The 72089-nt window shown below is 36.5% G+C and overlaps 2 protein-coding genes across 7 annotated transcripts; both read right to left on the bottom strand.

The window, feature by feature from the left end:
* Positions 1 to 14430: 14430 nt before the first annotated feature.
* Positions 14431 to 16075, bottom strand: LOC149542435 (uncharacterized). Of its 3 annotated transcripts, none has more exons than XM_089797372.1 (7): positions 16000 to 16075; positions 15625 to 15900; positions 15436 to 15532; positions 15186 to 15326; positions 15008 to 15071; positions 14806 to 14910; positions 14431 to 14696 (listed from the first exon to the last, which is right to left on the bottom strand). In XM_089797372.1, exons 2-7 carry the CDS (start codon positions 15720 to 15722, stop codon positions 14539 to 14541), a joined length of 663 nt encoding a protein of 220 aa, XP_089653498.1. In that variant the 5' UTR covers positions 15723 to 15900; positions 16000 to 16075; the 3' UTR covers positions 14431 to 14538. The 3 variants fall into 3 exon arrangements, with proteins under 3 accessions (XP_089653498.1, XP_089653500.1, XP_089653499.1); XM_089797374.1 differs by having other exon boundaries at positions 15231 to 15326; XM_089797373.1 differs by having other exon boundaries at positions 15625 to 15796; positions 16000 to 16071.
* Positions 16076 to 16163: 88 nt separating this feature from the next.
* On the bottom strand, positions 16164 to 66120 carry LOC149542434 (uncharacterized). Of its 4 annotated transcripts, none has more exons than XM_089797377.1 (7): positions 65709 to 66120; positions 27408 to 27519; positions 27233 to 27318; positions 17314 to 17352; positions 16976 to 17185; positions 16809 to 16872; positions 16164 to 16677 (listed from the first exon to the last, which is right to left on the bottom strand). In XM_089797377.1, the coding sequence occupies exons 4-7, from the start codon at positions 17344 to 17346 to the stop codon at positions 16541 to 16543; spliced, it is 444 nt and encodes a 147-aa protein (XP_089653503.1). In that variant the 5' UTR covers positions 17347 to 17352; positions 27233 to 27318; positions 27408 to 27519; positions 65709 to 66120; the 3' UTR covers positions 16164 to 16540. The 4 variants fall into 4 exon arrangements, with proteins under 4 accessions (XP_089653503.1, XP_089653502.1, XP_089653504.1 ...); XM_089797375.1 differs by lacking the exons at positions 27233 to 27318; positions 27408 to 27519 and adding an exon at positions 34085 to 34279 and having other exon boundaries at positions 16195 to 16300; positions 16545 to 16677; XM_089797376.1 differs by lacking the exons at positions 27233 to 27318; positions 27408 to 27519 and adding an exon at positions 34085 to 34279 and having other exon boundaries at positions 16976 to 17140.
* Between the last annotated feature and the right edge of the window lie 5969 nt (positions 66121 to 72089).

Genomic DNA, 72089 nt, shown 5'->3' with positions numbered 1-72089 from the left:
TAGAATGCTTGAAAAACACCGACAATAACTAATATGAAGAATATATAATTAGTTATATGATTGAGAAAAATCATGTACCAGTGAGTTGGTCGAAATTTTGAGCAAAAAAATTTTGACCAATGGGTTAGTCGAATTTGGTCAAAAATTGGTTCAAAAATTCGACCAATAAAGGTCAAAAAATGAACCCAAATGTACTAGTGCAAGTATGCTCGCCAAGTTGACTCTTTGAGTTCGGTCATCAAGTCACCCCACCAAAGTGCCTCATCAAGGTCAATCTTTAGGTCTTCTCATCGAGCTTGCTCACCAAGTTAGCTCGCTATGTCACGTCTCTAAGTGGCCTCGCTAAGTCGGCTCACCAACTTGCCTGACCAAGTTGCCACTTTAAGCCCACTCACCATGTTAGATTGCCAGGCCGACTCCCCAAGTCAGCTCTCCAAGCTGACAATTGAAGTACGCTCGCCAAGTTGACTCAGAGTTCGTTCATCAAGTCGCCCCACCAAAGCACCTCATCAAGGTCAGTCCTTAAATCCGCTCACCAAGTTAGCTCGTGAAGTTGCCTCACCAAGTTGGCTTGCCCACATGTCCCACCAAGTCCCCAAGTCCGCTCGCCATGTCGCGTCTCTAAGTGGCCTTGCTAAGTCGGCTCACAAACTTGCCCCACCAAGTTGCCACTTTAAGCCCACTCACCATGTTAGATCATCAGGCCGGCTCCCCTAGTCAGCTTGCCAAGCTGACAATTGAAGTACGCTCACCAAGTTGACTCTCTAAGTTCACTCACCAAGTCCGCCCCTAGGCCAACTCTCCAAGTCAGCTCACCAAGTCACCCCACTTGCCCCAACAACTCGCCACTTTAAGTCGACTCACCATGTTAGCTCGCCAGGCCGACTCCCCTAGTCAACTTGCCAAGCCGACAATTCAAGTACGCTCACCAAGTCGACTCTTTATGTTCACTCACCAAGTCCTCTTCCTAGGTCAGCTCACCAAGTCACCCCCACCCAGTCACCTCAACGAGTCGACTCTTTAAGTTAGCTCACCAAGTCGGCTCACCTAGTGGTTTTACCACCTTGCCTTGGCAAGTTGGCTCGTTATGTGTGCTTGCCAAGTTGCCCCACTGAGTTGCTTCTCTAAGCCCACTCACCATGTCAGCTCACTTGGTCGGCTCACCAAGTCGACTGTTCAAGTACGCTCGCCAAGTTGACTTTGAGTTCGCTCATCAAGTCACCCCACCAAAGTGCCTCATCAAGGTTAGACTTTGAGTCCGCTCACCAAGTCAGCTCACCAAGTCGCCTCTCCAAGTGGCCTCGCTAAGTTGGCTCGCTAACTTGCCCCACCAAGTCACCACTTTAAGCCCACTCACCATGTCAGATCACCAAGCCAGCTCCCCAAGTGAACTCGCCAAGCTGACAATTCAAGTACGCTTACCAAGTCGACTCTTTAAGTTTGCTCACCAAGTCCACCCCCTAGGTCAACTCTCCGGGTCATCTGTATCCCTGCTATAGGTGGACTTGATCTCTGGCAAGCTTATTTTGACTGTATCTTTTATTATCAACAATACCAATATTTTTAACTTGGCCTACCCCCATCCTATTAGATGCTTGATCCATGTCACTCTGCCAGTAATGAATAAGAATAGCATGTGTATTAAAGATAAATCACTTGAGCTAGAAACTGTATCCATCTTTATGAATCTAAAATATGACATGGCAAAAGGTGGAATAGTTCTGATGGAGAAATATTATGAATGAGCCAACTTCAACATCAAATGCCTAAATAACAATCAAAGTATACCTCAAATTCATAATATTTGCAACAATATAGAGACCTTCCTCTTTGTTCACTATCTACATTAGCCATTTGATTAGATGTATTTTGAGAATTAATGGAATGGTTCCGAGACAGCAATGACCAAGAACCAACAAACAAAAATCTAGCTAGGAAACAAATGACTGATAAAAATAATTTTGAAACTTGAAATAAAAAACAATCATTTTATCTTTGCCCCTAGATAAAGAAATAACTCTAATAGTAACAAAGATCAACATGCACTTTAGCTTAGAAAATTAAAATCCATAGAACTCCTCATCCAACAAACACCCAAACTGAAGTTCTAATATTATGTTCTACATTACGCTCTCCAAGAACATCAGAGCTAGATCAATTTTGCTCAGCAGTATGATTGTCAATCCCACGTGATGGACTCAACTGTCTAAGATGAGTCTCTTGCTTCTCAGCTAATGATGACTGTCTAAATGCACCCTAAGAAACATCCAACTCAAGATGCTCTACATAATTAATGCTTCCATAGGCTCTACAAACACTTAAGAGTTAGAAAATTTTCATTCAGCATCATTGTCATTCCTACATGATGAACTCAACGATACAAAATAAGTCTCTTGAACTTCAGTTAATGACATCACCTAAAGTAAACCCAAATGTAATCTCACCCTATTTGCATTACTTCTAAAGCAATATAGACAAATAATTGCTCCATACATATTTATAAGTTTACATTAAAAAATTCACTATGCAAAAATAATTGTAGAGTTGCATCAAAAGATAACCCAAAAAATGGGTCCCCAAAATAGAAAAAACATTTCATTTGTCATCCTCATTTGGTTCTGGTTTTGTTAAATAAGTTTAGAAAGGTTTATGTCAATTTTTCACACAATTTCCTGCACAGTCTAAAAATTAAGGTTTGTTGGGCTTGTGTGGGTATGTTATCTAATATGTATCCATATCGTATCCATACGGATAGGATACGTGTGTCCAAGGAGGGGCAGATGTCTATCTAGCTACTGTATGTTTAGGAGAGAAAAGAATGTGTACTTTGTAACTACAGCCACCCCCAATTTGGCAGAAGAAATAGAAGCAATGGAAATGAATCTTTTAGGCTGCAGAGCTAAACAACCAAAGAATAGCACCCAACAAACCTTGTTGCCAAGCTTGAAACACTATTAGAGGAAAAGCACTCAAGCATATGGTCCCAACAAAACATTTGTACCTATCTGTTGTATCCAACTTTCCTGAGGTGCCTTCAGGAACATGTGTAGATTGTGTAGAAGGGTGTCATATTTGGCATCAAAAAGTGTATTTTGCATTTTATTATTTCACACCATGAGTTTGATTTGTGCAATAAATGTGACCATTCACAGGTGACTAGTGGTAGACAATGCATGCTCCCATCCTCTTCTCTCCTTCCTCTTCAGGTAACAGTTGTAACTGCATGCTCCCATCCTCTTCTCTCCTTCCTCTTCAGGTAACAGTTGTAACTGCAAAAATGATTGTGGTAGTTGAGTTGTCATGCAAATGGGTGAATGGATCATATATAAGGTTTAGTTTAGGATTTTATAAGGGGAAGAAGCTTGCGGGAAAACCAAAGTATCCAACTTCCCTGGGGTGCCCTTGGGACCACTTGTAGATTTTGTATAAAATCATCATATTTCGCATCAAGGAAGGTGTATTTTGAATTTCAAGATTTAAAGCCATGAGTTTCATTTGTGTGAGTAAAGTGAATACTCTAGGGTGACGTGTCATAAACTATACAAGTCTCCTTCCTCTTCTCCATACTCTCCAAGTTGAAAGTTGTAAATGCAAAAAGGATTGCTTTAGTTGTGAGTGGCATTGCAAATATGTGTAGGTTATATTTAAGGCGTGTTTAGCATTTCATAAGTATCATAGAACAATATGTGGGCCCCCACTCCTTATTTTTCTTTCAATTTCTTTTAGTAAGTGTTTGTGATTTCATGTACTGGAACTGCAATTCCTTCTTGTTAAATCAATTAAAGTCATGTGCAATGTTCCTTTCCCGATTGGAGGTTGAGGCATTGTGTAAAAGAAGCTCTTTTGCTGGGCTCTTAAGTTTGTCAATGTTAGGTTTCAAAATTGCACACTCCATTTAAATGTGGCAGAAGACATTTTCGCTAATCTTGGAGTCAGTCAAGATCCTTTAACTGCTCTCTACAGCCACCTTTCAAATTAATGGGATAGACCAAAACAGCATCTGTGGTATAAGCCTCCTCAAACTCTTCATTAAGTATATTGTCCTAACGAATAGTGAAGGTTGGTGATTGTGTTTGTATTTGTGTTTCTTTTTTTCCAATGTTGGAGGATGTATTGTGGTCCAATCAGAGCCTTGTAGGCACATATGAAAAGGGATCAAATTTATTTAACATATTTGTTAATCCTATTTGTTCAAGTATTGGCTCGCAATGTTTGAGTCTTTGTAGGTCTGTCCAGTGAGCTGGCTGACAGGTGTCTCATTCACTCATTTCAAAAAGAATTTTACCAAATTCATCTCAGAACTAAAACAATGGATTCCAAATGAAAATCATAAATATAAAATGTAACTTACGAAGTTGTATTAACAAGATGCATCACGGGCTGCATGAGTTGACACTGACAAGAGGAGCCGCATGAGTTGATGTTCTTTTTCATGTCACAGGAGACCCTGTAGTAATGGAGTCGTGTTTCCCTAGCACATGATCTTATTCATCATTTAATGCAAGACCCTGACCAAGAAGCTCCTCGTCCCTACATTAAATTTGAAATAAAGGTGAACCAGCTAGATAATGGGCTAATAAAACATGCTTTATTGCTAGTGAGAAGCATTAAAAACTAGTTCACTTTGCATTTGTAACCTTGGGCAGGGTCTTAGCAACATGCTCGCTTTGAACCTTTGATCTAAAGGAGAAGTACACAAGCTCACAACCCTCAAGAAGGCTTTCTTATATAAGAAGTTTATGAGTAGACACAAATCCTCACTAATAATGCTGCTGCGATTTTCTTATTTAAATTGAAACAAAGTTGTATTATCTCGGGCAGAGGAGACTACTGTTGTTTGTGGTTAAGGATCCTTTAGGTCAGTAGAATCACATGCAAACTGGATGGACATGTTTTGAATGGATGTATTGTTGGAAAATTCATCATTGATGTCAAACATACAGACTACTGCAAGTCGTCATTTATGTCGAGAAGAAATTCATAATCTGAATCAGCATTGATGTCAAAGGGGTGGTAAAGGTCAGATTACTAAGAAGACAAATTAATGAAAAGATTAAATGTGAAAAAGAAGAGGATAGATAACTAATAATACAGATAAGAAACTGAGAAAGAGTTCATGTGGCTGCCCTGTAAAACTTTAGATGTTGCTCAAGTAGTGAATGATCTTACCCGATATAAGAAAACAACATCAGAGATCAAGGGCAAGATGATATAAAAGATAGACACAGAGATCGTGATCAGTCTTGCAAGTTAAGAAATAAGATGAAGAATAATGCATGACCTATCTCTAGCAAAGATGCAGACAAGAGTTTACAAGGAATGGACTTTTGCAAGAAAGACAAAATGGAAGGTCAGTAAGACAAAGTCGGAGAACAAAAACTAGAGAAACAGGGAACACATCATTAAAAAAATAGACATAGAGGTCATGATCTATCTCGGAGGTCAACGGATAAATTGAATAGCAATGCTTCACCTGTGTAGCAAAGGCAAAGGCATGGATGAGCCAAATTTGAATATTTGTGTCTGACTTTGAGATTGCACACGTAGTTACTGTTTGCTACCTGAGAAATGCCTAAAAGCTCTTGCCAGCTACAGTACTGACCTTGCATTGGAAGTATTAAATAATTATACATATAAAAGAGTTGCTCAAAAAACATATACAATAGCACAATCAGCAGAGATGATCTTTGAAGTTTAAAGTATGAGATGCATTATGCAAATTTATGTTGATCATGGACTTAAATTACTAGATCTGTTGCATGGAAACCCAAGTTGTGCTTTACCAGTATACATCAGAAATTAATAGTACACATAAAAACAAATTGAAAATGAAGGATTTAACAAAAGCAAATAAGACAAAAATACAAAAGACAAAGTCATTATCTTATCTACAAACAAGAACAGAAAGGGCATTGAATGTTTTCTGAAAAGGATTTTGTCTTATATAAGACTAATCGTGGTATAGAGCAGATCGTTGGTAAAAGAAAAACCAATGAATGACTAAAATCTTCTGTTGAATGAAGCGGTTTAAGGGAAGACAACAATTAGTTAAGATAAATGTTAATTTGTGTTATTCAAAACAAACAGCAAATATACCAAAGGATCCATGTTTTGAAATACAGCAGAAAGTAAAAGCAATAATTATAAAAGAAAACACATTGCTTATGTGTGTATCCTTTTTGAGCACAGAAATTAATAAAAACAAAGGAAAGATACTTAATATCATTGATTTAAGTTAAAAAATGTTTGTTTAAGAATGGCCAAAAGGGCACAATAAAGGAGTGTCTCTTAATAAGACAAGATTTATAAGAGAGACCATTCAGTGCAATAAATAAAAAAGTGTGTGAGGTGTGAAAGCAAAAAGAAATACATCACGTTGATGGAGTGCAAGGTAGGGTGTACCAACCTTGGAGGTGACCTAGCCCCCAGAAAATAACCACATAGCGGAACATAATCAATAACACAAAGATTCAGATCCAAAACAACACATATTCTCATAATAGAATCATAAAATTTATATCCAACATGTTGGGTTGTAAGGCCTTCCAGGTTATGGCCACTACAAAGAAGAATACAACTCAAATCTCATATGTGAGCTTCCACCTCCTAGCTATCATCCCTGAAGATGCTCCTAGCTACTCCATGCTTACCATTGATGACTCTAGACATCTCAAGACTCTACACTTATACCTAGCAAACCACAAGTCCGCCTGGCAGATTACATTAAATAAACACTTTATCACCGACAATCCAGATCCAAGATCGCATAACTCCCATGGATCAAAGATTGCAAAAACAATCTCCAACATCTGTCCAAGAAATAAAGAAGGCATTACCAACAGCCACCAAAAGTGCTCTAACTCCAATACGATCAATCCAATCATTAAGAAAACATAGGACAAGGTCCATAGAGAGACCCTAAACACAACCCCAAGCTCGTGAACATAGGGTCCACTCAAAACCATGCTCGATGCTCTTTGCATCAGACTCAGCTCACAACCTCACAACCCTCAGGAAGGCTTTCTTAGATAAGAAGTTTCTGAGCAGACACAAATCCTCACTAATAAGGCTGCTGTGATTTTCTTATTTAAATCAAAACAAAGTTGTATTATCTTGGGTAGAGGAGACTACTATTGTTTGTGGTTAAGGATCCTTTAGGTCAGTAGAATCACATGCAAACTGGATGTGACATTGTAGTAAGAAAACTGTAATAAGAGCTAGGAGCTTGCCTAGTGATTGGGGCTTGAGACTAGACACTGCATGAAGCATTTGTAGGCATTTGAGTCTCAAGCGTCACCAGCTCAAAATCAAACTGAAAAGGAAACTTGGCAAATAAAACTAAATAAAAATAGTCTTCTTGAGTAAACATCAACATTGTATGAACAATACCATTACAATGCACTATACTTGGTACAAATATATTGTTGGCTGAGTATAAAGAACATTGGTGGTGAATTCAAGTTCAAGCTGCAAAAGCAAAAACATTTACATAAAAACTAAGCAACCCTATCTGGCAAGAAAAGATATATAGAGATTTCTGACTGAAATTACAAATTGATGCTAAAAAACTTAAACCATAAGAATTGTTTTGTAGAATAATAAAGAAGAAAGATGAAGAATCAAACACCTGAAGGATACAATGTTGATGCAGCTTCAGAAGGACCAAAGGACATGATATGCTCAGGCTGAAGGAGCTTTGAGATTCATTACTACACTTGGGAATGGGCTCATCTACAATTTTTTGAAGATTGAAGATGAGCCCATTCCCGAGTGTAGTAATGAATCTCATATAATACAATCTCATCGATGAAGCATATTAAAAGCTAATAGAGCATCTTCGCTAGTTGATCTCCCTTACGAGCCATAGGAGAATGCCGAAGATAGTAATGATGCTAATAGGCACATCATGACTATCTTCGACATTCTCCTATGGCTCTTGTGGTTCTACTCTTATAACATGAGGCTTCCTCTTCTTTTTTCAAGCATAAGGCTGATGCAGCCCTGTAATAAGAAATAAATGGGTTTAATTTGGATTATGTACAACACAAAGAAAACCAAAATGTAATAGCATTTTTTAACAGAGAAATGAACTATATAAACTTATAAAGCTCATAATAATAATAGGCCATAAACAAGAGCTAAATTCTGAGTAGACAAAGTCTGGACACATGAAGCGTACCTAATTGATCAAAATCAAATCATTGCCAATCCTTTTAACCACTCCTTAATAGCACTTTCTCTATCACCAAGTTTGCAGCAGGGCTTTTGTTTATTTTTGGATCTAACGTTAATATGGCATCTCCATCCAGAAATTTCTTTACAGCCTGAAAGATTTATACATGAAGTGATCAAAAACTCAAAATTTGTCATGAGAAATAGAGCTCCAACACTGATAGTTTATACATCTACTAAAATCATAACAACCCTGTTCAAGGAAAAGCATCCTTTAATTCAATATGGTTCACAAGAAAAGACTTATACAAGTTTATACAATTAGGATGAAAAACATTAGTAAGGGACATTGATTGCGAGCACAACAAATATATTGTTCACAAAAATGGCAGTGAAACTGACATTTGTATTTGTGCCAAGTACAATTAATTATGTTATGTATCACCACATGGGTACCATATGCAAAAGAAACATGAGATAACCAAGCTTTCTGCCAAAATTTATCTTTTTATTTCACTCCAAGACTTTTTGGGTGGAAGATTTGGTCCTTTTGAGAATCTTTCTAAAACCATGCATAAGAAAGCCACTTGTCACTTAGGAGAAGTTTTGGGAACTCTTTATTAATTATTTTCTTAAAACATCCCTCCTCGTGACAAGTGTCATAGCCTCTCTTTTTCCTCAATGCTAATGACACCCAACTTCCATTAGGCTCTGCAATTAAGCTATGCAATTTGGAAACATTAAATATAGCATTGATTTGATTAAAAATAAGAGAACAACATATATAATATTAAATCCATTTGGGACTCCTAAGGTTGAGACACTTCAATCCCAACAAACTTATCATTTCTTAAGCTTGAAATGTATTTAATTTTTAAATTAATCTTTTTGCACCATTATTTTTAAGTTTTAAACCTTTAAATTTTTTTCTTTCCTTGGTCTCAGTTATTTGTTATTTTAAAATAAATTATGGATTTTTTATTGAATGGTAACATTGCAAATCTAATTTTTTTTTGTAAATGATCAAACTGTTAGGATTACCTTCAGGCTCTCTGAACCCTCAAAAGTTAATTGTAGCATATAGCTCGCCTAATTGGGAAGATTTAGTATTACTTTTTGGTTCTCAGTCTTCCAATTTAAAAAATAATCTTTATGAAAGAATACTGCTTTGTAAATACAAAATGTTTTCTTACATTTTGTTGGGGAAACAAAAATTAAACAGGACAAGTCAGGAGCTTGTAACAGTGAAAACGAGCTTTCAGCACTTTATGATGAATGGATTTGTACATGGGTTCTTCATATCCTGACATCAAATGAAGTCAGTTGCCGAGCTTTGGGTGGAGCTTCATATTTTCTTGCTCTTTCTACTGCAGGGGGATCGAAACATGCTGAAGAATTTAGAGACAAGGTATGCTTAATAGTTCTCAGTCCAAATAATCTATCCCAACAAAGAACCTCTGCTAAGGGCAAGGTTTAAACATAAGCATTTATTATTATTATAATGATTATCTTGAGTTGCTCCAGTGTTGGTGGCATTTCTATTGAATAAAGACATATTTACATAAGATGAAATATTTGTGTTGCAGCTCATAGATGTTCGGGGAATTCACAAATTATTTGCCCTTCTCTCGCATGAAAGTGCTTCTGTACGCTTTAATGCATTGTTGGCTTTAGGAAATTTACTTTGCCATTGTCTAACTACACATTCTGAAGCATTGTGACTTGGAGCTCTAAGAAAGCTGGCATTAATCTTCAATGAAGCAGTGAGTAAATTCAATGCTATTCATTATTCATATGAAAACAATTCATTGTGTTCTACAACTTCTAAGTTTGTGAGTTATGGTCTTTCAGCAGGAAGAACCTCAGCAGAATCTGTGCATGGACACTTTTCTCTGTCTTTGTGACTCTGATTTACCTGGTAAGCATTTTCCAAAGCACCTCTTATTATCTGCTTTAATTTTTTTTACATTTATTTGGATAGGCTTTGAATTTTTTTCCACTTGCTTGGAGCAGGAATATTTCATGAATTGCGTGACAATGGATTAATTAATCAAGCATTTGACTGGGTACATTGTACAACCAGCAAGAGGATCTGCAAAAAGGCAAGCTTTGAAAATATTGAATATTGGTGCAGTTAACTAGGCCTTTCCTTTAGCTTAATAAAACAGGTGCCTTTATCTAATAACTTACTCTTTATTCTATTTAACACATTTTCAGCAAATAATTTGAGATTGATTACTGTCTTTCCTGTTTGTGATCTATTGGTGATACTTGCCAAAATGCAAGATGTTTTGCAGAACAAAACCACGCTGTTTAGAACTTGTATATTTTTCATATAGTCAGAAGTATTACTCTGATAATACAAGGTTTCTACAGTGCTAAAATGTTATATTTTCTGCAGGTTATTGAGTCTATTAATGTTTTAAACTTTTAATAGATAAAACTTCAGAATCTCGTAGTGGATTGCTTCAACTTCATCTTGTTCAGCCTCTGCTTTCTGTTATAAGAACCAATCAATGCAACAAACTCCGTCTAGTGAAGATCTTCTTATTGGTTCTCACTATTGTTTTATTTAATTTAATATTATTTTGTTTAAAAATATCAAGTTTAAAAACTCTTATTTTGCAATGAACATTCTCTCAAGTATAACTATGGATCAATTCATATTAAGAGACTTCATACTAATTTATAGCATAAAGGATAGCAAATGATTTGATGTATTAATATTCTCTAATCTGTTTTATCATGGCATTCTAATACAACTAGGATTTGAAAAGAAAAAAATGTATGCTAACATCATCATCTTCATCTCTTCATTTTCTTTCTTTGATCTCTTCTTTTAGTTTCTTCAGTATTCCATTCCATCAGTGTTGTGCCTGTATTTCCAATGAACAATTTTCAACATCATTCACTCAAAATTTCACACATGTGACTCACAATGTCAAGTTACAAAACTAAAACTGTAATCAAAATGGGAGAAGTAGAGAATGGAAATCTCTCTAAATCAAATTCAGTCAAAATTAAATTTGACAAAAGAATCCAAATAGGAAAGCTTCTCTGCAAAAAATACACAGAACTGAACCAAAAGAACTTTCATTTTAACTTCAATCAGTCTGACAGGGACTAATTTATCCTCACATTATTGAAATTTTGTCATATCAAAAGAAGTAGTATGCTGATCATTTCTTTGGTAGTACATATTTTGAGTTTTTTACAGTTGGTAGTTTACTTGAAGTTAAATTTGTTTAGACCTCTCAACAAATTTTAATGTCTTAAATTTGTCTGGACCTCTCAACAAATTTTAATGTCTAACTCCTTAGAAATCTTCTCCTACATTCTCTTCCTGTTATTCCAAAGCTATGTCAAGTGGAGTTGAAGGCAAATGACCTAGATATGCTTCAAAAGGTGACTAATTTGTTGAGAATGACCTGCTTTATAATAGAAATGTTAAATTTAGGGAAGTGACACACTCCAAGATTGAGGATGCTAATTCTTGTATCCTCTTATGAGTTCCACTGAGTTCATGTTTATCACCTGTGCATGGTCATTTATCTGTGTGTGACAGGCAACACTCTTCTTGAGCCTTGTATCCTTGTGGACCAAAATTTCCCAACAAATTTGATGTCTCTACTTCAAACAATAGACTCAGAAAGCCCAAAGTAAACCCTATGCATTAGCAAAGAACATCACTCAGCATCTTTGTTGCTTGATAATCTTTCTTGCAAGGAGATGGCATTCACATTTTGCTAAAATCTAACTACTGCCACAAACAAATGATCCTACATTGTCCTGAGATACATACCTGGGTTCTCCTTCAGCCGCTCCATCGTAGGACATCCTGGGAACAGATGTCTGGGAGAATTTGACATTAATTATAGAGGCATTTTGACTTCAAATCTCAAAATACAAGTTTGGCATAATAATTCTCCTAATCCTTATATTTTAAGATCCTATAATGTATAAAGACACACCTTATCCATATTTTCATAAATATTTCAAATCTCACTACATATTTTATTTTTCCCTATTTTTATATAGCTGTTCCTTTTGTAATGCACTAACTGTCCCTTTTACAGATTAGCAGGATTCATGATCATACAATTTACAATACAACCCTGGAACATTACCAAGTACACATTCTATAGTTATAACTCTCCTTTATCATAGAAACTAAGAAAAACCTCAAATTGGCCCAAGACAGGTTGGATTTCCAACAAATTGGCTTTCAAATGAGCATGAATTAGAAGTAACAAATTAGATCTTCTTGAGATGACAACCTTATAAGCTAAAGTTGCTCAAAATTATAGGTGGGGAGATACTTGGACCAAGTAACCATGGGTCTTACAAGGATCTAGCAGATAGGTTATATATTTGGTTAAGATACTACTAAGGTTGCTAGTGCATAACACCATTTCATGTCTCAAGTTTGTAAAATGTAGTGGGACAAAAAGTTTTAAAATATCAAGATCCTTGCATTCCCTAGATGATAGAGGTTTTATTTTGATTCCAGACAGATACGAGAAGGAATTGAGATCAAAGGAGCTACAAAAATATCTCATTCAGTCAAAGGCTTTGTCATTGGACAATAGTACAATACCATGTTGGAAGGCCCCAAAATATTGGAGAACCTGGCACTACAATTGCTTTAGGGAAAAGAAATTTGAAGAGGGAGAATTTTTACAATGCTGGAAGATAAACCACTTTAGCCTTAGTTAATGATTCTTTAAGTGGTTGTCAAAAAGTCTGATGGTTATTTATTGTTTATGCTAGGTTGATGAAGTTTATGTTTATGTCAGCCAATTGTATGTTGTCATAAGAGTTTTTCAAAAGCCAATTATACCACATTCAAAAGACAAAATAGGTAAAGTAGAATATTAGGTAGGATAGAATTGATTTATATGTCCAGGTGGACACTGGCTATGTCCTGTGACCATATTGTGCTTGGGCAACCTTTTTCCTGAGTCAATGCCCACAACTTTCTCAAATATTCTTGATGGGCCAGAGACGTGGAATTTGTCAGTCTTATAAATGAATTTGAAAAAATAGTAATTGAGTAATTCAGACATAAGAGTATATTTGGTAAAACAAAGCCTAAGAAGTAAGATGTAGAATCTTTGAGGAATAAATGGTGAGACTCGAACAGAAATTACAATATAATCCAATTATAGCTTACTCTAAGGTTTCCTGGCCTTTGCGAAACATATGTAAAGATGCCATAAGAACCATATTTCTCAAAGAGGAAAAATAGATCCAAACTTCATCTGGATCAAATGTGGTGCTAAAAGGACTAAACGATTTTTCAGCTTACCAACACCTAAATTTATCTAGGATCATATAAGGCCAACTGATATTGCAAGGAATTCAACTAATAAAATTGATGAAATGAGAACAATTATAAAGCTATGACAATTATAAAGCTGAGAAACCTAGACTTATTTGCACCAGAATTATTTCCATGAACCTAAACAAATTTGGTGCCTCTAATCTTGAAAGAGGCATTTCTTTAGGAAGAAATTTGGTCTATTGTGCAATCCCTCAAGTATGGTAAATCCCCACATATTGATGGTCTTCCTATAGAGTTTTAAAAAGCCAAACTTAACTGGATATATGCTAAACTTCTGGGTTTCTATATGGAAGCCATTCAAGTATGTTCCCTCTGTAAAGAATTCAATAGAGAAGTTATCAAATTCTTCCCCAAAGATGGAGATGAATCTTTGATCAACCATTTCTATTAGAATGATATTGTAGTATTTACCCATAATGGTCATTTAAGTCACCTAATGCATAATTCAAAATATCATCATTGACAACTATTGCTAAGGGCAAAAAAAAGGGTAAATATATAAAGGGGACAAAATGATCAAATATCAAACATTGTAGGTAGCCACACATAAATCCTATATCACATTCGCATTGTATGTTATGGGTAGCAGTAGTTGTGGATCATTTTAGACCTACGACATGCAAAGTGTCCATTTTATGTTAGTTTGAGCTTCACTTGGTTTCAAGAATACTATAATATTCTCTACTTAACAAGGCCAACCACGTGAAGGTGGAAGCTCATCTGGCCTCACCCCCCTCCCCTTAACATCAATCTAAAGTACCCATTATCATCTAATTACATACTTCATTCATTCATTTATCCATTTATGAACTATAACATTCAATCAATACAATCACATAACATTCATTAATATAATATAAAATTCATTAATACACAATACTAATCAAGACTTCATTAACACATAACAATATTCATTAACATAAAATAAAAATATGTATTAATACGCATCATTCATACATAATTACTTAAAACAAAGTTCTTTCATTATCCAACAAGGTTTATCAAAGAAGATTTTTAAAACATCATTTCTTTTTTTTGTTTTTATGAGCTCTCTTAAGAAAAGCGCTCATAGGAGCATCCATATTTGCATCATTCTCCTCCTCTTCTGGCACGTGTAATGTCAAATTACGATGGCTCCTTCTCTTTGGAGGAGCGGGAGGTTGCTGCACTAAAGGGGGCTCTGTTGCAAGAACAAGTGAATGGGATAAATTGGCATACTCTTTTTCTTTTTCTAACTGTTATAAGTCTGTAATTAAGTACGCGTACAACATAAAATGCATTTTTCTTACCTGACAATGCCACATCATGTACATTAACATTTTCATCAGCTACCACGTCAACATGTTGAACACTTGGAACATGGTCCACTCCTTCAACATGATGTTCAACATGCTCTGAAATATTCAAAAAAAGGATACACGTCAAATTCCAATTGAAGATGTTAAATTGTATTCATAATTGCATAATTAATTTTCAAAAGCAAATTAATACCTCCACCACTATAATGCACATCATGGCCTTCGTCACGAGCAGGTTCTGTGGTAGGATATGAAGGCTGCAGTAAAATGTTATGCACATTGTTATGTAGTCAATTTATGTTTAAAACTAATACCAAAAAAGAATCTTCTCAACTATTTAATTTCATTTACTTTTCATCTAACCAATTTACGTGTGAGATATCATTTGGTGCACTGGATTCTTGGGCAAGGCTTACAGATTCTTCGCATAGGTGTGCAGCCACAACTTTATAGCCTTCCTTCAAGGCAATTTTTCTATCTTCATCTGTGACCTCCACATTGAAATCTGTGCCCTGTGTTTTTTGCTTGATAATGTCAATTTTCCATGTATGGTTTCATTAAACAAAAGTGTTTGCAACATTATATTAAAAAAAAATTTTAAAAATTCATTGCTCTACTTACAAGTCGAGACTGGAGATTCATATAGCCACCAGAGCCAAGTTTGTGTTGGCCAACCTTTTCTACTCTCGCTTTTGTAGCCACAGATGTGTCCTGCAATCTATGAACAATTTCAAACATCTTAGATTATATATTTACAAATATCAATAATTAGTGCATGATTAAAATGTACTTAATACTATAATGATATACCTCTTTTTGCTCTGTGCTGCTTCATTATCTCTATCTTCACATAGCCTTTTCTCCTTTGCATCTTCTATTATTTCATTCCACTCCATCGGTGGAATCATAGGAGGACAATCATACTATGGATTATCCTTAAGAGCCCTTCTATATTGATCCCTCACAGTCTTTATATGCTTTGCTGCTCTTTTCAGAAGTAGGCCAGTGTCAAAAATGTTTTTCCCAAATTTCTCCTCAATAGAGGCAATCAGCTGATTTTTTAATTCCACAGCTTGTAAATTCCACCTTTTTAAAAATAAATAGATTTTTAGATCAATAACTTTAATATATTACAATAAATAGAAAAAAAGAAAAATTATGTAGCAATGATATGAAACTACATACCTTTTACGTATGGTGGGTTCAAATAGTCTCAATGTCATATGAAAAAGATGTTCAAAGAAAGCATTATTACCTACAAAAACATAAAAGATTTATCAGTCCAAAATGAGTAATGTAAAAGTAAACTAAATTTACACTTTAAATAATAACAATTTTAAAGCACCTGGAAGCTTTCATTCTTTTAATAAAAACATAGTCTTCTTATTCAGCAACAATGTCCCTTCATACGAACCAGTACTAATCACACGAACTGCTCCAAGAAATGGATCAACTTCAGTAGTACTGCTCTCTTTTGGTCTATCAACTGAAACATCATGACAATTAAATGACAATTTTAGTACTACTATCCGTTGGTCTACCTCCCTACCTATGTCCATGTCTCTCTATGTGTGGGTATATATATATATATGTATGTATGTATGTATGCACGGTGTGTGTATGCATGTGTTTGTGTGTATGTAGGCTTCTGTAGACATCATTTAAGCACTGATATGCTACTTCGTTATTCATCAACTTGTAAAAAGACATTAAAAAATATAGCACATTACAAAATATAGGAAAACAAGGTTTTATTAGTTCTAGTGGGCATAGATGATGATGTTTGCATGGTCTTTGTTGCCGACAATGTAGCAAACAATACTGGACCGCCAACTGAAGGAGGAGTCCGCACTTCATCATGAGCTGAAGAATAGAATATTGTTAACAAAGACATTTGCAATGGATAAAGATCACATGGGATACTAGCGAGAAACGTCCACAAAAAAAAAGGTAAGTGTTATAATGTTGATCAAAACAAACAAAGTGTTACTTACATGAAGGTTGTGCGCGACAACCCTCACCATGTTCACCATGTGATGTCGCAACTGGCACATATGTCTATACAAGAACACATAAAATTAGAGATCATGATCCATAAGATACTATAAAATATTAATATCTATTGAACTTCTATTACTGCTTTAGTCGAATTAGTGCTTACCTTCCAAGATTGGATTCTATGTTCCAATTCTATTCTCAATGCCTCTTTCTCCTCACTTCTGTCACCCTTGATGATAATGTTAAGTTCATCAGTGTATCTTTGCGTAATTTGTTGGGTGATGAATACAGGGTCAATACTAAGGGCAATGTCATGTAGATATGATGCCTGTATTTCATATTGCATTTGATCAGCGATCATTGTAGCTTTTTCCTATCATTTGTGACATCAAATATCCATATACTTTCATCAAAATAACTCCAAAGCCATAAAGAAAAGAACATAATAATATGACATTTGTTTCTATATTAACATTAAAATTTACAATAATTAATGTTTACCTCTATTGAAAGTGTCTGAGATGGTGCATCCATATCGCCCTGTGAAAAAAATTAGTAAGTCTTAGAAATCAGCAACGAAATTAAAGTAATAGACTTACTAAAAAAAATATTAATAATAAAGTATATTGTATATGTAAATCATTTGTCTTAAGTTAAAAATTTAGCGTAACTAATGTTTATATCTAAAAAAACATGACATGTTCTACTTAATGTTTATATGTGCACATATAGTTTGGAAAGAAAAGTTTGGTCATACGAGACCCCATCATAGTTGACATTGATCCTACCTGAACATTTCATTGATCATCCTAATCTTCATCCATGTCATCATCATCATCACCATCATCATACTTGTCACTTTGATCGTCGTCGTCACCACCACCATCTTCATCACCATCATCATCCTCTTGATCACTATGATCATCATGACCATCATCGCCATGATCATCACCATCTTCATCACCATGATCATCATCATCATCATCATTATCACCATTATCGTTAGCATGACCAAAATCATCACCATCTTCTTCTTCTTCATCACTGGGTAACTGTCGTTCCTGATAATCATTTACTTCCTCTTGTGCTTCTTCAATATCTTCTTCTTCGATCACATTATACTTTACCGGCCTTCCTCTTGGGTCATGTCTAACAACAAATGACCAACCTGGTTTGTGTGGAACACCAAAGTAAAACACTTGCTCGCATTGGCTTGCAAGAACATAGGGCTCATCTCCGACTGGCTCAAATGACCTTGTATTAATCATAGTAAATCCACTATCGTGTTCAATAACAGTCCTATCAGGATCATTTTGATTCAGTCGTAACTTGAACCATTTGACAACAAATAGAACTATTTTGAATGAATTAAAGTCGCACTCAAGTATATCATCTAAAATGCCATAGTATCGATTTTCAGATTGTTGAGGATGTATGTCAGCTCTAGATGAAATATTGGTGACCACGAAGACAATACTTATCTCGGAATCACACGTTTTCTTCGTTTCGTCTAACTTTTTTGTGTGGAATTTATAGCCATAGTAGTACATAACTTTGTGATGTTTGACTTACAATTATTCAAACATGTCAAGAATCTTCTCATTGATCGGTGAGTTGATATTAAACTTATGTTTCATGATTAGTAATTTTATGCATACCTTTGTATCTCTTAAGCCATATATTATATCAAGTACTGTTGGCATAACATTGGGATCTCCATTACGATGAGCTTCTTTAACCAACGATGCAACACCATCCCATGTTAATGAGCGACCATTTTCTTGAGACTATTCAATCCATACTGTCATCCAATCAAGATTGTTTGCAATATACAAGTGTAATGCATCCCACTCATGACCAACTATAAAGAAGACAATTACACCAGTTAGAAACAACTTATATATATTGATGATGGATAAGAATTGTTAAATTACAAGAAAAAGCTTATAATTATCTCTCACCCTCCTCAATCTACCTTTCCCCATCAGGTACTCCCCTTTGAATTTGTCATTACAGTTGGGATCCCAAATGCGATCTACATGGATACCTGCTGCAAACTTTGGAAGATATTCACTAATATACACCATAGTCTGGTATATCATATATCTCTCTATCATAGAACCCTCAGGACGTGCTCTTTGTCGAATCAAACCTTTCATAAATTTCAAGTGCCTCTCAACCATCCACATTGATCTAGGTTGTACAGGTCCACACAATTCAATCTCCTCAACTTGATGTATGAGGTAGTGTTCTTGAGCATTGAAAAACGTTGGAGGTAAACACTTTTGCATTTCACACATAAGTTGTGAAATTTTTCTCTTCCAATATTTTGTATCTTTTTTATCAATTTCTTTAGATGATAACCACCTAAAAGAGATTCAACATGCAAAAACACATAAAGGAGATTTCAAATAAAATTATACAATAGATTTCAAATAAAAAACTACAAATCTAAGAAAAAACACTTCTAACCTCATATATTTTCCAAGATCATATATAACTTGTTTAATACTGTTGTCAAACTGTTGTGGAAGGGATAGAGGTAGGAAGAACTACAATCATTAAAAAATGATCATTTCAATATATTATTAAATAATGCAATTGGTACTACATTCAATCTAACAAATATACTATAAATAAAAAACATGACTTACCTTGAGGAAGGTATGCGAATCATGTGTTTTCAATCCTGACCCAAAATCACCTTTTTTTGATAGAAGAGTGCTTATATTTGCAGCAAATCCTGTTGAAAATTTTGTTTTTTTTATGACTTCTTTTAATGCATCAGTTTGTTGCTCCGTTAATAACCAAGGAAGGGCACTTGTATTTATGTGGTCTCCATTACTATTTGATTCAATGAAAACTTTTAGTGCATGATTGGATTCATGAATGTCAGTACAAATTTTAGCAATTTGTTCTCTATCACGCCTTCCATCCATCATTTTCCATAGTGTCTCTGCTACATTCTTTCCAATATGTATAGCATCAAACAAATGCGTGATTGGGAGATCCTTGTAGTATGGTAACCTACTAAATTGAGTAGGATAACCTTTCATTCCTCTAAGAAGTTGGTCATTGATGCCTTGATGACCTTCACGAGCATCAATTACAGCATTAGTAAATATAAGACAATATCAAAATACAAATTGTAAACTTCGGACGACAAATTGGACATTACCTCGACGATTTAGTCGATCGTATTCCAACTTCCATAAATGAGGTGTCATTCTTTGTGGCCTTGATGATGTCTCTTCTTTCCCATTGAAAAGATGTTTTTCGGCAATTCGATACCTATGATTATTGTGGAGAAAGTGTCTAAACTCATCAAACACCTACTTTCCTAAACTTCTCAAATGAAGACATTTCATCTTCTAACCACAAACTAGACATGCAAATTTTTCCTTTGTCTGAAGACCTAAAAGATCATGTATAATTAGATCATGTACAATTATCATGCGCAACTTAAACATTCGATAGTAATGTGTAAGCACTATAACAGACCAAAAATATGTGATCTTAACAATATAACATACCGCAAAAATGAGTTAGCCCAGGGGCATCATGTATTGTCCATACAAGTATTGCATGGAATTGAAATTGTCGATGTCCTATCAGTCTAGAGATGTCATACATAGTGATGCCATTTCATAACTTCAACAACTTGTCAATTAGGGGCTCAATATACACGTTCATATCTTTAACTTGGTATTTACCTAGCAATTGAATGAAGATAAACATTACGTAATTATTATAACCATTTTCATGCACTATTTATAAATTAATTTAGATAACTATAAAATAAAAAAATACCTAGCACAATCATTGACAATATTATGTGCTCCCTCTTTATGGACATCCAAGGAGGAATGTTATTGTTAACAACAAAAATAGGCCATATTGAGTAAACATATCTCATATCTCCATATGGATTGACACCATCCGCCGCCAATGAAAGTTTCAGATTACGAGGTTCTTCTTTAAAGCGTGACTATGTTTCTTCTATCTCTTTAAATGCAGAACCATTGGCAGGCATTTGCATAATGTCATCCTGACTTCTATTGCGTGCATGGTAATCCATAAATTGTGCCAAGCTAGCGCACCTGAATAACCGTTCAAGACATGGAATAATGGGAATGTACCGAAGAACCTTGTGAGGCACTTTTTTTGTTATTTGATCTGACCGATATCTACTAACATGAAAATCAGGGCATTCTGTTGCAAATTCATGTTGTTTATGATATAGAATGTGATCATTGGGACATGCATGTATTGTCTGATACTTCATTCCAATCTGATCCATAATGTTAGATAATTCTCGGTACGAACGAGGCAAAATGTTTGATGGTGGTAACAAAAACTCACTAATCAACCTACAACAACAAATATGCATTTTTAATATAATGAATAGTAATTGTATGCTAACATTGAAGATGACAAAAATGACATACCTTAGCATACGTGACATTGCTACATTGGATATACTATTCATAACCTTTAAGTTCACCAATAACACTATAGCCGAGAGTAGAGTTGTTTGGGAGTCTTCGTATAAGGGCTCGTGTGCCTTCTCAAGTAAAGGTATACCAAGACCATCTTCATCATTATTATCAAATTCGCTAGTACCATCATTGTGAGCCTCTTCATCACCTACCCCAATACCATCTTCTTCAATCATGTCCTCTGGCACATTATCATCTTCTTCCATGGGAGTATTATCCTCAGCTTGGATATTCACATCTCCATGTTCCTCCAGTAGGAAATCCACATTCAGCAATGGACAAAAATCGTGGCCCCCTTCAACATGACCATATTACCTACAATGACTTTGGGCTGTTGTGATTAGAATTCTTTGATTCTTTAAGCCCTTACACTTTTTGCAAGGACAATAACATTTATTAGGTTTTCTTCGGAACTGAGCCCACAATGTAGCCATTGTCTCATTATTTTGTTCTGGGTTCATATTGTAAGGTGTGGTCTTTCTTCACAGGAAAATATACCTGCAAATAAATTGGACATATTGTAGTTAATATTTATATCTGCACATATGGAAATTGTTGATTAATATTTTCAAATGTAACTAAAATGATCCTATAATTTCTAGAAGGCCTAGATGTTTGCAAAATGTGGATTTATAGACAATGTATCTTATTTATTTGCAAAATGCCTCAAAGAGATGTCACAAGCTGAAAGTTACTTAGGTGCTAACAGCAGCATGCCATGACTAATCCTGATAGCAATGACTAATATGATTAATGCATCAACTAATGAAAATGACTAAAAGATTGAAACATATTAATGCAATCTTCAATCAAGAACACGTGAGCTCAAAAGATGGGTAAATCTCAAAAACTCGTGAGCCTAAGATCATTACAATTTCAGCCATGAAATAATTGCAATTGAAATTTGTTGAAAAATAGGCCTAAGTGGGTTGGCCTAAGGGTCAAAAGAAGAATTCAGATTTCACTTAATTACAAATCAATTAGCTTATGCAAGTTTGGCCTCATGGTGGTTGTACAATTTTAAAAAACTTAATCCTTAGACCATTTGGGCCTAACATCAAGGGACGTGAATTTAGGACTGCAACGTCTATAAAGGTTGGATGTTGAAATTCTTTGGAACATCAACCCTTCCAAACACTTCTTGATCCTTACAATGGATCCAACACCTTCTCTTGGTCCAATCTTGACCTTCTATGCAAGAAAATATACCCCTCATGTGGATGGAATCTCCCAACTCATAACTGTCCCATTCACCTAGTGACCCTCAAACAACACCCTGTCACATTCAAAGATCTTGGTCTCTAATCTCCTTGCATATCTCTGCACAAAATCATATCAAATAGGTGCATAATACATTAGCAACCCCTCTTCCAGGAGTTACATATACAATACAGCAGTGGCAGGGGTCAAATTCATTGAGTTTGCCTCAGACAATCAAGTTTTGTCACATGACAGTGACAGTCTCTTATTACCTATGCAAAATCCTTTACAAATGATTGTTCATAAATAAAAGCAACTTACAAAATAAGCTTCTCAATCATTTTCATATTCAAAGAAAAGCTTTGAAGTGAAATAAAGCTTGCACCAATTAAAAACAACCAAATTGCATAGTCACTGTTCTGTGACAGTTTTAACAGTGAAATACAGAGTTTTTTTATTGATTTTCCAGGGCTATCACATTGAAATCTCCTCAACACCTTTACACATTCATCTATCATGTTCATATAAGCTTCTTTTTTTCCTTTTTCAAATTGCCTAACTCCCTAAAACTGACCAAACTCCCTTTAACTGTCTTGGGATAGTTTAGAACAATTTTTAATATCTTTAATAACGGTCCTTTATGATAACCTCGAGCTTTAGGACTCAATTCTTGTGACATTTTTTAGACTAATTGATCTTTCTAATGCTTAAAAGACTCATAAACTTTCACTTAATCCCATGACTCTACCATAGTGCCATATGTGGCTTGTTTGGCAACATTTTGACATATTTTCCAATTACATTGCATTTATTTGCATTTGATATGCATTTTATGACTCTTTGACCCCATTTATCAACCTAGTACATTCTAGGACTCCCTTTGCCCATGACATTTTACTACATTACATAAATGACCCTTGTCCTTTCATCTTGATGCTAATAATGGCTTACGACTTGAACTTTAATGATTACAAACATATCAAAAAGGACCTTCACAGGGTCTTATTACATCAACTGTTCTAACATGGTCATGTTGGTTATCTTGAGACCTTAATGTCTTCTCATGCCTTCAACCTTGACCTTGATGTTCCTGCATCATTCTCCCAAGGATCAAGGAAAGTTGGATCATCACGGAATTGAGTAGCCAGACCTTCTAGGACGTTGCAATACTTCAACCTTGAAAGTGTCACCTCAATGCAATGGGTACTAAACAAACAATTTAAGTTGATGAGAAATGGTTGTTATGAATTCAAATTGTAAGCGTCACCTCAATGCATTGGGTATTAAACAAACAATTCAAGCTGATGAGTATGGGTTTTTATGAACCACAACTCATGAAATATGCATTAAGTCCATACCCATTGTTAACAGTGAGTATGGGTTGTTGTTTAAGAACATACTTGCTGTTTATAGTCAGTAAGTTTCTATATCCTCTAAGAAATTTGAAGCCATGAGCCAAAGTCACACGGTTGAAGATGATCATTGTCCCCTCAAAGCGCCACTGTTTGATAAATTGTTGCATTGAAATATGATCTAGAAAGGGCCTTTCCACATAGTATGTTGGCACTATTTGGCAATCATCGATCATGTGGTTATTGCAAAGAGGCTAAGGACCAAACATAGAATCATGGAGATAGTGCACGGATGTACAAAGAAAATGCAAGAAACATCAAAGAGATTGTTATCCGTTCAATGGCCTTAGTAAAGACAAAGCTTGGCACTTGAAATGCATAGTGCAATGGAATTAGTAAGATATGGGAAAGCATGATATGTAATGTTTTATGTCAAAAATGGCTTTGACTCTATTGGCCCAGTGCATGAGATACACCTGCAACTTCTCTACAAAATCAGCTTGCTATGAAATGTTTTAATCCAGTTGGTCAAAACATGTACAAAGAACATGAATTATTTGACTGAAGGCATTCATGACATTGGTGTCAATGGGTCTCTATGAAAGGCAAAGAAAGGATACCAATTCATTTAACAAAGTCCCAAATATCATACTTCCATCACAATTCAATTATGAAATATAACATGCAACACCATGTCTGATTAGATTGCTTCAAGGAGATATTTGATCAAGGATGAAATGAATGATTGCACCTGGTGTGCACATTACATAATAGAGATAGTGTTGTGAAATATAAAACTGAAAATAAAATATGCAAATCCACTTGGCTTAAATTGGAACTATAGGCTTACAACTCCAAAACACATCTTCAAAACACTAAATGAAGATTAGAACTATAGGCTATGGTTGGGTAACTTTTACTACAGTGCCAAGTCGCAAATAACAAAAAAATACTGTTACTTTTGGGCTTTTTGAAAAAGGGGTGGGGTATGAAAGTAAGGGTGCTTAAATTGTCTTGTAGAGCACGAATAGGCGGATTTCAGTTGTGGAGATAGCAGGACCTTTTATTAGACTGAGATACAACACCCATCCAGAAAAATGCCGCACTCTTAGAGTGGTGTAGGATATTTGTGGAGTTTTCTGCTTGTATAAGATTCCCAAGCTTCACCATTCATGGATTTTGTTATCTTTCATTGTTAAAACTCAGTTGCTTCTAAGATTTTAATGCATTCACCTTCAAGTACACAATCGAAGTTCTTCAAAGTTGTATCATAAGTTCAGTTCCTTCTGAGAGATTCCTTCTAAATTCTTATGCACGGAGATGTGTATGTGTGTAAAAAGATAAAGATATTGTTAAGAAGTGGTGGGCATTGAGAAAGACTAGATGGATAAGTAATGCCTTCATTTTCCCAATCCAAGCATTGTTACAAAAACTAATCTATATGAAAAGTGGCAAATTTGGAGAGGACCAATTTCTGAAACTTCAAGAATCGATTCAGCTCACCATAACATACCCAATATCTACCATTAGATTTTGGGTTGCCCAATTCAAGCACGCTTATTGAAAGGCATTATATTATCGACACAGGGCTCTCAAATTGCCAAGTCTGCAAAAATATTTAGGAGTCTGCAACATAAGAATTCATGCTCAAGATGTTAAATTTTGGATTACCCAATTCAAGCACGCTTATTGAAAGGTGTTACATTATTGACACAGGACTCTCAAATTGCCAAGTCTGCAAAATATTTAGGGGTCTATAATATAAGAATTCATGCTCAAGATGTTAACGTTTATACTTCACTTTGATAGCCTCTCTTCAGTTTTTATCAACATAAACTAAGGTAGCAAGAGTCTAAACCATGAACAGTCCATGACAAATAAGAGTTTTTCCAAGAGATATTGGGAAGTTTTGGATCTCTACAAGTTGTGTTTCACTGTCCCCGTCTCTTGTTGCACAAAAAAAAATCTCCAGGGCTGCATCATTGGCCTCTCATACGGCCCAAGATCAAGCCTCAAAACAACATTTTGTCTCATTGGAAATCCATGTGACAATTACAATGCAGTATATCTCAGATCATATTAAATCCTCTGGCTATCGATAGTTTGGCTTAAAACTAATCATTGCCTAAATATGAAATGTCAGGTGCTGGTAAAACTTGAGATTAATTGTTTACATTTAGCCTACAATAATTCTCATTGCAAATGTGGGTTTCATGGAGTAAAACTGATCTTCCTTACCTCCTTAACCATTTGGAAGTATTTGGAAGTAAGAGATATACTGATGAAGAGTTTGTTTTCTTTCATTGTTCTTTGATTAAGACCATTAATGTTTGGTAACTTATGCAGGAGAGAAACAGATTTAGGTCTTATATTCTCTCTAATCTCTATCTATCGGATGAGGGCAAATTCAATATGATATAGATGGAGGAAAGAAAGATAATGTTGATGAAAGATCAAGTAATACTACCCTTAAGGCGAAACGGGGAAAAACTGAAAAGAGAATCTTCCAAGGCTCCATCTACACCTACATAATATAATGGGCAGAAAGATACCATAACAACTGAGTTACATATGTACAACTTAACTACCAATCAAGGCATCTTTGATCAATGTCCTTGTTTTTGTATTCATTCTAAGTTACTCTTTGGTCCAAACTAGTTATAGTTGAGTAAATTGCTCCATTTGTAGGGTTATCAAAAAGAGTTATAAAAGTGAATTAAAGATGCATTTAGTGTCTTTGTCAGAAGGTGTTGTGATGACTACGCAATAAAGATAACAGCGGAGCCTCACAGCTGGTGAGCTGAGTTCCCATGAAGACACTAAGAACTCACACCCATGTGACTTAAATAATCAACTCCATATTCATGCATTGTGATCCTCGTGACTGACTTAACTACCATTTGCTACCCAATTTTTCTTATAAAATAAAATTAGGGGCAATAAATGTTCATCATCAGTACAACTATACATCTAAACTTTTAGGGTTGGAACAAGGGACTGAGTAGTAGAAACGTATGTGACAGGACATAAGTCAAGATTGTTACTAATACTGAGTTGGTTGCATTTTGAACTCTCACAAATTCTGAAAGGTATTCTCCCTCTTATATTGACAACAATTTGAGTTACAGACATGCGATAATATCAAGCACACACTACAAATTTTATTTATCTTTTACAAAACTGTTCTATTAACTATTACTTACGCACTGAACTGCTACTTTACAGGGTACGAAATTCTGAATCCATTCCCTATATTGATTTCCATTTCTATAAATTGACACAATCAGAACAAAAATGTCCAGCTAACAATCTATGCATTGCAATGTCATAAAATATTTTGAATCTTTGAAAAGGCCTGGGTCAACATACCTATTTTAGCAAATAACCCTTCAATGTCTTTAACAGATCTCTCCAAATCAAAGAGAGGTGTGCAGGCTTGCTCGGTCAGAGTGTTTCTGCTCACCATACAACATCCCAAATGTAAGTCTCATCTAAGAATATCCTGTAAACTACATCTACTAAATAACACTACATGCATACAAACCTGCTTTCTTATGGTTTGATATTATGTATTCTCTTTCTTTAATTGCAAATTTCGCCTATTTGTAATCTTCCTTTAAAGCTGATATTGTTTTCCTGGATTGCTCGAGAATTTTCTGTACACTTTCAGATACAATTCAAAAAGGGGATCTTCCAAAACTAAGTTACTACACAGTGACACACAATCCTCCCTTAATTTATGACCATTCAATTATTAGAAAACTCAAATAATAAATGTCTTCTAATGACATTAAAAAACACAAACTATATAAAACTGCCTTTTTAGCATTACAATAACTATCTTGAGCTCCAATAGATCATACACCTCTACCGTAGGTGGAAATTGTCATTAATTGTTGCAAATCAATTTTTATGCAAGCAAAAATGAAGATGGAACAGTCATATATCATCTAAAACATCATTTAGAATGATTTTGTACTTGCAAAGCTGAGTAAAATGCGATTTATAACAATGAGAAAGAAACAATCCTCAATGTATCTTTGTCTCCATGATAAAGTAATATTTTTGTAAGTCAGATTACCTAATCGGTGCAACTGAACAATTCATTTTGTTGGAAGCTGCCAAAGAACTTAAACAAAAAAGAGAGCATAATAGTTGAATATAACTGTCCTACAATGCTGTCATTCTGTCACTATCACTCTTATTCCAATGGTTCATGCCTCCTTCAAGAACTCTCTTAGGATAAATATGAAGATCTCAATAACCTCAAAGCCCATGAAACTCAGAAACCATCTGAACAGTTTTGATCACATTTACATTATCCATAAGCAATGGAGCACACGACTTCATAGAAACTAAACAATAAATCAATACAAGATTTGAGGATTGTACTTCTACAGTTGTTAAGAAGTAGTTTATATATGCGAAAGAGAGGGACTTCCAAAAATTGTCACTGATCACAAATCGGAAAATCAGAACAACTTTCTACACAACTACTCTCCACACATCGCTGTCGATACCAGAACACAAGATTTGAAGCAAATATTTAGTATTAAATCTTATTCATCTATTCTACAATTCTTAGTCTTTTAAGAAATAGCTCACAGTGGGCATATGTCTCCAAGAAAAGTGCAAATGAAATTTAACAAACAAGAACAGTAACTATAAAGATGATAATGAATTTCCAAAAAAATTGATTTTGAGCACACAATAATCCAAGTTTTATCAAACAGCAAGAACTCAAGACATTCATCTATGGCCAAAACATTAACAATGGAGAAGCTAGCCAAACACTTTTTGACACTTCACTGTTACAAAAAATAATTTTGTCTTTCAAGTCTTTTCCTACCAAGCAAAGGATGGGATTGCCATCTCTACTTCAAATTTTCATTATAGCTCAAGAATTAATAAAGGAGAAGTGAACCAAAAACTTTCGAGGCTTCACTGGAACAAAAATCTATTTCACTATTTCAAGACTTTTAACAAGTAAAGTATGTGCTTACTAACTTCTAGATTTGTGAAGCTTGCTAAAAAAAAGTCTATTATCATCCATTAGTATGAATTCAATATTTGAACATAAATCCAAATGGGTGAGAGAAAATCTGAGCCGCAAAAGGGACAGGGCCTTACAAAGAGAATACAGGTGTCCAGTGAACTAAACTTTAAGATATAACCAGTGATTTCAGAAATATAAATTTTCCACAGCTTTATCCTTGCACTTAAATATATGCTAACCTTGAACCTAAACATCATCTATAAAACAACTTTGTGACCTGAAAGAATTAACAGTGGCTCTGTTTTTTAAATTGCGATGAGTAGAAGAGAAAGAGAAAATGTAAAGGCATTGAATAGCTTTCGAATCCGCCTCTGCAACTTTTTGATAGGTAACAAACTTGGAATGATATCTAATGACCAGATTTAAATATGTGAATAGAGTCCTCATTCTGCTGCTAAATTGGACAATGGAGGCTCTTGCTTGAAGAGGCATAATTGGTAATATAGTTTTGGCCTGTTTTGCACTGAAATTATTCCAAAGTGGGGTATAAGGACAGCACGACCAGCCAAGGAAGTGGCCATGGAACCCTATACAATTATCTTCAGACAGGCCAAGATTGGGATAGAGCAATCTCAGCTAGCGAAAAGTACAGTGCAGTTGATGTTGCACCCACTTGCTATACCAATTCTTCCAAGTCAAAACTAATGGATAGTGAGGCAACTGCGACAAACAAAAAATTACCCCCCACAGAAAACATTAAATCTCTTGAGCCCTATGAGTGTAAAGTTCCCATTAGATTAAGCAGTCATGGCCACACGCTTTCTTTTTAGTCACCAACAACAGGATAATACTGGATGCAACTACTTTGATATTTCTAATACCATTTGGAAGATGGAATGGAATCAAATCAAATGAAACTACGCACAACAACTCAAAGATTTGCAATCACAATGTTATTTTATAGATAATAAGTTCTTTGACAAGCGGCATTTGGAAGGCTCTTTTTACTCCAATTTTGTGATGAGGTTCAAGCCCCAGCTATATAGATTTTGAACAATATACAATGTAATGTCAGGTGAACTATTCTCCCTGTTCCCTATTGCGAATGCCCAATGCCCAGTAGGCTTGTTGGCTAGGCTAGGAAAATACACAATTGTGTTTATAAATACTGAATCAACCTGTGGCCACTCGAATCATAAAGTTCCTTAAAAGCTTCAAAAGATTGTTTCCTAGGTGGAGATTAAAATATCCTTGGTCTGCTGCAACAAGTAATCCAACCATTGAATCACTTTGATGTTGAATCAAAGGCACACATTTTGTATCCTAAAAGATTTTATCGATAGATATAAGCTGCTTGAAGGGTATAAGGTGCAGGCACCAGACATAGACAGTATAAGATACTGAAAGATTTTATCGATGGGAAACATACATAGATGGTGATTTTAAAGCCCCAAAAGTGAAACAAATGCATTCCGAATAGATGATCTTGGTGGCCATAAACTACAGGGTGGTTGATTCTTACCTCCTTTCTCCTCTCATGTTGACCCTACACCAAACTCCTGCCCACTGCAGTCACCGCGTGCGCCAAAAAAAATTTAACACTGTCGTGACTTTTTTTATTATCACATCTTATGTTTTGAAGGTCGAAATTTAACCAATTTAACCATGGTCGAAATTTCAACCATATCGGTCCCAGTTTTTCAAAAAAAAATGAAAATAGGCCTTTGGTCGAAAATGGGGGCCTAATGTGCAACTTTTCCACCCCACATATTTACTTAAAGGTCTCAATTTGTTTAATCTTGATTGGCCATTGAATTGGCAAAGTTTTTTATTCAACATAACTATTTGATGAACTTTATATTAATTTGAATTTATTGTCGAGCCAGTCACTGTAACCAGTCATTTTGTGTTAACATTTACTGTTGCAGTAAGGGTTTAGGAATGATTAGAGTCATTCCATGAATATTCGAGCCTAATTCATGGAGTGACAATTGTTGACTTGTAATATATAAAGCTAACAATGCATATGCAGAACAATGCGGATCTAAGTGATCACAGTGAAGAAGAGTGAGGGAATACACTGAAATTGGGTACTCGAATACAAGAGTGGCTAATCTAGCCAAGCAAAGGAGGTCTTTCGTGTTTGGGAACATTATGTGATGTTCATTAGATGGTGAATCCATCTTCAATTTGTTGCAGGAGTGTCTAGAACCGGGAGATTGTGGAAGCCCTAGATAACAAGGGTTTTAAGGCACAAATTGGGGGTTTTGATGTTGTAGCCCCTTTGGAGTTAATTGCTTTTGCATACGGCCATTTTAAGGCATAACTAGTCACTGTCCAGAAGTTGGGTTTGATAAGAGCCTCGAGGTCACCAAGGGGTACTTCCTTTGTTAATTTGAGCAATTTTGTGCATTAAAATAGGGTACTTGTCGGGTTTAGCAATGTTTGTCCAAAGTAGTCACATAAAAGTTTTTGATATGTTATGGAACTCTATAAAGGGTGTTTGTAAATGACAATGTCTGATCAAGTGTTTTGAGAAAAGCCAAGGTTATTTTCACTCCAAGTCTGCTATAGGGCTTTTAGACAGCCTTTTAGGCCTTTTGGGTTAATTTGTGAGAATTTCTTGAACTGGGAAGTGGAAATTGAAGTCAAAGCCCTAGAATCCCTTTAGTCCAAGTAATTGGGAGTTTGTAAGATCACAATCATCAATTAGGAGTATTGTAGAAGGCTTTAGCAAGTCAAGTTCCTGAAGCATTTGAGGATTTTGGATAGGCCATGTGCCTAAACCTTTGAAACTTGTAAGCTCTTATTGGTGTTTTGAATAGCTTCCACTCTTTCACTGCATCAACAATAGAATGGAGTGATCAAACACATCAATAGGAAAATTGTTGAAATGAATAAGTGTATAATGCATATTCAAAATGTAGCATATCGTTACTGGGCAGAAGTAGTACAAACTACTATACACCTTCTCAATTGATGTCCGAGTGAGTGTTCTATACACATGACATTACCAAAATAGAGTGTGCTATATTGCCTTGACTGAAGTTAAGTGAGACTGAGACACATTGAGGAATCTCCTGACAAAAAACCTTGATCATCTTGTGTCTATGCCCCACCAAGTTTGCATGACAGGGACAATATGGGGCAGCAGGACATATTTTCAGTTACACAGTACTTTTGGGCTTTTTTTTAGGGGACAGTAGGGGGCAGTTATTAAAAAGAAAGGGATTTTTTTAAATATATAGAAATTGTTAAAGCATTCATCATAAACATTGTAGAAGCTTGATAAATTACATTGAACTTCAATTGAGATAATACAGGACTATCAACAAACAAATTAACGACACTTAAATGCTTTCATTGGCCATGCATATACATATTATACAGGAATTACAAAAAAACGCCCAACAGCTCCAAGTTTCAACAATAAACTGACTAACAAACATAGAAACTATATGGCTGCCCATAATCAGCAGAGATGCAATTGGTAGGTTTATATCAAAATCAGAGTTCAAGTTTGAGTCACTGCTAATCTTAAGCAATGGTGTTAATGTTTTTACCGTCAGAAGAAATCAAATATAATATACTGATAGCACTGTCATAGCACTGTTATGTGTATACAATACAGAGGTCTATGCACACATATATGTGTATATATTCTCAATCTACATACACACATATGTGTGCATACATCCTTGTATTTGTATATCTGCTATCGATATCTTAGAAATCATTGTGTTATACTTGCTCACTGTATCAACAGTGAATATGTTATTAATGTTATCTCAGATAATACCTGTTATCGGCATCACCAACTATATTTTTGGCATCTCAGATTTAATATGATTTGATACTGATGTCAGTACCTTGATTATACTATCGGCACCGATAGTTGTTATCGTGCCTTGATTATATTATTGGCACCGACAGTTACTATCGTGCCTTGATTATGTTATTGGCACTGCAGTAATTATCGTGCCTTGGTTATACATTTGCATTTTTCTGTATTAAACAAACATGCCTCTGAAGAGGCATGTCTCTATGTGGCCAAAGGCCACGTAGAGACATGACTCTTCGGAGTCATGTCCCTTTCTCACCCTATACAAAGGGAGTCACCGCTGTAGGGAAAACATCACATACATACATCTGAGTACCTGCAATTTGTGTCTATCAAATACATTGCTCCATATTATCATCTACATGTTAGCAATTACTGTTACATAAAACTTTGATATTACTGTTGCTGCTGAAGAAGATATACATTCAGATATCATAGAGGTTGCTACCAAAAAGAATTCAAAGATATTCTACATCATTCAAGGTACTTTCTGCATATATTTTAATTGTAATAGTTTATCTTTCAGAGATCCTTATCTTTAACAAATGGAACCCAAAGTCCCCAAGCCCCCAAAATATTTGAAAGACAGGGACAATGCTACCAAGGGAAGGGGCAGGTACCCTGAGAATAAAATATTTACCCATGGAGAAGGCCATCAAAATATCTCTTTTACAAGAATGTTGTTATGGTGATCCCCACTAGGTATTAATCTTCCTTCAAATATTTACTTTGCAAGATTTAATAATTGTGTTAATAAAATATTGATTTTTCTAACAATGTAATAGACTAAGTTTTAATAACTTAATAGGCATTATATATGTGAGTGTATGGGTATGTAAACACAATTGTGCATAGCTTACCAAACTGGGGAAAAATGTTTAAACCTGTCATATACCAAACAAACCTTGGACTGATGAGTTACAAAGACAGACAAGGGTTGCCATAATGAGACCAACCACATGAATAACACTTCCAGTTTGTTAAAATTGTGGTCTAGGTGGTGGAATGCATAGGTTCTACAAAGCATTTTAGTTTAATGGATGTGTTACATCATATTTATTGTTATCACATATGGATCTTAGAGATATTAACCTTATGATTAAACATTTGGCTTCTCGGACTTCATTTAAAGCTTTACTCAATATTTTATGATTTCAAAAATTAGGCTTCTTTCAAAAGCAAATTTAGAGCAGATAAATTTGAGAAAACCATACTAGAAGCCCAAGATAAATGTGAGACTCAACCATAACCATAAACTGCAATCAAATAAGAAGAAAGGCATACCCATGGTAACCAGACTATAGAGAAAGTTCTAGGACAAAATCGTCAGTGAAATCTAATTTGTCCAAATTTCAAAGAAGACATAGAAGTTGGAAATAGAAACCTGGATTAATTGTTGTGCCATTTCCACTTGAGTTGCAGTTCCATGTATTTCAACTGTCATTTCACCTCACACTCCTCTGGTTTCTTGTACAGTTATTATTGCTCCACTGGCTCTACAACAGTAGATGATGTTTGACCTAGCTGTTCCAATCACAGCATCTGCATAGGATAGGGGTATTTGCATTTGCTGGGTAACCTACAAAAGGAGCAAGAAAAGATTAAATGATTTTAACAAAAGTTATTCTGTATATGATAGGGATATTTGCACTTGCCATGTAAACTATACAAGAAAGAAAGAAAATTTATATGATTCTGAGCAAAATCTATATGTGGAGACCACGTGATATAAGCTTTTCAAAAGTATAGCATACAATAATACCTATGTGATAACAGGTGCTGGCTGAGGATTTGGAGCTAAATGACTGCTAAGTGTTGGATCTCTGCCATACATATTCAAGCCATGCTGTGAACGAGTATTTGCAGGTGGGAGGTCCAATGGAGGATAGTAACTATCACGTTGAGGAGCAATAGGTGCATAATGAGAGTTGTTTCCAAGACCACCACCACCACTATGTAATGTACCCTACCTCCAAAGCAATCTTTTATTGGGTATAGTCTTCTCAATCAGTAATAATTTGTATGTTATCGTCTACCGCTGCCATTGAAAGTTCTGTCGAAATCCCCACCAAAGTTTAGCCCACGAAGTGAAAATTTTATTAAACTCAAATTCTTTATCCAAAGTTCAGCCAAAATCCCACCAAAGTTCAACCCGCCAAATCATGGGTAATGAAAAATTTATTAAACTCAAACGAGCCGGCTCAACTTTCTTTATCAAATTTTTTGGTCGAAATTCTATTGGGCAAACTAATGTTGGTCGAAATTTCGACCAAAGCAAGAAAATAAAAAAAATTTGCGACCAACGCGGGAATGAAATAAAAAAAAAATGGAGGATTTATAGTTTTGGTCGAAAATTTTTGTAGAAAAACAAGTGCAAATGTATTAGTGACTTAGCTTATTTTCACCCGATTTCTTTTAAACTTGATTTTCCAGAGCCACCAATTCTATCCTTAGCCCGAACAAATTTTAAAGAGCAACACTTGGCAGGATAAAATTGTAAATTTTTTACTTAGACATTTTCTTTTGAAAATTTGGATATAATTGTGTAAATTTGGATAATTTTCAAAAATGGAAATTTTGTTAAATTTGGTCTTTTGGAAAATCTTGATTATTTTTGGTGAAAAAAATTAATTTTTGTGATGGTGAAATAAAATTGCAAAATCGATTTTTGACTCTAGAGGCAATTTTATTTTATTTTTGTCAAAAAAATTCTAAATAGCATAACAAAATCGATTTGGAGAAAAATTGCAAAAAATTGGCTTTAATAGATTAAAATTGCCTTGAAAACTTTTTGCCTTTAATGAAATTGGTAATTTAATATTGAAAAATGGCTATTGGTTAGCCAAAATCCAATTTTAATGACGTATTAATTACTAAATCCTCATTAAATGGAAATATTTAACATCTCCAAGGCACCATTTAATTTTCTTTTGCAATTTAGAACTAATTGGCAATTTTAAAAGACAATTTTCATTTTGGCAAAATTAATATTTAGCTAAGTATTTAATTGCAGGCCATAATTTTGCATTAATTATTGTTTTTCTTGCTCCCGGATTCCAAGTCAGCCAACTTGGAGGGAGTAAGAAAGTTGGGTATAAGAGGAGCCCTCTCTCCCATTTCATCCTCACTTCTCACTTCTTCTCAAGGTGTTGGCGATCTTGCAAGAGCAGATCTGCACTCTTCTTGCTTGGCAAATTTTGTGGAGGCCGAAATTTGTGGGAGCCGAATTTTGTGGAGGGTGAATTTTGTGTGAGCCGAATTTTGTGGAAGATAAAATTCTGATTTTTGCAAGAAGCTGCGATTTTTGGCCCTAGGTTGGGTAATTTTATTTGGAAGTGAATTACATGATAAATTTCTGATTTGCAAGTGGATTTGAAGTTCTTGAGGTCTAGCCCTAATTCTGAAAAGTCGTTGAACGATTATTGGTTAAGGTGAATTTTCATCATCTAGAGTTGCAAGGGGTCCTTAAGCTAACATCCTTCTTTCATTCTAGTCTAAGGATTGCTTCCCTTGGTCTTACTTGCCTTCTGGTCCACCACTCTACCATCCCGTAATAGGGCGACGAGTATGGAGGATGTTAGTGCAAGTAAGAATCCCAAGCGGACAAATACTAAGAAAGACAAAGAGGATGTGATGCCCAAAACACCCTTCTCGAAAATGAAGAGAATAACCGACACTAATATTGGTACAGTGGACATGATACAGATGCAGGAAAGACTAAAGGAAGGACAATCCCCCTTGGCAAAGAGGATATACAAAAGTGGAGTTGTACATTCGGCAACTTTTCCTCCTACATTGTCGTGTCGAGAATTGATTATGGAATGTATATCCAGATTTGATCTAAACAGTAAATCCATCATTTTTAATGAAGGGAAGAGAGTGTTGGCCAATATTGGCGGAAAAGCAATCGAAGAAGCATTTGGGCACCCTTTCCTCTCTCAATACTTTTATTGGATTTGCGAAGGAATATGAGAAAGATCACGAAAAGATACTACAAGTAGCGAGCGGCGTGGCGAAGTCAATGGAACTCAGGGAAAAGCACACACCTTGTCCTCCTATGGAAGAAGTTAATGAAAGGCTAGCTAAGTTCATTGCCTTAGCTAAGAAAATGAAAGAAAAGGGAAGAGTTATATTAGAAGATCATTTGATGTAAGCCCAAGTGGCAAATTTCTCTTTCTTCTAGAATAGGACAAGTGTCTATTTCTAATTGGCCGTCATTTTGGTGCCTTCTCATTGGTTGCCACTTTTTGCGCTTTTTTCATTGGTCCATTGATGAGGTAGCACCCCAAATTAGGGTTTTTAGGATCCAATCTGGATCGTTGATCTTGTTTTGATCTCCACTGTCTGTTGTATTTCTGGCCCCTATATAAGGCCATTTTCTCTCATTTGTAAAGTGTTAGAGAAGTTGTTGCGAAGATAATACCAAAATTACTCTCTTCTTCATTGTTGTGACGTGCATGGTGATTAAGAACATTGGGTATTATTGCATGTTTTCTACTTGCACATAGTTAGATTTCCTTTCAAGTTGTTGGAGCAAATTTCATTTCAAGTTGTTTAAGCAAGAGTAAAGTAGATGGATAGTTGTATGGTAGCTTTGGTAAATACTAGACACTAGCATCCTAGCAGCTGGTTGGGAAGCTTTGTGTGGCAAACTAGTTTATTATTCCTCCGAATCATTGCACCTGTAGAAGTGAGACCGCTGGTCAGCTCTCATTAGGTTCGATCCCTGTCCATTTGCTAGCCTTCCATTTATAGGAGTAGGAGTAGAATGGTGAGTAGCTAGGTAGTCAAAGTTTAGAGAGAGAAGTTAGAGAAGTAGGTCAAGGATAAGAACTCATCCATTCACCTTCCACCACCACCACTTTCCTATCAACATCACCATTGGTAGATACATCCTCCATTATCACCACCATCAACATTATTTGCCACCCGCTTATTTCACAAACCCATCACCATTACCATCATTCCACCAAAGCCCAAGTCATCCTTGAATGAATAGCGTAAGGCCACCTACATGATTACCAGCAAATCACATAGATAAAACTGAGCAAGTATCCACAAGAGTAAGGAACATTGGAGTTATTCTCCTATCCCATGAGCAATAACTTTTCAAGAGAGGAATTGTATGTTTGATACTCCATATCAGATATCCAATTACTAATATGTAAAGTGAGTGATACAAAACTTGCATCAACAGGTCTCTTAAATAATTAAATGATTAATTGGGATGGCAATAGCATGTGTGCGAGCCTAAGTAGGAGGCCAATTCTATATGCTTTTGAAGAGCTTGTAATGGTGTGCAACTAGTCTTGGTACAAACAGATTGAGCATTAGTAGGGTGGCTGACTTCCTTTGCAGATTATATCTAAAGGGAACTGTCAAATCCTAAGCTTCAAGTAAGGATGCTAAGACTACGAGGTCTAGCCAAAGAGGTGACAAAGAAGACAATGTAGTGATTCATGATGTGAAGAAAAACCTCTCTCACAAACACACAAATCACAAGATTGCAGACAACAATATTTTAACTCACTATTTTATTTATTCAAATACAAAAAATTCCTACAATCCTTGACCTTCAGACGACCTCATGCTCAAATCTGCTCATAGACAAATGCACTCTACTTCTGGCCTTGCACTCTCTTCTCTGTTCTTACTCTCCTACTCTGCTCAAATTATTGGCTGCAACTTATGAACTCTCAACTGGCTTTGCAAATCACTAGGAAGTATACTTTCAGTATGCAGCCACAGTTCCTTCTTTGTTCACAGCTCCTCCCCCCATTATTCATTGTGAAGGTCCCTCGTCTATTAATGCTACCACTTGACATTTCAGATTCTAAACAAACTCTCCTTCCGATTTCAGTTTTCTTTCCTTGACAGAGCTATAATCATTTGATCCCTCTTTAGATGGCCCTTCAAATTCTTAATCCAATGGTTGTGACTGAATTTTCTATATTGTTACTTTCCTTTTAATGAATAATCCAAGTAGAGAACTGAAAAGGTTTCAAAAATAGCCAAGAGTCCAATGCATTTTTTGTTTGTTTAAAATTTCTAAACCCTTGCTAATTCATAAGCTACGATCAATAATTTTTGTTATTTTCATCTTCCTTTTTCCCATATTTATAGCAGGCAGCCTTAAACTTGACAAACGTTAAAGTTTTCCATAGCATTAACGGGAAGGCTAGCTGATGCGTCTTGTTATAATATTTATTCTGCAGACTATGATTCATTGTTCTTTGCCTCCTAGTTCAAGCAGCTGCACTGTGACTTTGAATGCCACAAATCTAAGTCTAGTTCCTCTTAAATAATTTTAGAAGCATTCACCAAACCAGAGAAATATTTGATTAAAGGTAACTGAAATATGATGCTGATAAAGAGGGATTTCGCCGCATGTAAGTTGCTAAAACTTCAGATCTCATGGTCTAGAAGAGAAATAACTGCTCAAAATTCATATTACTGTCATAAATCTTTTGAAAATCTCAACAACAAACAGTAGAGGTGAGAATTGGTCAAATGCTCTCCTCTACTTGTAGTCACTTGTTTAGGAGTCATATGGGTATTGATAGATTAGAAAGGAACACCATTGAGAGAATGTACACAGCAAAATTTAAACTTAAGAAAAAAATTCAATAATCTTTTTAGGCAGTGTTGTTGCCCATACACCTGTTGCACGCTCCTACACCAATTTAGGAGGCCATGATGAAGATGGTTATAGAATCTAAACCCTAGTCAGTCTATCGGTGTAAGAATATTGTTCACATAGCACAGTCATTATCCTATGCTGCGATGTTATCACTGGCTCAGCATCTATCTCTTGCATAAATATTATAATGTTCAGCAACCGGCCCAGAATTTTGTATCAATTTGATGCAATAAATATACATAATTAAGGACTAATAGGGGTTTAATAGCTCCTAGGTGCCTTACTCGGGTTTAGTAGGCAAAAATAATACTCATTGTCTCCATCCATATCTGTGTTAGGGGTCTCAAAAAATTTCCAAATCCATATCTAATACCTTATCCATATATGCTACCATATTTGTATTTGATACCATATTTTGTCCATAATATCTCTACTTTCAAGCTATTAGTTTGTGTTTAAATGGAAAGGAACTGAAGTACTTAACAATAGAATAGTTCTCAGGACCTCAATGTGGAGAGCCTCCTTCCAATTCATCTATCTATTCGCTAGTCTTCAAGTTATTGAAAACATTGACACAACCTTGGGTGCAGACTTCAAACTCATATAACTCCCAAAGGAAGGCTTCTTTAGTGAGTTAAGGCACCATGACAACACCCACCATACAATGACCTAAAAAACCTGTCATTTTTAAGGGAAGATTGTCAGCCGACTGGATGGTCCCAGCAGTGTTTCTGTAGCCGATGGAATGATTGTCGTCGGTGTTTTATATTTTATAGCCGATGGGTAAATAGTTTGTAGCGGACATAATGATTGTGGCCGACGGACTCCTTTGGGAAGGTTCGGCGGATAGTATTTATATCCCATCTGGGATCAGTGTAAATCATCTACTATTACTGATATTATGAAGCATAATGTAATGTTTTGGCATATGCAAATAATATAATTTTGCTATTCGTTGTATGCATTGATTTCCTTACCAGTACGGTAAACATTTGGCGCCATTGCCTTATGAATCTGGAAGGTGGGAGGAATGAAGATTAATGTCAAATCAGCTTAACAAGGATCGGAATAAGGTCAAGGGAAAAGATGGAATCCGTACTGCGCAAGAGAATTTAATTCTGGCACAGCAAGCCGAACATCGACGAAGATTTCAGAAGATTGCTGACGGAAACCGGAGTGCCGAAGAATTGTTGGAGACTCGGCAGTGGGTGGAATTGGTGGAAGAAGCACGAGAGGAGTTCTTGAATTTGTGTTCGTCAACGGAAGACAATCAACTAGCACAGCTCACAGTGCTGATGGAGCACGAGCGTGGAGTGACCTCTTCGTCCGGGATAGACTTCCGCGGGAAACAACTTCAGAAGATCCTTCTTCTTCACCAAGGTTCACAGCTGTCGACACCTTCGGTGTGGGAGTGCAGACCGCCGGTGTGGGAGTTCAGACTCCCGGTGTGGGAGTGTAGACTGTCGGTGTGGGAGTGCAGACCTCCAGTGTGGGAGTAAACAGCGCCAGTGTTGCAGGACCTAGTAACACCTCTCTACCAAATTCAGTTGTGATGGCAGGACCCAAAGAAAAGCTGCCGAAGTTAGAGGGTGATGGTACAGCTGACCCCATCCGACATTGTAAGACATGTGAGACGATCTGGCGGGCAAATGGAATCAAAGATGCCAACGAATGGGTCAGGCAATTTTCGGCAACCCTACGGGGTGTGGCGATTGATTAGTCCACCGCCGGAGCGTGAGCTGCAGGTTTAGTTGGATGTCATTGATTGTGATGCAGTTGTCACTGTTTCGTCATCTTTTTTAACAGAGGTCGAGTCAGCCCAGCCAATACCGGAGGAGAACATGGAGCTCGTGCAGTCAGACCAACCGAAGGTGATGGATAGAGCTAGTGTGTTTTTGAGGCAGCAGTTCCAACTCACTCCTGCCAAGCGGGGTCCATCCATTCAGTCTCTTAGGCGTTCAGGAATATCACCAGCAGTACCAGAGCCTCAGCTTCAAGAGGAGGGAATACCACATGCCATGGTTGCGCCAACAGCAGAGGAGGCGGCACCGGATGTGGGCATGGCTCCCGCTGATGAGGAGGAGAACAGTGATGTGAAATGGTCATTGGAGGACTTCGCCAAGGAGGATTACGGGTCAGATGAGGACAGGTGTCAGGATTACCTCGGGACTATGAAGTCTGTGTTGAAGAAGGGACACGATGTGGCAATTCAGGCCCTGACTCGGCGGAGGGAATGGCATTTGATCAGAGCATATATCTGTGGGATCTATCCTTGACGATTTCAGACTTGTTTTGTAGACAGGGGTTGGCCAGCGGTGGAGACAGCTGAGATGTTGGCAGATTGGGCTACTGAGCCGGAGTTGGGACCCAATGACACCCCTATGATGAAGCTGGCACATGAGATTATGGGATTGTACAAGGATGTTTACTATGGTCGTCGGCATGCGGAGGTGGACAAGGTTGCAGCAGAGAGATCATTGGCAGCTGAGAGTGAGGCTAGACAGAAGCTAGCCGCTGACTTGGCCGACCAACAGGCAGCATGGGCCGCAAAGCGAGCGGCACTACTGGCAGATATGGCAGCAGCGGTGCAGGAGAGGGACGTGGCTAGGCAAGGTATAGAGGCAGCAGTCCAAGATAAGGATGCGGCTGAGCACGAGATGCAGTTAACTAGGAGGCAGGCTATGGATGCGACGCTTCTTCTAAAGGCGGTCGTCGAGGTTAATTCCCAGATTCAGACAGATCTCCGCATCAGGACAGAGCAAGTGTATGAGTTACGTCATCAGCAGCACTCTTCTGGGACGCCCCCTTCTCTCTAGTATTTCTTTTGTTAGTCGTCAGGAGACGACTTTTCTTATTGGGGGGGATGGTGTCAGCCGACTGGATGGTCCTGGCGGTGTTTCTATAGTCGACGGATTGACTGTTGTCGGTGTTTTGTATTTTGTAGCCGACGGGTAAATAGTTTGTAGCGGACAGAATGATTGTGGCTGACGGACTCCTTCGGGAAGGTTTGGCGGATAGTATTTATATCCCGTTTGGGATCATTGTAAATCATCTACTATTACTAATATTATGAAGCATAATGTAATGTTCTGGCATATGCGAATAATATAATTTTGCTATTCCCTGTATGCGTTGATTTCCTTACTAGTACGGTAAACATTTGGCGCCATTGCCTTGTGAATCTGGAAGGTGGGAGGAATGAAGATTAATGCCAAATCAACTTAACAAGGATCGGAATAAGGTCAAGGGAAAAGATGGAATCCATACTGCGCAAGAGAATTTAATTCTGGCACAGCAAGCTGAATGCCGATGAAGATTTCAGAAGATTGCCGACGAAAACCGGAGTGCCGAAGAATTGTTGGAGGAGACTCGGCAACGGGTGGAATTGGTGGAAGAAGCACGAGAGGAGTTCTTGAATTTGTGTTCGCCGACAGAAGACAATCAACTCGCACGGCTCGCAGTGCCGAAGGAGCACAAGCGTGGAGTGACCTCTTCGTCCGGGATAGACTTCCGCGGGAAACAACTTCAGAAGATCCTTCTTCTTCACCAAGGTTCGCAGCTGTCGACACCTTCGGTGTGGGAGTGTAGACCGCCGGTGTGGGAGTTCAGACTCCCGGTGTGGGAGTGCAAACCGTCAGTGTGAGAGTGCAGACCTCCGGTGTGGGAGTAAACAGTGCCAGTGTTGCAGGACCTAGTAACGCCTCTACCAAATTCAGTTGTGATGGCGGGACCCAAAGAAAAGCTGCCGAAGTTTGAGGGCGATGGTACAGCCGACCCCATCTGACATTATAAGACATGTGAGACGATCTGGCAAGCAAATGGAATCACAGATGCCAACGAATGGGTCAGGCAATTTTCGGCAACCCTACGGGGTGTGGCGATTGATTGGTTTTCGAATACGGATCCACAAAAGCTAAATAGTTGGGATAACATTAAAAAGGAGTTCTTGGCAGAATTTAAACTCTTGCAGGATGATAATGAAATCATAGCAGAGATTTTCAATACCAAACAAGGGAAGCACGAAACTATCCGCGTCTATGCCAAGAGATTAAAAGACTTAATAAACAAAATGGAAAGCAAGCCGACGGACGGATTGCAGAAAAGATGGTTTGTGGACAGCCTACGCTCGAAATTGTGGAGGAAAATGAAACTTGTGCCACCGTTGTCATAGGTGGACGCTTATAACAGAGCATTGGACCTCGAAAGTGAGCAGAAAACAAAGAACACTAGCTCATCTGATTCTGATAACGACGAGCTTGCCGGAGAAGATAGCAGCGACGATGAAGGCAGTAGCAAGAAGGTCCGCACTTTATAGGACATGATCCGCATGATGAAAGAGTTTTAAAACATGCAGAAGGAGCCAAAAGGCAATGAGCTGTGGTGCACGGAGTGTAAGACCGACGGTCATACTAAAGGATCGTGTCCAAAGAACCAATTTTGTGACATTTGTCAAATCATGAGCCATTCGACAAAAGAGTGCGCCTTTAACATGAAGACAAGAAGATCTCCACAGGTGCTTCTTACACAGGAGGCTTCCCCGTCGAGCAGTAGCGGAAATACGAATAGTGCAGGTACCGCATTTGGAGGGTACAAGAATAATAACAGAGGGCAAAATAACAACAATGCGAACAATAACAATAATAATGGGAGCCAAAGTCGAACCCAGTATGATGCAAACAGATGACCGATTGTTCAATGCCGAGCATGTAATTTGTGGGGACATTTTGCACGAGATTGTACAGCGGCAAACACACCAGAATTATTATGTAGATGGTGTGGACCCGACGATCACGAAGATTCCAAGTGTCCAAAGTCTGGAGTAAACTTGATCACTGTCGGCACGGATGTAGAGGAGGTTCTAGCAATTACATGGAGGCAAGTGGAGGAAAAAAGAAAATTGGGAGAAATGCAAGCGAAAATTGGAAAGGCATCGTCGGCAGGGACATCTCAGTTGAAGGACATCACAGACACCTTGGCAAAGAACTTCGCAGAACAAAACATTGTACGGTAGATCTTACAAACGGAGATACCGGTCAAGATAAGTGACCTCCTTCTCACAATGCCCTAGTTACGGATGGCCATTCTGAATCATACACCGTTTTCGAAAGCAACGGAGGACATAGGAAGGGACAGTAGGGAAGTAATGACAACAGACCCAATGCTGCTAGCACACATCCGGACGGCATCTGGCTGTCGTCGAGATGGGGATTTTGGGAAATGTTCTGACAAACACAATTGTCAATGGAGGGTCCGGTGTGAATGTGTTGTCAAAGGATACTTGGAAGAAGTTGGGAAAGTCGACGCTGTGGCCACCTACATTCCAGTTGCTCGCGACAAACCAGCACGGGATCAAACCGTTGGGAACCTTGAGGGTGCAACCGGTAACTATTGGTATGCAACCATTTTTATTGGATTTTGTGGCCATTCCATTGAAAAGAAAAGGATATGATGCTATTCTCGGACGGACTTGGTTGGTGCAAGCAAAAGTGAAACATGATTGGAAACGAAATACCCTATCAATGGAGCGCGGAGGCAAAAGATTCATAATTGACCTGCACACACAAATGGTAGATGAGGAGGCAGCATCGTCAGACTCAAAAGGTGAAGGCGACAGTGACAATGAAAGAAATGACGATGAAGGAAAGAGGAGAATGGAACCGAACGACAAAGGAGTATTGACACTAGAAGGAGGATCAAATGATGACGACCTAGAGTCGGTGAATGGACTTTACCATTGGCAGATAGAATACTACGAATTGTTTCCGAGTTGTAATATGCTAAGGGTCAACGAAGGTGAGAAAAAAGAGGAAAATGAGTGTCTGAAGGAATACAGAGCAGCGGAAGAAGGAAAGGCGATTACGCCTGAAGCTGAGGGAAGAACATACAGTCCAAACCCAGAAAAAAGAAAAATTCTCCCATCCGGTACATGGTGAACGGACCGCACAGGAAGAAAAGAATGCATTGTACTGTAAAATTACTTAAAGGGTGCCGACAGCAAGCAAATAAGCTAAATGCGCGATGACTGTAGGCACAGTGGGCGACGGAGGTAACACAGAATAGACATAAGGCGTGGCATGAAAAACTCAGTAGGTTTCAGCCGGGGCAGTTGGTACTCAAGTACGACGGTCGGGATGAAATCAAACAGGAAAGGTTTAAGGCAAGATGGGTTGAACCATATTAGACCCAAGAGGTCGGCGACAATCGAGTGATAGAATTGGAGACATTGGACGAGCAAGAGGTGCCTTCGGTAGTTAACGGATTTAAATTGCAAATATATGGTGCCAGGAAGACTCTGTCGTTATCACAGAATGGCCAGCTGACTCCCTCGTCGTTGCAGAATGGCAACGCCTGCAGGCAAAATTGAGGTACCTCTGTATTTTTCTATATTTTTATTTTTGAAAAAAAAAATAAAAAAATAAAAAATTGAAAATAAAAAAATTTAAATTTTTTTTTTAAATTTAAAAAAAAAATGAAAAAAAATTGGAAAAATGCTGGCGGACTGAGTCCCGTAGGCAACCTGTCCGGCAGCTGTCCGCAGGAGGTCTCCCCGAACTTTGCCCCGCGAGCAGCCTGTCCAACAGTTGTCTACGGGCGCATGTCCGGTAGGCAACTGTCCGCGAGAGGTCTTCTGCGGACTGTGTCCTGCAGGCTGCTTGTCCGCAGACTTCCGGCGAGCAGTTGTCCACAGGAGGTCTCCGCAGACTGTCTCGCGGGCATCCTGTCCGCGGGCGCATGTCCAACGGTCAACTCTCTGCGGGAGGTCTTCTGTGGACTGTGTCCCGCGGGCAGCCTGTCCGCGCACGTCCGGAGGGCAGTTGTCCGCGGGAGGTCTTCCGCAGACTGTGTCCTGCGGGCACATGTCCGGCGAGCAGTTGTCCACTGGTGGTCTTAAGCGGACTATGTCCGACGGGCAGCTGTCTACGGGAGGTCTTCCATGGAGTCATTCCTTCTTTCTGCGGATGAGTCCGGAGTTTTTCCCACGAAGTAGCCGGGTTCCCACAGATGTTTTTCATCTTTTCGCAGAGGGTTTTTTCTCTATTTTTCATGGATGCTTTTGACCGTCCGCGGACAGGATTGTTGTTGTACATTGGTCTTGCATTCCGTGGGAAGTCTTCCATGGGCGTGTTTGGAGAAGGCCAGGGTTCTTGCAGGCGTTATGTTCTCTTCACCCTTCCACGGGCGTCTTTCCTTCTACGGGCATTAGTTGTCCCTGCAGATCATTCTCGTCACAATCTTTCTACGGTGGTTTATTCCATGAACCTGCTTCGGAGGTGTCTTGATTTCGGCAGGGGAAGGTGGTAGGAAGCTTTTTAAAATTTAAAAAAAAAAAAAAAAAAAAACGACAGATTCAAGTTGTTCGGAATGAGTAGCAGATGATGCCAAAGGGAAGGGGAAGCATCAGTGGTTGCCAGAAAGAGTGTAGAATTGGCAGAAAATGACAGAAATGGTGTGTTCCGTGTAGTTTTGTGTGGGTTTCGGAGTGCTAATTTGGTCTTGGCGACCCGCCGGGGGCGTTGCCCCCTAGATTCCCAGTCGTTGCGGATATCAGTCGTGGGAGTCTGACCAATTGAGAAGAGTTGAAGTTTCTGCAAGCATGGACTATCTGTGTACCAGAGGCACTGGGAGTAGGTGTTGGTCGGGAGGCTGTCATGGTGGATGCGTAGAGAGCTCGGGAGGAGCTGATCATCCAATTGGAGGCAGTGCAGCAACACTTGGCTCAGGGTACCGAGGAGTTGAAAACAGAGTAAGCAGCACCAGTGGCTATCAAGGTCAGCTTCATTAAGGAGGCAGTGTTGTGTTAGCAGAGGCTACAGGCACGGGACGAAGGTGACAGTGATGTGTCAAAAGAAGATTTATCTTGTTGTAATTAGTCTGTTAATGTATTTTGTTTATTAATTTGTCTCAGATATTTTGTTAGTCGTCAGGAGACGACTTTTCTTTTTGGGGGGGATGGTGTCAGCCGACTGGATGGTCCCGGCGGTGTTTCTGTAGCTGACAGAATGATTGTCGCCGGTGTTTTGTATTTTGTAGCCGACGGGTAAATAGTTTGTAGCGGACATAATGTTTGTGGCCGACGGACTCCTTCGGGAAGGTTCGGCGGATAGTATTTATATCCCGTCTGGGATCATTGTAAAGCATCTTCTATCATGGAATCTTATCTTATCAAGCATAATGTAATGTTCTGGCATATGCAAATAATATAATTTTGCTATTCACTGTATGTGTTGATTTCCTTACCAGTACGGTAAACAAAGATGCTTCATAACTAGACCATAACTTTTTTGCTGACCACTTGAAGAGGAAATGAAAGCACTTATGAGTACCATTTTAGCCTAATTCCAACATAGCAATTCCTTGGTTATAGTTGTTTTGGAAGAGGTCTCTATGAAATTGATTGGTAATCCGATCTATGGGCCTAATTAACCCTCTCTTCCAATCAATGAAACACAAGGACTCACACCCCTCCCAAACCTCTAAGTACCCCTCCTAAAGATGTCCTCGCACTGGGTACTTGGAGTACTAGAGTAACCCCACCTCCCCATTCTGCAACCATGCTGCCACTGGGATGGGTGCTTGAATATCTGTGTGAATTTTGATTTTTGAATGTTACCATTGGATATGTACTATGTTACCATGTTGAATGTTTAATGGCTCTAGTTCAATTGCAATTTTGCTATGTTCAAGTATTTTAATTTTGAATGTATACTAAAACATCATTTCATAACTAGCATTTCAAGTTCTATATGTATAATATACAACACCCCTCCATACCCTATTGTCCCCTCGTCATTGTCCTCTAACCGTCGCAGTCCCAAAATTGAGCCCAGTTGTCCCTCCATCCTAGAAACTCGTCCTGGTGTCCCACCTTTACAATGTACCCCAATTCTAGTGTTACACTAATTCCAATGCAAGTACCCTATATTCATATAAAACTTCTCAATTTCTCACTCCAATAGTTAGCACATGTCACAAATAGACCATATCCACAAGTTTTGCAACCCTACTATATTGGTTGTTAGCTATCATGCAATTTCTTCCTTCTACCCATGTTTTGTAGGCCTAATCCATGCAATTATTGTATTAGGGATCTTTCAAAATCACCCCAACCTTTATCTTTTGTTCAAAGAACTTCAAAATCACAAAGAAGACACCTAAAAATTTCTTTAGCACCAAGTTTGATCAATTTATAATAGTGGAATGGATAGACATTCATGTCTTTATCTCAAAACCATTACAACCTATGGTTTACAGGTGGATCTTGCAAAACACAATCAAACTTCCTCATTTATTCATGAAAATTCACCAAAATAAAACCAAAACAAACTAGACTTATTTCTCTTCCTTCTCACATGAAATTTGAATCATAAATCCACTTTGCAACAAAAGGAAAGAGTAGAAAATAGCAAGGAACACAGTTTGTTTTATTAATTTCATAAAAGATTCTTCAACAATCTTTGCCTTGAAGTTATCCACACTTCGTAAACATTAACTAATTGAAAACCAACCATCCCCAATAGTAATTTAAATACATAACTATTCACATTCCAAGGTTGTCAAACAAAATGCAATGTTGCAATTGACAGTTGCAAAGCAACCTTAGCAATCTTTTGACACAACTAACAAAACTTATTAATTTGAACCTAGATGACTCCATTACATCAAAAAAAAGGTCTCAATAGACCTTATTTATAACAAAAATGTAATTTGACTTCATATGTACATCATGTTGACCATCTTGGACTAGGTGGCCTTGCACCATACACCTTGGGTGAGGAATATTTCATTCTCTTGATAAAATGAGTGCATGAACCAACACTCCATGTTGTTTGATATTATCCTCTAACATCCAAATAGAATATTCATTTGGTAAGCCATGCCATTTGACCAACTACTCATTATACACCTTGTGCCTTGTCCTTTTGATCTCCCTTGTATCCAATATGCTCTCAAGCTTCATGGGTTAGCTGGGTGGTAAGTCATTAACTCACCCTTCATCCTCAGCTCCAACTACACCTGCTTCATCACCTTTTAGAGCATCTATCCCTACACTTTGGAGTTGGAACTCTTGCACCATCATGATCTCTTGCATAGAGCGTCAACAACCATATTTTCTTAACCCTTCTTATGCTTGATGAGCCACATTATAGAATATGAGCCTTCCAGTATTGAAGAGGCTTCAAATCAGAAAGTGTGGAGGGATGCCATGATGGAGTATCAATCCATCATCAAAAATGATGTGTGGGACATTGTTTGTAGGGCTTAAAAGTTGTTTGTCGTTTCTTCTAAATGGTTGTTCAAAGTAAAATTTGCAGCTGATGCAAATATGGAAAAATATAAAGCTAGATTTGTAGCTAGAGGTTTTTCACAATAGGAACACATAGACTATGAAGAGATCTTCACACCTATAGCATGTTACACTTCTATCAAAACCATCATAGTCATTGCAGCAATTACGGGTTAAAAGCTTCATCAAATGGTGTAAAAACATCATTCTTGTGGCATCATTGAAGAGGATGTGTGCATTGAACAGCCAAAGGGCTTTGTGATTCATGTAGGAAGTCGCATGAGCACTAGCTACAAAAGGTCTTCTATGGTCTTAAGAAAGATCCTCGTACTTAGTATGAGAGAATTGATTACTATCTTTTAAGTTTGGGCTTCAAAAGAATGATGTTGATCCAGATTTATACTTCAAGGTAAAAGATGACAAAGTGTTTATCCGAGTGATTTATGTTGATGATTTGTTTCTCAAAGGTGGCAATGATATCATTGTCAAATGTAATGAGTTAGCTTCTAAATTTTAGATAAAAGATATTGGTTTATTGCATTACGTGCTTGGCTAGAGGTATGGCAAACATATTATTGATATTTTAAAGAAATTTGGTATGTTAGAGTGTAAGTCTATGGTGACTGCTATGGAAGCCAATCTGAAAAAAGTTACATGAGTATGCAACCACTTCAGATTTAGTTGATCCTACTATGTCGAGAAATTAATTGGTTCCTGAACGTGTTTGGTTAACATAAGGTCTGATATATATTATTTATACTTTGAGTCAATTCATGTGTGAACCAATACAAATCCAGCTTGTGGCAGTCAAACACATATTGAGAAATATTTGTGGTATAGTGGGATATGGTTTAAAATATTCTTCATGTGAAGAGATGAACTTGCAGGGGTTCTCTAGTTCAAATTGGGAAATGTGTGTGCCTGAAAGGAAGAACACTTCAGGATGTTGTTTTCGTCTAGGTTGAGCTATGATTTCAGTGAGTAGCAAGAAACAGTCTTGTGTTTCTCAAAGTACAGTTGAAGAAAAATGTATTGCAGCTTGTGTGGCTGCAAGAAAAGTTGTGTGGCTTCAAAAATTGCTTGCACGTTTGTTTGGGCAACCTTTGGAGCCTACAATGATTCTTTGTGATAACCAAAGCTATGTGAAGCTTTCAGTTAATCCACATAGCCAAACATGTGGAAATTAAATATCATTACTTGAGAGATATGGTTGAGGTCAAGTAGATTTCTACAAAGGAACAAATTCTAGACAATCTCACGAAGCAACTTTCGAGAGTGAAATTTAGCTACTTCAGAGATAAGCTTGGTATAGTGAAGATTGATACGCTTGTTGAGAGAGAGTCTCAACTTCAATGATTCTTTGCACATGCTTATGAGTTCTTCTCTGTGAGAGAATTTTTAGGTGCAATCCCTTGTTAATGAGTTCTTCTCAATTAGAAAAGTTCAAGGTGCAATCCCTTGTTAATGAGTTCTTCTCTGCGAGAGAAGTTTGAGGTGCAATCCCTTGTTAATGAGTTCTTCTCTGCAAGAGAAGTTCGAGGTGAAATCCCTTGTTCCACCCTCTAGGAGTAGCCATGGTGAAGTCATTTGTGACTCCATGACTTTATTTTTTTTTTTAATTTTCTGATTCATCCTCTAAGAGTAGCTATGGAAAATATTGTTATGCTCAAATAACAAATTTTTCTCTATGATGAGATTTTGTTGACATTCTTTTTTACTGTAGCAATGTATTCTTGTCATTTGCTAACAAATTGAAGATCTCTCTTTTGCTAAGAGGGAGTTTTGAAGTTTTAGTTGCAATAGAGATACTTATAGTTATGGTGATGTGCCATTCTTCATCTTCTTTTGCCTCTGTTGAGGTAGAGTTGCATTAGCACACCTTTCATCATTTTTTTTTTTCACTTGGTACTTTATTGATTCTTTTATTATAGACTATTCAATAGACTTCTCATAAACCCTTAGAAAATTAAGAATTATTTCGCTAAGATCTGAAAGTTATGCCATTTTCAATTATTTTGGGTAGAGACCCCAATTTTGCAATAACTCACTCAATTCAGCTCCAATTTCCTTATGAATTAGAGTAAATATGCTTCAATGTGGGCTTCAAAAACCCTTCACGAATTCAAAAAAGATTGCTCAAACTTGAGAGAACATCATCAAATGTCACAAACTCATCCCCCACAGTATTTTTTTTGCCAAGTTTGGAGCTCATCCTTTAGGCTTTCGACCATTTTTTACTTGATCTAGTTTCTCCATCAGCTTCGAGTTTTCATGGACTCTGATGTTGACCACCATAGATACTCCCATCTTTCATACTGCTCTTCTATTCAGATTTGGAGATCCAACACTACCACTAGATCTCGCTATTGGTATGCCCTTGCACCTCTTTGTTGGGTTCGATCAAGATTGACATTGATCATCTCCCTCCTTACCAGTTCTCACTGGATGCTCCTGCTCATCTCCTCCCCTCTCATCAGGAGTTGAATGATTGTGTCAGACAAGATATCTACAAACAGTACATTATCACTACTTGGAGTAATCCTCCTGGGGAATTACGTCCTAAGATGGCATTTTATGCAGAGCATTTTTTTGAGATTCAAGATGGTATTATTGTGTGGCCTACTTATCTCTATCGGCATTGGTGTCATTCCCTTCGATTCTCTTTAGGCTCTTTCAGAGTTGGCTCTCATCATCTTGGTATCTGGACTGATCACCATATGGACAGAGAGGATCAGGTTTACAGATTGTGTTCTTTGGGAGAGGTTGAGTCTAAGACCAATTTCCTATTTCGTTGCCCTATCTACTATGAGATCTAAGGGAGATTTTATTGTCTTTAAAGGGATTGTTTCTCTCTCTTAGTGTTGTTCAGTTATGTTGTCTTTCCTTTTGTCACCACAAAATGTAGGTAACATTATGAAACATTTTCAAATTAGTTTCACATTTCTCTAAGTTTACTTCATTATTTAATTGGTTAGTATTGATCAACCAATCGATACCAATTGATATAATGAATCTTTTTATTGAAGGCCTTCTTCAAGTCTTTTTCGTTTTACTTTCTGTTGAGCCTTTGCTTGGTCTTTGAAGCCTTCATCATTCGTTCTTTGCTTTTAAGTTTGCATTTGTTGGTTTTTAGTTATTTGGTTTTGCTCATGTCATGCTTTTCATTTTCCCCTTCAATTTGGTCTAACACAGAGATCAATCGGAGTTGTCAGTCAAAAGATATGTCCATTTTAGTACTTCAAAAGTGGACCTTTCGGGTGCAAAAGCACAAATTTAAAAATATGATGTTATATTTTCAATTTGACTTTCACTTTTTGATAAATATAACTTTTATTCACTTTCTGTTATGTTAAGTTACTTTAACTTTAAATTTTTAACTTAAAGTGACTATAGTGCACTTTATGTTATAATTTTAAGTTGAGTTATTTTTAAATTTTTCACTTAAAGTAACTATATAACTATATAGTTTTAGTTTAATTTTTGGTTTTAAAAATCAAATGTTTATTTAAATGTTACTTTAAATAATGTTTATATGTTATATTTCAAAATATGATAAATAAATATTGTTGAAGACCCATTTTCTAACATTTTTATAATTTTAAGTGAATTAAATGACTTAAAGTCTTCATAAGTGGACATTTTATGTGCAATAACATGTAAAATCCATCAACAGTGGACATTTTATATGTCACTACATATAAAGTTTACTTTAGTGAACCTTTTAGATGTTATTATATCAAAAATCCATCATAAGTGGACCTTTTTGATGCTATTACATCAAAAGTGAAGTTTTCATGCTTATACATCTAAAAGGTGAGTTGCATTTTAAAATATGCATCCTCTCTCAAAAGGTTCCTTTTTTTCTATGAGCACATTTTAAAACATGTAAAGGCACCCAAAAAGTGCAATTTTGGAGAGATGCATGTTTTAAAATGTGTAAGTGACTCCAAAAGGTCCGTTTTGATCAAAAGACATGTTTTAATATATGCATTGACCCTCCAAAAGTCCATTTTTGAAGAACACGGTCTTGCCCTCCAAAAACCCAATTTTGATCATAACTTGAGATTTTTTCAATGGATTTGGATGAGATTTTCTCCAATAGGATCGTTTTTGCTTAGCCATGGATTTTCCAACATTGAAAATGGATATATCTTGCTAAAAAACAATTTTTCAAACTCCTTCCAAGGGCACGTTTTGGAAAAATCTTCAAATAAATCCATTTTGAGTGATTTAAATCACGTTTTTGCAAGGAAAAGAGGAGTTTTGGCATCTTCAATCATTTGCAATACATCTTGGCTCACATTTTTGCACTTAGAAGCCAAAAATGAATTCATTTCATGCTTTTTATAAATCACGTTTTTGCTAAAAACACCTGAAAATTTGGGGTTTTAATCCACTTTTATGTGTTTTGAAGCCATTTTTTTGCATTTTGATCCATGTATATGCATTTGGGGAAGTTGTTTTTGCATTCCCAAGTCAAAAATGACTCAAAATATGCATTTTCTGGCTACGGTTTTGCAAAAACGGCTCAGATTTTTGCATTAAAAAGTCATGTTTTTGTTCAAAAACTCAAAAAAATGCATTTATAGCCAATACCTTTGATTAAGACGGATTGTTTTTGAATTTTAAATGCATGATATTGTCTTTGGGGACCATGTATTTCGCACTTTCATGTCAAATTCGACCCTTCGTTGCTCATTAATTTTTGTTAAATGCAAGTATAGAAAAAGTCAAGAAGTTGTTTGAAAATCTAGATTTTAGGAAGAATTGGTCTTCAAGTCTATAAAACTTTCTATTTTGGCTCTTTACCCTCCAAGTAAGTGGACATTTTTAAACTTACTCATCAATTCATACTTAACTTGCTATTTTCATTCATATTTTAGCTTGAAATTGCACATTTGTCCATATATATGCCATGAAAAGTGCATTTTGCTTTTAAAAATGATGAAAACTCTCATTTTCTCCAAACTTCAAATTCGAGTTTAAGTGTTGAAGTGCATTGCATCTTGACATGTTTGAGTCTTTTGCCAAAGGCATGTGTTTGCTTTGTGCTTGCTTGCCGGTTATCTCCACTTTGGAGAAGTTACAAGTTCTTTCCCAAGAACTTGTTTTTGCTTCACTTCATGCGAAAACATCATCACGCTTCACTTCCATTTTCCATATCACAACACATCGCATCTCATCCGACAAATGGGATTACATGTTTTTCATCTCATTCACCATCTGCACATGCATGTAATCCCATTTTTTGCTTCCATTTTCACTCATCTCACTTTCCACATCCATTCACACAACACGATTACACGAAATGTCTTACGTGTAATTACATCTCAAAGGTCCAATTTTGATTAAAAGTCACTTTTTGAAAAGTTAAAAAGATGTCATGTGCATGTTTTCCCATGTATTTTGACCTTACTTTTCCTCAAAGACATCTATAAAGTTCATTTTCCCTCAAACTTCATTCCATTTTCACCTCTCCATATGCATTCACACTACCATGAGCAAATACATATTTTTCCACTTCCCATGTCATTTCATGCTTTGCATCTCTTCCATTTGCACTTACATGTAAAAGCTCATCCACCATTTGCCTTTGCTTTCCATCTCATCCTTCATCCCTTGTTGCATGTTGCATTTACATGTAATCCACTTTGCATGCAATGACGTCTTGAAAGCCTAAATCACATTTGAAAATCAGCAATCTTCATTTACATGCATTCCCATGCATTTAAAAGCATTTCCATCCTTCCAAGCACTTTACTTCAGAAAAAAAAAGGTAAAGGTGTTGATGGAAAGTTGTTTTGAGTTTACATCTGGACACCATCAAGAAGGTTTTCAAAGTGTCAAAGACTCCAGTTTGTGCTGATATACAAAGGAGAATTCACGACAACTTGAACGAGAAAAAATTTGATCACATCAAGATTTCAAATAACAATGGACAATTCATCAAAGACAGTCAGAGGTTATCAAAAGATGCAACACCATAGTTATCAAAGTGAATGCAGCAGTACAAAGTAAATGAACTTTTGATCTTGTGATCATCCGAGATTACATCGCCAAGTACAAAGCTCTTTAGAACAATCCCTAGGACTGTTTCCTTCTTTTTCGTCTTCTTTCATGTTTGCAATTGAAGAGGATGTATTACATGAAGATGTGTAATTACATGTACTGCAAGTTACATGTGTATGTAAAAGATGTAATGCGAGTTGCATGCAACCCTATATTTTCTCTTTTAGTTAGACTAGGTCAAAGTTGGTTGAGTTGCTCCCACTTTTTCCTCTACCTTTTACTCAACTCCTGTGCCTATATAAAAGAGTGCCCCCTCATTGTAAAAATCATCTTTTGTTGTATGCAAGAAAGCTCTGCCACATTTGTGCAAGCATAACTTTGATTGTGTAGTACAAAGTTGGGAGAAAAGTGAATAAAAGAAGCAATTAGATTCGAAGCTTTGACTGGAAGCAATTGTGATAGAGCAAATTATTTGTGCCTATTTCCTTGATTCGTGTTATTATTGTGTGTTCAATAAAAAAGCATAGTGATTTTAGGAGCAATCGGAGCCGAAGCTTTGACTAGGAGCGGTTGTGGAAATATATAGCTAGAAGCTTTGTCTGTAGCTTATAATTCTTTCCTAATTCGCAAAATAGTTAAATATTCTTACTTTTAGGAGTCTTTGTGCTCTAATTGTAAAGCTTTTTATATAGAAGTATGACCGGATTTAGAGCGAAATCGATACATTTTCAGCTAGCCTTTGAGTTAGTAAAAGTTTATCAGTATTACTATTTCCAGCTCTTAATAGAAGTGTAGCTAGAGATTCACCCTGCCCATTACTTGCTCCACAAGTAAGTGGATTCTTTTTTTAAAAGTTAAGAAGAAAGGATATTGGTAACACCCATTTTATAAAATCTCTCGACTTTTTGCATGCCTTGAGTCGATCCAAGGAACAGTGAGAAGGGGGAGCCTTCCCTTTAAGGTAGGAGAGACTCTGTCTCACACACTGTGGCTGGTCATTTTATTTTGTGACTGAATTTTTACCCAAAAATGTCGGTTGCAAAATATCCACCCAACAAGTTATATTGATCAACGGTGTCTTGCACTTTTATCTTCAAGAGGCTACCCAACTTCATGAGCATACTCTTCAGTTAGCTATGTCTCAGATCCACGTCGCTGACCAGCTCATTACTGGCTTTTACTCCCTCTTGTCTCCATCACGGTGTGTTAAAAGGCCTTCCAACACTACTTCTAGATTAGTTAGGCACTATACCAATCTTTTCAGGTAGTGACATTCCTCCAGTGGATCTCAGCGAAGATCAAAGACTTTGAATCGTCCACAGTTATATCATTTTGTCTCTGATTACTTTGTACCAAAGAAGGACTCATAGTTTTTACCTTGTGTTTCTTGGTCTTCTATCTTGTTTTGTTTCTTTCTAACACCATTTTGGTGTTTCTGGTGTGGCCGACTCTTTTGTTTGTATGCTTAGTCCCATAAACCTTTCTAGTTTTTTGTTGGACATTAATATTATTATCTTATTTTATCTTATCTTATCTAAATAACCTCCAATATAGATGAGAAAGCCTTCTTTTTCAATGCCAAGATCATGCTATGATACCACTTGTAATGAAATAACTTGCACAAATCAAACTCTATGTTGCCTACACCACATAAAGATGTCTAAAAGTACTCTTCATTCTCTTAGCTGCAACAATTTTAAAAACAACATTGGACATACTTATCAATGCAACCTTCTTCCCATCCACTTTGAACTTCAAATCCATAGTTTGAAAGTTCTAAGAACACTTTCCCAATGAATGGAGTCATTAAATGCCCAATATAGAATTTGTATCTCTCAAATCAACCACGTAGACATAGTCGATAGTAATTTTTACCTAAGGGATCCCCAGGAGACAATGTATGTTAAACCATTTTGACATCACAACATTGAATCACTTAAAATCCACCATCTATATACACCTCTTTGGTACCAGTGTTGAGTCTACAAAATTATGGGTTACCCCACTGTCTACTAAGTCTAACACACTCTGCCCCTATAAAATTGCACACACTCTAGAATACTTAAATCTGGGTGTACCAAATAGAGTAGAATAGATCCACCTTTTACTCCCTTAGATAAGTGTTCCTCATCTATCAACTACTCATCATCGGATTCACTATGATCGTTGCTCTAAATTTTCTCTTCCTTCTCTTGTTCCTCACTATCCTAGAGGAAGATAAATGTTAAGAGCAGAATATTAGGATCTTGAGGAACTCCAAGGAAGATCTGAGGAATGATTATGGCTGAAGGAATTCCTGAGATTAGAGGATTTTTCATCAGCACTAACTTCATAGGCTTTTCATCAAAAGACTCACCCTCAACCGCATCCTTTCACTAATTTACTCCTCAATTCCCACTTATTTTAAAACATTCCAAATTGCATCAACAAGTGAAGACTCAAGGTTCGATGGAGATTCCTCTGATGGAGGAATTCCATGGTAGAAATCCACTATTCAAAGGAATTCCACTAGAATTCTTGGCACTCAAAACCTTCTTAAACTTTCAAGTGACTCAAACTTAGACTTTAGACACAATCTCCTTGACTCCAGTTTGCTACCCACTAATGCCTAAATACTAGAAATTGTTGCTATTTTAAGATCCTAAAACCACCTAAGCCCACTCACAAAGCAAAAAGAGGGGTCCCCATTTGCAATAGGGCAATGGAGTGGAACTTACACTAGGACCTATGGCTCATATCTCTTCGGCATCATTGAGAATCTTCCCTTAACTCTTTGGATGCAACCCACTCTAACTCTGAGCATTCTATGGTGCCAGATCAAGGCAATGAACACATCCCTAGAGAGTTGGCTTCTTTAGCAAGCCACCTTTAATGTCGTCTCATACAACTCAATCTTCATGAAAAAAAATATTGAGTCACAATCATTCAAGAAACTCATGAAAGTAATCCTATTCCTTCTCATCATAATTTTTCTGTAGAGTCTAAAATTGAATATTCAAGATAGAACCTCATATGCTTAATCAAGAAGATCCACCATTCCCAACTGCTATGTAGAAGGAAATGTTATGATGATTAAGGTTTCCATTTTTTAAAGTTTAATCTAGGTTTTCTAAACTTGTCAAAATTAGAGTCAATTTCTCTTTGATGATTGAGGTTTTGTTGATGTTAATCTAGGTGTTAAACAAAGGCTTAAGCATGTCAAAAAATTATAGTCAATTTCTCTTCCATGGAAAGTGACTGCATTTATCTTCACAAATACTCTTACATAATGGACAAGGAATACATAAATTTAGATGGCATGGATTCATCTATTGTAGTCAACAACATCAAGACCAACCATTAGTCCAAGCCCATTTTACCAAAAGTAGCATTCTATGACTCCCAAAGTTTCTAAAGTAGTGAAGTGGGGAGGTTGAAAAGTTAATTTATGTGGACTTCAATAAAGAAATTCATTACCTCGAAACAAAATGGAAATATTTGTGTACATAGACCATTTATATCTAAAACCTACCATTTCCGAGGGTCTCAACACCTCAACAACCCAATCAATGAATTCCATCTTAAGACTGATTATGTATGATGCCACACCTCTAACCTAAGTTATTTCCATATCTAATGGAAATAAGTTTACCTCCCACTCCATGCTATGCCACCCACTATGAAGACTTGTACACGTATGCTCATGTAGATTCATTATTAGTGTTGAGACATATATGTCTTGATAACTAGAAACATGTTGAAAAGAAGCAAAACATACTTTGAAAAAAAACTTACATGAAACACAACAGAAAAGGATATATATCACATTGCCTCAAAATCATAAGATACATAGTCTTTCTCATTATATATCTAGCTTCACAAGAGCATACGCACCCCACACTTAAAAAAGAATGATACTTGAAGCCAAAAGATCAAGTCATAGTGAACCCTCTTTAGCTTTGGTGACTATTTATATATTTGGGTTCCTCATTTGTTATAGTGTGCCTCGTTTTCGACATTGTTTAGGACTCAAATGCTTATCCCCAATCTCCTGCCCCTAGCATACCTAATCAATGACTCTCAACACCCTAAAAGATTCTTTAGAATTTCCTAATTTGTACTCCACTCTCAATGGTCCATGCCCCTTTTTATCACCATATCGACAAGTTAGGTGTAACTTCCACATCTTTTCACCTCATACATGTCTACATTTTTATCCTTGATTGATCATAACTTGTTACCTTGGCTCTCACTAGTTGATTCTCAGTGATCAATAACATCCACTTTTTCGTAGCCCACATCTACAATTTTCTTGTGCTTGTGATTTTAATTTTTATGCTTAGCCCTTAATCTTCTACTTCCCCATCAAATATATGCGGTCATAGCTGTCACATTGTTTTACTTAGTTGCGCATCTCATTGTCATTGAAATTACTCAACCCAACACCAACATAGATGTTCTTCACTTGCCTAGATTGCAACGCCTCTTAAGGTAGTTAGGATTGCTTGTGAATTGGTAGTAGAACTTTTCCATTACCATTATGAAGGGCCACCTTAGAATCTAGCATCAAAACCTATACAAATGGTTCATTCCACATGAGGTCAACTCAGTTCCTTACCTCTAGTTGAAAGAAAAAGATTACCAACAAAGCTTGTTGTTGTGAAGATTTGTGGAAATATCTGCTGCAAGAAAGGCATACTTGAAATGATTGATTTAAACCTCAAAAGAAGACCAATGTACACATACCAGCTCATCAAGAGTTTTTTAAATAAATCTTGAAAGGCATTTCTTAAAATTTTACCTTCAAAACTTCCTCTCTTAATGAGAAATTATGGAAAACTTCTGCATTGTTTCTCCTTCTGTAATTAAGAATAGTTGGGGAAGGAAAAGTAGGTCTCAAAGGGGATATAATGCTTCAATCACTCCAAGTGAAGTAGATGACGGTGAAGACTCTGAAGAGGAACTAATAATTATCAGGTGGTGGTTCCCCTAGTATCTCATTAATGTTTTTTTCCAGGCTTATATAAGTGTAGATAGTTACACTTAAATTGTGATACTGTAAGCAATCAGCAGGCATAACTATAACAGAGACTAGTAATCCATGAATGGCACTCTGTTCTATCTTGTACAGTATATCTATTGTTCTGTTATGACAGTAGTTCTAATTTTCAGATATATCAGAATATTGGGGAGTATCGGAAAGCATACCCAATAGCTCTACTATACAATTATGCTTAGATGTTTAAGGGCAGTTTTGGAAATATTTGCAGTGGTATCTTATATTCTGGTTCCAAATTTAATATAATAGAATATGGCTTAACTAACTTTGGGAGTAGATTATAAGCCTGTTTTTTTGGCAAGTCTCTGGCTTTGTTATTATCAGATGGAAGTCTCTGGCTCTGTTATTATCACTATGACAATCTTGATCATGGTCATTTAGTAAATTTATCTAAAATATGCAAAGGTTTTCAGTTTCTCAAAATATACTAATTGATCATATTTTTCAGTATATATCTGATGATGGTATGGAAATTAGTGGCGAAGAAGGGAAACAGATCCTTGGTTTTAACTAAATATATGTCCCAATGGATTGATGGAAAGGGAAAATAAGATATAACATAGCAGCTTTAATCTAAGATTATTAAAAGTCTTATTTTAAAACTTGTAACCTTTTACTATGTTTAGAATTGGCATATAATGTGAGAAGATTTTATTTCCTTGCTACCCCTTTAACATAAGTGTGTAGCTCTGTGACTGAAAGTGCAGATATTCAAGGATCAAGAGGAAATTCCTGAAATGTATAAATATTTTTTACAATGCATATGTAAGGAAGGGAAACCTTCTAAACCCTTTTGCAGGGGTATTGTATTAAAGATATTTAAAATTTGTATTGTGAATAGAAGGAATGCCTTCTAAAGAACCCATGGTTTCAATGGGGCATTTGTACATTCTTGATCAGGACTTATGTCCCAGGCTACAGCAGGGGTTTTCTTGTCCGTTCTTTTTCCCCCGGTGCACGCACTTTGACCAAGGTATATCTGTAAAACTATTATGAAATTTTTTTAAAACAGGGCACTTGACTTTTATCTTCCAAAAAAAAAATTACCTTCAAAAAGCATATCCTTGTTGAGGAGATTGTATATTGAGATTTCTTATAACTATGTAGAAATTGTGTATATCAGCTGAATGAGATAGGCCTCTTTTATTGCTCCCCAAATCAAACAAGCAATGGAGAGGGATCAGACAGAAAGAGCACATTCACATACATTGTGAACTAAGTTGAAAACATAGTTATCTATGAGAAAGGGATGATTTATGCTTCATCACTATGGTTTGGCAGTCAAATCAAGCATTCATAACATTGGTATAGGTTCTTTATGCTCTCTATAGTAGAGGGTGCTCTCTATAGTAGAGGGGAATAAAATTCTCTCATCTTGTACAAATGTATTGTTGGTAAGACCTTATGGGCATGTTTACAGAGTGAATTGAATTATATTTTCATATTCCCTCTTGCCTGAAAGGATGGAAGGATAGTCTTTTGGGGGGGGCATTGGAATGACCAAAGACAGTTGCAAAAGCATGTAGCATACATTAAGGCTACACACCACACATTTCCATTTGAAGAAAAGATTGTAAGTCGACTTTTTGTGTAATCAAATTCCCACTTGAGATCTTGGAACTAAGGCATTTTAAGAAGGGTATGATTATGTTTGTAAATCCAAACTTAACTTTAGTAACTCAAGCAAATATGACATCTTTTCTTTCTTTAAAGAGGAACAATTTTTATGTAACTCTGTTGTTTGGCTGATCTAATATCGTATTTCGTGAAGTATAAGACACATTTCTCGAACAAAAAACTATTTACACATAGCATGTTCAATGCAGAGGTACTGCAATTGTTTTAACATGAAGTGATTCCCCGAACTGGCACATCATACACCTAAGTCAAATCCTACAACTAATGAAGCACCAAACATGAATCACGAACTCAATGTATCACCAACAGCATAGTTGCTAATTCTATGAACTTATCGTCTCAATAAAATTTGGGACTGTAATTATTTTATAGATTTTTGGCAATTGGTTTCCCCGAACCATCATCTCTAGTCCATTGGGTACATTGTTTTCTGGCTATATGACATCCATGTGCAGCCTCATGTCTTCATATTGTTCATTCTCTAAATTAGACTGAAATTAAAATATGAAACTAATTCATTAGAAAATCATTCCGATTAGATGATTGTCTTTAATTTTGACGACAACAAAATCTAAAAAAATATGAGATGGTATATTTATTTATGTGATGTGTACTTAGTTCATTCAATCGAGTAACTATTAGTGGTATGATATTTCCACAGTCCATTATTGTGAATAAGAGTGCTTGTTGTATAAAAGTATGTAATGTCCCCATTTGTTGCCAGCATCAACATTTCAAGAATCAGCCTAATATTGGATCCTCGTAGGCTAATGAGGATGGTTAGAGGGTCTTCTAAGGATTGATTCGTTCCAACATTTAGGGATTTATGGATTTGGCCTTTGTTTGATATCATTTGGACTCCATTTGCCATACTATGTATAGTAAGTCAGGAGTAATAGAGATGGACCCTTTCTATTTTTAGAAAGTGTATTTGGTCACATGGGGAATTATGAGGAGAGATTCTTATTTTAGACGGCATGGCAATCAGACAAGTATTTCAAAAGATATTAAAGTTCAAGTGACTTATGTGATTTATTTAAATATTTTAATGTTATTATAAAGTTATAAAGTAACTTATAGTAATAAAGTCACTTTAATATTATAAAGTGCAAATATAAAGTTACTTTATGATTTAAAGTCACTTTATTACAAAAGTAACTTAAGTGACTAAAAGACGAAATTGGCATTTTATCCCACATTGCCTAGTTGTTTGGGTCTTCCCCCATATCAAGGTTATAAAAGCATGGAGCTACATTGGGATGGACACCATGAAATATATTATTATGTAAACAAAAAGGTTGCTTAAATGTGAGCGGTTACTCGTGAGGACAAAACCTCTCAAGATGTTTAAGAAGTTGGATGTAGCCCTAGCATCTCATTGAAAGTTGTGCTCAGAATCAGGTAAGAGAAATCAGGTTTCAGTCGGCTCCATTTTCGAAGTAAGTCTGCTAACATTTCTAGCATTTGGAAGTCTTTATTATACTGGATGGTAATAATGCTATTGGTTCCACACAATATGTTTAGACACCAAGGATCAATTGGCTTTCAACCTGAATCCACTAAGACATCAAGGGAGACCATAATCACTATTGTATCAGTACAAAATTGACAGCAAAAATCTAAAGATTGGTGTTAGGATTGGAAAGGCAATGGCTGTGATAGTATTTTAACAAGTTGACCAACTTCTGGAAGTGTATGCCTGTATATTAGCTATGATACATGATACTATGAAAGTCGTACAAGCTGGACTTGTCACCTAGATGCTGTACAGGTTTCAGAAGTGTTACAGCAGTACCATTCTACCAATAAATCGAACATAAGGAAGTTGTTGTATGGCAACCATCAACAACAGTGGCAATATTGGATCTGCAGTCTGTTTGAGAGTCATTTACAGCCATCATATTGTTGCCATTACGCTGTACTAGAGCCATGATGTGTAGTGCAAGTTCCAATCAGCCCTTGGAGTAGGTAAATCAGGGTTCAGAGGCTCCACACATGTTAGAGAAGTTTTGAAGTTGTTTTAGTGTTGCAACAGTTCATGGCTTTTCACTATGGTTGGTTGATGTCAGCATCAAACCCTGTGGTCTTGGTTCGCAAGTTACTTTATTACAGTGGTGGTTAGTAACAGCCGCATGTGCATTGTGCAAGGTTCATGTCCAAGTATCTTGAACCTGCATTAATCTAACAAGGGCTGCAATTACCAGCATTAAGACCAATTTGATAACCAGGATTGGAAGGGTTGACGTGAGCATCAAACCCTGGTCTTGGTTCGCAAGTCACTTCATTACAGTGGTGGTTAGTAACAGCCGCAAGAGCATTTTGCAAGGTTCACGTCCAAGTATCTTGAACCTCTGTTAATCTAACAGGGCCTGCAGTTACCAGCATTAAGACCAATTCGATAACAAGGATTGGAAGTGTTAGCAGTCAAGGAAATCTGAAAACAGATAGCAGATGTCGGATGGTGTAGAGAGAATGTATGATGGCAAGTGGGGATGTTAGAAGACTAGACAGCTCAACTGCAGATGTGTTCTCACGACATTAACAAACAGATTGCTGGAAATACCCGAGGATAGCAGCTGTCATAAAGAACTTCACGGGACGTGGAGTTCATCGGACCTAGTCATGCAAGCTGCTCATTCCACCCATCGCAGAAATTGCCAGGTTCTTCCCATTTGTTGTATGTTGTTATCATGTGAACATATGCATGTTTCAGTCATGCATTTGATTCAATTTTGGTATTGAAATAAAATCTATTGCGCTTATCCGTAAGTGATAACAGTGGTATATACACTCTGCCATAACGTGAGACTGAACTTATTATCATTTCTATTTACAAGTTAGTTCTGGATTATGCATTACTTTTGCTAATATCCAATGAGACAACAATACAGTAGCATCAGTATTTTTATGAGGGTTACACACCAACTGTTTGTAGTAATTCCACTAGTCAGAACTTAATTACTTTGCCAACCCAAGTGTGGATTCTTACAAAGCATGTGGGAAGTTCATTGATCAATGCTTTGGGTCCACCCTATGATGCATCATCATCATCATCATAATAATATGCATGAATTGTAATTAGTAAACCTATGTATCTTCTTCCTTGACATCCTTGATGAACTTGGATGTGGGATACTACAACATAATGACAGGATCCAACAAAAAGGAGTAAAGATTAAAACTAAAGAAAGTGCAAATTGCAGACAACATGATCAAGTAGCTATATGTGGAAGAATGAGAGCGAAAAAGGAAAACATAAATTTTAAAACCCACATGATTTTTAACCATAATAACAATGTTCTCCCACTCCCTCAACATCAGATCTTGCATGACCTAAAATTCAAGCTAAGAAATGTTAAAAAACATATGACATGTCATAGAAAGAGACGAAAACTTACATTGAATTTCAAGGAAATAATTGAACGTCACCAGCTCGTTTGCATAACTTTATAAAACCCTGCTCAATATACTCAACTTCCACAAGCTGTTCTATAAAAGTCCACCACCACTAGAGAGTCTGTTTCTCAAGAATTTCATTCAATTCTATACAGTTCCTAGATTCTTTAGCAAAAACTACAGGGCATAGATCTGTATCATCTTCACTATCAACTAGCATTCCTTGACTTTCATGCTTCATCCTCCTGTAATCTGCTACATTAAGGGCTGCACATATTTTATTTTCTTCTCACTGCTGACATGATTCTCAATGCATGCAAGTCTGAGACCTGAAAACACATGAAAGGATCCAAACTGACAATATTTCCATTTGACTATTGTAGCATTTAAAGGCATCCCATTAAGCAAGGGATATCGACTTCTCATGCCAAATAGAAGCATAGGTCTTTGGAAAACCCCAGGACCATTGACATTAAGAATAGAGAAACATATGTTCATGTTTCTTATACACAGCTGATCCAACAAAGAATGTAGATCAAATGTTTCTTAAGTTTCAGCTATTAAAGGAGGTATATACTGGTTTCCGTTGTAGAAGTGCCTCTTGCCAATTTACCCTGTACATATTTTAAAAACAGAGAGCAGACTTAAACCATTATAATTAACTACTGTACCAAGCAGTGTGAAACTAGCAATATATATTGTTTAAAGTAGGTAACAGTATTAAGCAGTTAGTGATTTGCATTCATTTCCCATCACCAAAACGACACAAATACATAAGCAACTTGTTTTTGTAAGCTGTAGTGACATAGTCAAGACCTGACATACCCCATACAGAAATCATCAACATATGATTAGAATCAAATTGCTGAGAAAGAGGAAACTCAGCTAGTCAAGTGATAAAAATGAAAATGATATCTGATTGGCAAAGTAAACTACAGCCAGCATCTTGAACATCACTTAGAACTTCAAAGATCAACAAAAGAACACTATTGAAAGCTGCAAGGTTATAAAATTAAGAGTTCACATATCAAGAAATGATGGAAAAATTATGGAATTGCAAGTCAACCTAATATGAATTGAAAACAATTCAGGAATAAATAGATGAAGATTCTAGAACAAACACTAGATCCTTTGAAAAGATGCATCTGCTTTAGAATACAAAATGAAAAACTTAATAAGTCATTCATACAAGCAAATTTGATGATCAAGCGTTTGTGTCAGATGGTGCATAACACAACCTTCGAACAATCATGCCTTTCTGACATGAAATCAAAGCTTTATATAAGAATCTGTATTTAATAGTTACAAAGCATAAATAAACACAAAAATGAAGAAATGGCAAAGAGCTCAAATCCAATAATCATTAAGGATATCCAGAATTTTGACTAAAGGAAGACAACTTGGAAAGGATCTAATCCCCATCTCCAATACTGAAAAAGACAATAAACAGGGTCTACTGCAATAACCTGTCCAACAGTGATATACCTTCATTTGTATCTGAGTGTTTGGATGTAAACTATGTCAGCAATATTTTCCATAATCCAACATCAAATGTAGACAGCAACAGGAGAGAATGAAGAAATAGTAAATTGTGAAACATAGCTGACTTAATGGAGGAAAGGAGCAAGATGATGCAGAAATTGATTTAGTCAATTACAGTCTGCAATTTACAATTTTTATGTTCTCTCCTTTGCTCTCCACATTCTGATGTTGGAATACAAAGTGCGACCCAAAAGATTGATGATGTGGAATTCTTACACAGTTAAATCCTGGAACACTTAGATATATTATAGACTGTGAAAATCTGATGTCTTTAATCCCTTCATTTGTTTAATTCAAATAATTATGGATCAAACAAGACTCAGATATATTATGGACTATGAAAATCTGATGTCTTTAATCCCTGGGATACTCAAATCCAAATAATAATGGATTGAAGTAGGAGTATCCCAATAACTTGTGTATTATCAATGCATTGCTAAGGAATCTTTTAAACTCCCTCCAACAAACGCTCTCTACTTTCTTTACAGCTGGCACTCATGCTATAGAGAGTATCATCTCAATAACTAGATAGATGAGTGAATTAAAAAACTAAAAAATCTTTTCAAGTGTCGGCACTGGATATCCCAAAAAAACATGTTAAAGAGATGAAAATTAACTATCCGAAAAAGGTGAAAATAGGATAATCCCCAAATTAGGTATCCCACCCAACATGCCGTGTGTTTTAATGCAAATGCCTTGACACAACAGTGTTTAATCATTTTCTCTTCCAACACTTCGAGAACCATCTAGACCTGTTTTCAGGGATCAATGAATCAAGGTAAAGTGTTGAAATTTCGTAAACCACAACATCCAATTCTGGGTACGGACTCACTTCCTAGAAATGGTTACATCATCTGAACTGGTTTTATGCAACGACTACAATTAATTGGACTCTAATGCAAAGTGTAAGATTCGGAAATACAGATAACAAATACAAATAAACCTAAGTCTAAAAAGCAACCCAATTGAATAATAAGTCAATATTCAAAGCGGTAAGTAGGGCATAAAAGGCATATATGTCCTCAACTAAAAAACCCATCATCCATTTTGACCCAACCCACATTGAAACAAATGCTAAGCATTTAAAATATAAATATATCTTGATTTAATTGAACAGATTTGCATCAGGTATGTAAGAAAAAGTTGTTAAAACTTACAAAGAAAAAATCAACCGAAAAAACGGACGAGGTAATTGGGACATTACCAAATCACGTTATAATGCAGAAATGCTTGATACCAAATCAAGCCCAATAATACAAATATCCTATGTTTAAAAAGAACATTCATACAGCCCAATTGGGTAGAAAACCAACAGCCCAAAACAAGAAAATTAACATATTCCCAGTCAATTCATAGCTGGAAGTAGAGCGTAAGACGCATATATGTCTTCAACTGAAAAATCCGTCATCCATTTCAAGCCAACCCACATTGAAACAAATGCTAAGCATTCAAAATATAAATATATCTCAATTGAATTCATTAGATTTCCATCACGTATCAAACGAAAAGCTATAGAAATTGAAAAAGGAACAATTCAGCAGAGAAAAAACAGACGAGGGAATTGGCAACTACCAAATCACATTACAACGCAGAAATGCTTGGTACAAATCGATCCCGATGACAGATTTTGAAATTTGTTATCACGACGAGACAACTGTTCATTTGATGATTGCGGCCGAGTAAATTTGTTGTCCAATGCCCATTCAAACTTTCCACAGAAATTGTATTGAAATATATCAGATACCTGATCCTTCGATAACCCAATGCTTTGATGTCCAATGCCCATTCAAACTTTGAACAGAAGTTGTAAAAAGTGCACGGTCAGTCGCAGATGGTGTTCTCAATGGGTAAATATTGCGACGAGGGAATTCAAAAACGAAAAGTGACCGTTTATGAGCGCCGCCTCAATAACGAAAAGAATTGAAATGTGGAAAAAAATAGAAGGTTTTATGATAAATTCTAGGGAATCATAGGTAAAAAAAAGTTAAATAAGATATTGTAGAGAAAAAAGTTGGGAGAGTTTTATACTAAATTCAGGAGATTGGAACAATTTAGAACTAATAAACTTTAAGGGTCGTTAATATATTTCATGATTTAGGATGTAATTTGAAAGGTAAAACAAAAATATATATAATTTTTTAAATTTGAGTAAATATATTAAAGTTAACATAAATAAATTTAAATAAGATACAAATTGTCAAATTCTTAATGTTTTTTTTTTCAAAGTGCTTGAAGGACATGAATAATTAAAAAAGATTGAAGAATGGAGGCACAAATGTTGAGAGAAAGTATGTAGCTCTTTCATTAGAAGAATTGACTATGTAGACAAGGATGTTGATGGTTATGTCCACCTTCCTTTAGTGTGCTTTGTTTTTTCATTTATGGAGTGTATGTAAGAAAAAGGGATTGAAATGATAAAATATAATAAAATGAAATAGCATGAAATAATAGATTTAATCCAAGAGAGCAAGAAAAGTTTTACCATATACAAGATCAATGGAGCAATACCTATGAGAAAGCAACACAAGAGACAAGGACTTGATAAAGGGAAAGCAAAGAAAACCCCTTGTGAGTATTATGAATGAGGCAAATGCCTAAGAATGTGTGTGTGTGTGTGTGTGTGTGTGTGTGTGTGTGTGTGTGTGCCTGTGTCTGTGTTTGTGTGTGTGTGTGTGTGTGTGTGTGTGTGAGAGAGAGAGAGAGAGAGAGAAGATATGGAGCAAAATAGCTCATTTACAATAGCATCAAAAACTTGATGTGAATAATGGAGACTAGATGAAAATGAGAGAGAGAAGCACCTCCTTTAAAAAGATGAGAAAGGAGTTGCATGTCTTTGCATGTGTAACTCCCATTTTTATGAATGCCACATTCATAAAAGGTGTGTGCAAAGTGTCAAGTTCCTCTTAAGGAGGAATATATATTTTTCTTATTAAAGGAAATACAAAAATGAGTTGTCCTCACAAGTGGACAATAGGACAAGAATGACATGTCCTTTACATGTGGACTAGAGGACAAATAAATAATACATAAGGAATACCTTGGTTTATCCCAATAAATAAATAAATACAACCAAGGAAAGATTATTAATTCTAATAGTGTAGGAATAATATGTTTAAATTGAGAAAGAAAAGTTATAAATAGGAACGGTTAAATTCATAATATTGCAAAGTAGAAGTGCAAGAGAACTAAATATTCTGAAGAACACATAGAGCATTCAATGCATTATGAAGCTACATTGACAAAGCATTGCAAAACCCATGCAAAATAATATATTTGTACTTAAATTACCACATTTTTAAAAAGAGTATATTACCTAAATTTCTAATTTGTCACCACAAATTAGGTTTTATTACTTTCATTAATTTTTTAGGTTTTAATTTAGAGTCTTGAGATACATTAAGATAGTCAAACATTCCTAATTGATTTGATAAAAAATTCAAATTCACCCTTAAAAGGTTAACATCATTATAGCTATGATTCATTAACCATACCAATATATGTTAACATTACACTTAACCACCTTAGAATGGCGTAGGAGATGCTTGTCAAACAAATTTATAAAGCTAGATTAAGGTTATGTGGTAAACCTTAAGAAGAGCCTAAAAAAAAATCATTGATATATTATAACTTAGAAATGTGATAATGATAAAGTTGTTAAAGATCTAAGTCAAAGAGCAAAACTATAAAGACTATTTTTAAACATTTGTTACAAATAAATCAATTGATCCCCTTCAGTAGTGTGTCATAGGTTATCAATTTTTTTAACAAGTGTTGTTGTTCATATGTTTCATTTGATCACAAGTTAAGTAAAATAAAGCCATATTTATATTTTCATAATTGTATGGTGGGTAATTGAATTATTGTGTTGGCAAATTTTGAATATTTGCAATCTTCTTTATATTAACAAAAAAGCATTTATTATCCTAAGGAAGATGAGAACTGGAGTAGGCGAGCATGGTGTGGTGAGTAGGAAAGAAGGATTCAAAAATTTAGGGGGGAATGGTGCAGGCCCGTCAAGCACAGGAGGTCAAGCAGAGATGACTTTGGATTCAAAGAATGTGAAGGATCCCGATGGAGGTGGGACAGTTGGGGACCCGAGAGGGGGTCCTAGGCCTACAAATATTCCATTTAGAAAGTGGTCTAGTTTGTTTGGTATCAAGTCAGCAAGTAAGTCCTCCTTTCCTCCAGTTAAGAATATTTCTTCTTCTGAGCAAGGCACATTTACACTGGAGATCCTATATCAAATCATAGACATGAATATTTCTAGGATGGATTCGACTCTTGTGGGGAGGTTTTTAGGAGCTAGGCCCAATATTGAGATTGTTCATGCCTTTGCTAGAAGGAAATGGGCCTTGAAAGGTTAGGTGGACATTGTTGCCATGTCTAAAGGATGTTTATCATTTATTTTTTCCTGTAAAGAGGATAAACAAGAGATTCTTTGCAATGGACCATGGGTTGTGGGCAAGCATACTTTGCTTTTGCAAAAATGGTCACCAAACATAAATTCTCAAGATGAATCTATGATCCAAGCACCTATTTGGATTAGACTCCCAGGTTTGCCTTTGGAGTTTTGGGTGGAAGATGTGTTTCAAGGTATTTGCTAATGCTTTTGGCAAACTTCTATCAATGGACCTAGTTACAATTTCTAGAAGAAGATTGACTTTTGCTAGAATCTGTGTGGGAGTTTTTCAAGGAATGTATATGCTAGAGGTTATCTCTCTTAAATTTAAACTAGGAACATGGAAATAGAAGATAGAGTATGAATCCATCCCCTTTTCTTGCTTTCATTGCAAAAAATTCAGGTCACTGGGCAAAAAATTCCCCTCTTTGATCAATTCTCA

This window comes from Cupressus sempervirens, chromosome 8, assembly GCF_028749045.1.
Source record: "Cupressus sempervirens isolate cs-2001-9-10 chromosome 8, ASM2874904v1, whole genome shotgun sequence".
NCBI classification, from domain to species: Eukaryota; Viridiplantae; Streptophyta; class Pinopsida; order Cupressales; family Cupressaceae; genus Cupressus; species Cupressus sempervirens.
Note: the sequence above shows the minus strand (reverse complement) of the source record. Positions and strands in the feature narration are given on the sequence as shown.

What these genes read in the sequence shown, in the direction of transcription:
- LOC149542434 (XM_089797375.1), bottom strand. Translation starts at nt 34,144, where the DNA reads ATGACAGTTGAAATACATGGAACTGCAACTCAAGTGGAAATGGCACAA. An exon ending in TGGCACAACAATTAATCCAG is followed by an intron (nt 17,353 to 34,084) that starts GTTTCTATTTCC and finishes TTTTTTTCACAG; the next exon opens with GGCGATATGGATGCACCATC. An exon ending in CTCAGACACTTTCAATAGAG is followed by an intron (nt 17,186 to 17,313) that starts GTAAACATTAAT and finishes CACAAATGATAG; the next exon opens with GAAAAAGCTACAATGATCGC.
- LOC149542435 (XM_089797372.1), bottom strand. Translation starts at nt 15,722, where the DNA reads ATGATTCCACCGATGGAGTGGAATGAAATAATAGAAGATGCAAAGGAG. An exon ending in GCAGCACAGAGCAAAAAGAG is followed by an intron (nt 15,533 to 15,624) that starts GTATATCATTAT and finishes AATTGTTCATAG; the next exon opens with ATTGCAGGACACATCTGTGG. An exon ending in ACATGATGTGGCATTGTCAG is followed by an intron (nt 14,697 to 14,805) that starts GTAAGAAAAATG and finishes TTCTTGCAACAG; the next exon opens with AGCCCCCTTTAGTGCAGCAA.